The 54,666-nt window shown below is 36.3% G+C and overlaps 1 protein-coding gene across 1 annotated transcript; it reads right to left on the reverse strand.

Annotated features, from left to right (window-relative positions):
- Window positions 1–11,201: 11,201 nt before the first annotated feature.
- Window positions 11,202–28,363, reverse strand: LOC121999696 (protein LAX PANICLE 2-like). Its single transcript, XM_042554341.1, has 5 exons — window positions 28,247–28,363; window positions 15,011–15,957; window positions 14,744–14,794; window positions 14,495–14,567; window positions 11,202–11,561 (listed from the first exon to the last, which is right to left on the reverse strand). Exons 1-5 carry the CDS (start codon window positions 28,361–28,363, stop codon window positions 11,376–11,378), a joined length of 1,374 nt encoding a protein of 457 aa, XP_042410275.1. The 3' UTR covers window positions 11,202–11,375.
- Window positions 28,364–54,666: the final 26,303 nt, after the last annotated feature.

Consider the following 54,666-nt stretch of genomic DNA (forward strand, 5'->3'; position numbering starts at 1 on the left):
ACATTTTCTATCATAATCATTACGTGTAGCAATTGCAAAGAAGCAATGTTCAACGATTCCAGACGACTGGAGGGAGTTTGGGGCGACTAACGGGTCTCAATGAGGAAAATTAAAGGGTTCAGGCGACCGTATTAGGGTCGGAGCGACTGGAGCATATGGGCAACCAGAGTAGCTTCTAGGTGACCGAGAGATGATGTTATCCAGCAATCTGGGCGAGTCAGGTCAAGATCAAGTTTGATTCTTCTCCAGGCAATAGGAGGGCTTCTAGTCGACTGGAGAACGTGGTTCATATTATCTAATGGATAAAAGTTGCAATCGCGTCAGTAGGATTCAGGTGACGGGGAGACTCCAATCGACTAGGATTTGCCATGTTAGCAACAAAAGAGAGCTATGTAAAGGGTCTCAAGGCAGAGTTTGCAATCACCAATTCACTCAATCTCTTATTCATTCTCATGCTCTAGTGCTCTCAAGTTTTCTATGTCAGTACATGCTGCAACCTCGCGCTTTAATTCTGATCGGCAACCCTTAACGTAATCCTTTTATTCTTTTTGTGTAGCCATATTTGTTTTTAAATTATGGTCAATTTTTGAAATTTTTTTGATTAGGTTTCTTCACCTTTTAAGAAATAAGAATTACTTTATTTTAATTGTCTTGTGTGTCCATTTATACTTTGTCTGATAAACTCTTGAACTAGTCTTGCCTGCTTATGTTATCTTGTTTTACTTGATCAAATCTGTATTAGTTAAGTTATTTCCATTGTGCTACTCTGTTGATTTGATTGTTTTAACAAATTATTTCAATTCATAAAATTCGTAAAGGTATTCACCCTCCTCTATAGTCGAGTTTAATCTTATAATTTAACATCAAAGCGGGTTGAGCTGATAGTAAGTAAAAAAAAATTGATTTGGTATATGTATAGGTTGGGCAAGGAGTACCCTATCCAGTGCATCTAATCAAGTGGAACTATAAAAAGTTAACTCATCTCCCTTTAAACTAGTTAAATCAACATGTTATATTAAAGTTGATTTAACGCTAGATTCTTAAGTTAGTTTTATTGTAGGAAATGGTCGTTGTTCCGATCAAAAAGGCTCCTGTATCTTGCCACCATCTATAAACTAATTTAGAAACTCTTGCTCAATTAGTCCAAAACAAAACATGAATCTAGCATAGGACGAGCTTTGTGCTTTGAGACAGAACAAATCAATACAAATCAATTAACAATCGAGCCTAGCCCAAACCAAATCCAAACCTTAATTAAAACTATATCATACCCAAACCAAACTCAAATTCTGTCTCAGATCTTAATACAATTTAAATAAATTTGTGTGATCTATTATTGTGCAACTAACCCAAAGTTTGCAAGAATCTTGAAAAAAAAAATCTTTGTGAGAAGAATTCAGCACAACCTACCATTCCCTCTTCAATGGCAACAACTTCGCCTATTGGAAAGGGAGAATGGAATATTATCTCATGAATGATATAGAGAACTATCTCATAATAAAGGTAGACTTTAAACTACCTATAGATGCAAATATCAACCTAGTTGACTTCAACAACTGAACAAGTGACAATAAAAGAAAGATTCAAGCCAATTCTAGAACCACAACTACACGGTAATGTCGACTAACTAAAGAATAACTGAGTAAAGTTGGACCGTTCAATAACGCTAAGTAACTCTGGAAAAAAACTAATCAAGTTGCATAAATATTCAGTAGACTCACGAACTACTAAAAAGAATTTGCTACTAAATCAACTCCAAAGTATCCAACTTATGGAGAATGAAACAGTAAATCAATTTCACAGTGGCTTCAAAGAAATCTTAAATGACATCCACGTAATCGATGAACAAGTAAAAAGCCACGACTTGATCATGTATGCACTTAAGGTATTTCCAAGGACCACATTTTGGACATCAATGGTTGATGATTATAAAGTATCCAATGCCTTGTCAATTATAAAACTAGATAAATTCTTTTATGATTTTGAACATCATGAACAAACTAACTTTGATCTAAAAAGAAGGGTATAACTTTGATTGCAGGAAAATCCAAGACAAAAATCTAAACCTAAAGAAGAGATTGAGATAGAATTTGAGTTCAGATCAACAACTGACGAAGATGACCTATTTTCAGAAGTCACACACACTTGGTTAAACAAATAATTCGACGAAATCTCTTCCGGAGATTCGTGAAAAAGGAAATCTCGAAGAAAGATCTGACAAACGTTTGGTGCTTCGAATGCAGGAAGAAAGGTTATTTTAAAATCGTCTGTCCTACAATATTAGAAGAAGGGAGAAAGAACCAGAAAAGATAAAGAAAAAGAAGAGAAGATGACCTTAAAAGCAACTTGGGACGAATCACTATCAGAATCTAAATCAGACTCAGACTAAGTTAACCTATTAGCATTAACAACAATCAAAGAGGAATCAAGTTCAAAGTCCGAGTCAGACTACAATTCACCATCAGACTCAAGTCAAACCAGTGACTCAAACAAGTTAGTTGATGAGGTAATAGATCTATTTTCTGAAAAATGATATTCTACTATTTCATATTTGACTAAGACCCAAGCTAAATACAAGTCTAAGGTTAAGACTCTACTGAAGGAGATTAAAGACCTTAAGGAAAGAATTAACTTGGACTCATTGACTCAGGTTAGTCATGTTGGAATCTTAACTCAAGTATCAAAATTTGAGAAAGAGAATTCTAATTTGAAAAATTATGTTAGCGAGTTAAAGTCCACGTTGAGCAAGTTTACGTCTAAGTCTAAGTACTTAGAAATGATGCTTGGAACCAGACGAGCTGCATACAATAAGACTGTGTTATGACCAAAAGGAATTTAGATATCTCCACAATGATATGACATTGTCCACTTTGGACCTAAGCGCTCATGGTTTTATTTTTGAGCTCTACCTAAAAGACTTTATATTAGTGGAGATCTTCATCTTATAAACCCATGATCTTTTCATGTATTTTCAATGTGGAACTTTGATTGTTTTCTGAATAGACCGGACTTAGGTTTAGCTCAAATAAAAAATCATGTTTCCTACATTACCTTAATCAAAAGAAATATTAAAAGTAAGATTGCTTGGGTTCTCACATCATACTTGGTTAGTCAAGTAGAAAAATAAATGTTATTGGGTACCTAAACAACATATACATGTGATTACTACTAATACTTGCCATGTAAACTCAACTACTAAACTAAAGTCTATTAGAGCTCCAACTTAGGAGAAGCTAACTCTTGAGTCACTAGGATTGACTCAAATTGTACTTTTATATATATATATATATATATATATATATATATATATATATATATATATATATATATATATATATATATATATATATATATATATATATATATATATATATCAAAATGGACTTAGCCCTATTATAAACTGTATGTACCTATAAATCTAGGCAATAAACATCTAACAAACACCTAAGGAATAATTTGTCTATGTTTGAAAAACATAGAAAGATATGAGATGCTTAAGGTTACAACTTTTGATGCAAGATACTTATATCAGTGAATCGACATGAACAAAGGACTAAAAAATTTTACAATGATCAAATTAGATAATCCTAAATGTTAATGACTTAATTTTCATACAATTAAGTTGAAAACTTTTATCTAACTTGACCAACCGATTGACAACTTCTATCCCGGAGGTAGCTAAGCCCAAAATCAAAGTTGGACATTTTGAAAATAGTTTTTAAAATGTACTTTTTTGATAAAAGCATAAATATTTTCATAAATGTAATTTTCATGTTTTCATCACTTCTCAACTACGTGCTAACTTATTTTTGGAGATCTAGCATATGAACTTAAGGTAGAATTGAAAACTTAGTTAGAAATATTATTTATCCAAAAGTCAACAATCTTGACTTTTCGGTCACTTGAACAGTGTAGGCAACCGGTAATCAACCATCTCAAATTCAAACCGCATTAACCAAGGTAGGTAAAACATTGGAATACAATCGACTGTATCCTTACACGGTCACCTAAATATGAAAAGTCAAATTTATTATGTTGATAAAAATTAGGTACCCAATTGCCCATGAAACATATACAATCACTCGCATGACCTCGAACGGATGACTGATTAGACATATGGGGTTGATCGGGGAACCCTAAGATCAGTCAAGTAGCCTTTAAATAGGTGACTGCGAACTGCCAACGAAGATTCGTTCCAAACCTATTTTCTTCCCCCAAAATCATGATTTCAAGTGTATTTCAAACCCCTCTTCGACCCTTGTCTCGAGCTCAATCCCTCTTCTCATGCATCATGCCTAGGTAACATGTTCTTTGATTAATCATTTCAAGTTTATTCTTTATTATGCATATTATTTCTTGCTTATTAAACTTGATTAGGCATGAGCACCACACCTATATTTCCATTCATACTAGATACTTGAGTACAAAAATTTTCAGTGATCATTGTGTGGGCATACTAGAGATCATAGCCTATTATAGTCTGTTCACACTTATTTACTACAACCAGGCAGTAAACCTCGATCGTTATGTCAAGTTTTATAATAACTTGGCTAAGTTAGACGACTTTACATTTACATCTAGAGTTAGAGGTGTTGATATCATCTTTACACCTGACATGACCTGATTCAGACTGACTCAAGTTGCATCCCTCAACCTCGGCATTCTATTGTTTTTCATGTCCTAGTTTACCTTTTCCAGACCCTTATTCTGACATCACCTTGGATCGTATTTACACTCATTTCTTTGGTGGCGAACAGCTCTGATCGTCGTTAGCTCCGTCCAACTCAAAGCTGAAGATATATTCATGCATTTTCCCTATTAACATTAGAGACTTTAATATCACGTGACTATTTCACTCATTTCTTCTCTATGCACTTAAACATTTGTTGGGCATCGACTTTAACTTGCTTATCTTTAGGTTCATCATCTATCATTGCATCACTTGGAATTGATGTCTATAGAGGTAGCATCACACCATTGATAGAGTTTGATCAGATACGACTTAAAAATTTTACATTAGCTAAGATGGTTCTCATAGAGAATACTTTAGTTTGGAAGGATGCGACACATGCCCCTCAATTTCCAGCAATCGACGAGATATTGGCTGATTTTGAGGTTGATCCAGACCAAATACTAGCTCAACTATCGACCCCTCCAACACCTACACCTCCGATGACCCTAGGGGTGCGTTTGGTTCAAGTTATCATGTATAACTTTGGTTATGTGATTACCAGATAATCATATAACCAAAGTTATGGGGAATAAAACATAACCAAATGTTGTTTGGTTCAATCTAGGTAATGCAATAAAAATTTGTTTGTTTGAAGGTTTTATGAATAACCTAATTTAATATTTTACTATATTACCCTTAGTTACACAACCAACTATATATAATAATAATAATAATAATAATAATAATAATAATAATAATAATATTATTATTATTATTATTATTATTATTATCGACAATTTACTAAAAGGCGTAGGTAGAGATTTAAATTTACCAAAAGGTGTATGCTACTTTGGTATTTACCAAAGAACACACTTTTTTAAGTGCATTTCCTATTTTACCCTCCTGACAATTTGACTTTTTCTACCGTTTTCTTTTATTCACTATATTTCTCTCTCTTCTCTTTTTTTATCAGCAGAACATGTGGACAACATTAGTCAATTTTTTCATAACATTTTAATACATTTGAAGAAGCAAAAATAAACAACGAATAACATATTTGAAGTCATTCAATTTCAGAAATCCACTGGAACTAAAATGAGTACAATCGGAGCTCTCTAGGTCGATCAGTGGATTTCGGTCAAAATCCACTAATGGACCTAGAGAGCTCCGATTGCACCCATTTCAGTTTCTATGGATTTCTAAAATTACAAGGAGTTTAAATATGATGTCCATTATTTATTTTGGCTTTTCATATATGTTAATGTGCAAAATCAAAGAATTAGCAAAAAAGCCCACGTTGGGCCTGATATGAGTCCATATCAGGCCCAACGTGGGCTTTTTTTATCGATTCTTTGATTTTATATATTAATATCTATTAAAAGCCAAAATAAATAATGGACACCATATTTGAACTCCTTGTAACATCAGAAATCCATAGGAACTGAAATGGGTTCAATCGGAGCTTTCTAGCTCCATTAGTGGATTTTGGTCAAAACTCACTGATGGACTTAGAGAGCTCCGATTGAATCCATTTCAGTTCCTATAGATTTCTGATGTTGCAAGGAGTTCAAATTTGGTGTCTCTTATTTATTTCGACTTTTCATAACTGTTAACATGCAAAAACAAAGAATTGACAAAAAACTACACGTTGGGCCTGGTATGAACTCATATCAAGCCCAACGTGGGCCTGATATGGAATCATATCAGGCCCAACGTGGACCTGATATGATTCCATATCAGGCCCAACTTCCATGTTGCAAAAATTCAACAGTCTTTTCTGATAGTCGTGGTTTACATGTGACCCGGTAATACTCAATGTACCTTTTATAGATTGAGTTTAGAGATTATACATGCTTTGTGTATATGAAAAATAATAAAAAGATTGATTATGAGAAAAGGCTGTCGTTGTGGTAATTTCTCTGACTGTGACAGCTGCAAAACAGATAACTAACTTTGGTTATGACTAGATAATTAATCGTTCAGGTGTAATTTAATCATTTGAGATTTTAACTGTGCTTAATCCAACAAAACAAGAGGATAGTAAATTAGTTTAAACTTGCATGTTAGTCAGATCCTTACATAATTCAAGCAACCACCTTTCACAAATTTTCAAAGCTTTGCTTTATTTTCCCTCTCTTTTTTTGTTACCAAAATTGAAGGTATTTAGAATGGCCAACAAAGTGCATTTTTAAAGTTTAGGATGTAACCAATTTAGTTAATCTTTAACAAGAACTTACTAATTCATTCAGAATGAAACATATGAATCTTACATACCAATATTTTCCTGTGCGGAAGGAAACATAACTGAAATCTATAACAATAAAAAGATTAAATTTTTGCAACATGAAAATTGGGTCTGCTATGGAATCATATCATGTCCACGTTGGGCCTGATATGAGTTTATATCAGGCCCAACGTGTAATTTTTTACCGATTCTTTGATTTTACATGTTAACAACTATGAAAAGTCGAAATAAATAAGAGACACCAAATTTGAACTCCTTGCAACATCAGAAATCAATAGGAACTGAAATGGATTCAATCGGACGATTGAACCCATTTCAGTTCCTATGGATTTCTGATATTGCAAGGAGTTCAAATATGATGTCCATTATCTATTTCGGCTTTTAATAGATATTAATATATAAAATCAAAGAATCGATAAAAAAGCCCACGTTGGGCCTGATATGATTCCATATCAGGCCCAACGTGGGCTTTTTTGCTGATTCTTTGATTTTGCACGTTAACATCTATGAAAAGCCAAAATAAATAATGGACATCATATTTGAACTCCTTGTAATTTTAGAAATCCATAGAAACTGAAATGGGTGCAATCGGAGCTCTCTAAGTCCATCAGTGGGTTTTGATCGAAACACACTAATCGCCCTAGAGAGCTCTGATTGCACTCATTTTAGTTCCAGTGGATTTATGAAATTGCAAGAAGTTCAAATATGCTATTCGTTATTTATTTTTGCTTCTTCAAATGTATTAAAATGTTATGAAAAAATTGACTAATGTTGTCCATATGTTCTGCTGATAAAAAAAGAGAAGAGAGAGAAATATAGTGAAGAAAAGAAAATGCTAGAAAAGTCAAATTGTCAGGAGGGTAAAATAGGAAATGCACTTAAAAAAATACGTTCTTTAGTAAATACCAAACTAGTATACGCATTTTGGTAAATTTAAATCTCTACCTATGTCTTTTGATAAATTACCATATTATTATTTAAACTCAACTATATTTTACTATATTTTTACGTTTTTCTTTATTTTTTTATTATGTTTGTTTTTTTATTTTTGATTTTTTAAAGTTTTTTTTACTTTTTTTATTTTTTTTTGTTTTAAAAAAATTTTTAATGTTTTTTTACATTTTTTATTTTTATGTTTTTTTAAACATTTTTTTTATTATTTTTTACTTTTTTAATTATTTTTTATTTTTTTACGTTTTCCTATTTTTTTATAAATTTTTTATGTTTTTTTCTCATTTTAAATTTGTTTTAATGTTTTTTCTATTTTTAAATGTTTTTTTACAATTTTTTATTTTTTTATTATTTTTATGGGGTTTTACTTTTTTTTTACATTTTTTTTCAATTTTTTATTTTTTTTATGTTTTCCTTTTTTGTCATATTTTTCTCTTATCCAAGGGTATTTTGGGTAAAAAAAATCGTTAAACCCTGAATCAAGAAAAATCTCAGTTTTCCGAGGTTTTTCGATTCCTGATTGCATGTCCTTTTTCTGACGTGTCGGGCATGAAACATTACTCGAGAATCATCGATTATCTAAACCAAACAGAATTTTTGTTAATAATCTTGGATGAATAACTAAAGTTATCAAGAATAATCCTCAATCAAATACACCCTAAAAAATTAGATGACTAAACTCAAAGATACTTTTACTCATGAGCTTCAAGATATGAGGGTCGACATATACGAGATGATGAACACGATGCGTGTCCACTTCACAAGTTGACCTCCTCCTCCCTCTTACTAGATTTGATGCTAGTTCTCTCTGGATGAGCATTAGTTATTCTTGGATTTGTATATGACTAGACTTATTTGTAACTCTACTCTTGATTATGCTTGACTTTAGTTTGACTTACGGTTTACTTTTTTTTTGGTTAATTTTTTACTGTGATTTATCTTATTTTCTCTTTTACGGTTGACTTATCTCTTTGTAATTTATGTATCTACTTAATTTATTTAATCTTATGTTATTACACTTGATTATATGCCTTGATCGACGTTTTTATTATTGTTTATTTCCAAATTAATTTATTTTGACGTATGAAAAAGGAAAAGAGAGGTAAAAACAAGGGTTAAAGTGAAGGGAAAAGGGAGAGATAAAACAAGGGTTAAAATCAAGATTTTTTTCTTTTAATTTATCTTTTAACTTCTTAATTTAAACAAATCTGATATGATTAAGAGGAGCAATAATTAATCTGATATGATTAAGAGGAGCAATAATTAAGGGGAGGTACGTCTTAATTAATATATTCATGAATGACTTCATTAATTATATTTACTTTATACATTGGATATAAATTCTAAAACTTCTTTTTTGATTATTATTTACTAACTTTAATTTAATTTATCAACAAAAAAAGAGATTGTTGATACTGAGAGGATAACTTTTAATTTTAAATTTTGATATATGACTAAAGTTAAAATTAGATTTGTTATATAATCTAACAAGTTATGTCAAGTGTGCATGAGCAGCAGAGTAGGTTATTTGGCTAATGATGAAATCCTAATTAGGAACCAGACAGTAACTAAGTCCTAGTAAAGCTAAGTATTTGAAGTCATGATTGAAAGTCAGACAAGAGCTAATTCTTGGTTAAAAACTAAGGAAAAAAGTTCTAGTTGGGAAACTAGGTGAATCAAGTCCAATTAGAGTCAGCTAGAAGTTGAAGGCTTAGCAAACAAATCTAAGTGGAGTAAACTAGAAGCCGAAGCTTGGCAGACAAAACCAAGTGGAGTAAGCTGAGAGCTAAAGCCTAAAGCTTGATAGACAAGACGAAATGGAGTAAGCTACGAGCCGTAGCTCGACAAACAAGTCCAAGTGGGAATCAACTACGAGATGTAACTTGACACTTCAGTATAGATGAGTTAGTTGTAAGCTGAACATCTAGACTAGATGTAAGTACAAGTAATTTTATATTTTCTATCATACTCATTACGCATAACAATTGTAGGGAAACATTGTTTGATAGTTCCAAGTGACCAGAGGGATTCTGGGGTCAAGGTGAAAACTCTCGGTGAGGAAAATTAAAGAATCCAGTCAACCATATCAGGGTCAAGGTGACCAGAGCATACGAGCAACCGGAACAGCTTCTAAGCGATTGAGAAATGATATTATCTAGCGATTTGTGCGAGTTAAGGGTGCCAATTTAGATGAGTTGGGTCGGTTCAGATCCAGTTGAAACAAAGATTTTATAAAAAAATTCCAACCCAAATTCGAACACAACCAAAACCCTAAACTCGAACCTGGATAACCCAAATAACCCGATTAAAAATGACTTTTTTTTTTATTATTTTTTTATAATTTTTTATTTTTATCTCAACATTTTATTATTATCATACTAACCTTATATTGATATACATAAAAAATATCTTAATTTTAAAAATAAAATTTCATTTAATCCTAAAAAAATTCACAAATCTTAAATGCCAAGTCAAATCAAAATCCGATTGTAACACACCCGAAAACACTCTAATTTGAACCTGAAAACCCTTAACCCTAATTCGATATTTTTCAAGCCGACTCAAATCAAATTGTCAAGTTCATTTTTGACACCCCTAGGATAAGTCATGTCAAGATCAAATTTATCCCTCTCTAAACTACTTGAGTCAAATTGTCAAGTTCATTTTTGACACCCCTAGGATAAGTCATGTCAAGATCAAATTTATCCCTCTCTAAACTACTTGAAGACTTTTAGTCAATTGAAAAACGTGATTATCATTGTCTAACGAATAAAAATTACAACCACGTCAACCGGATTCAGATAATCAAGGATGCTCCAATTAACCGAGACTTGCCACGTCAACAATAGAAGATGATATATATATAAAGAACCTCAATCTAATTCACTCAATCTTTTATTCAATCTCGTGTTCTAGTATTCTTAAGCTTTCTGTGCTATGACACTACAAACTCACGCTTCAATGTTTCCCTAAAATTTCTCTACCTTTTAAAACACAAGTCATTTTATTTTAATTACTGTCGATTTATACTCTATTTGATAAACTGAGCTAATAAATTAATTTTCTTATTTTAACAAAGTTATTTCATTTGGTAAAATTCATAAGGCTATACATCCCACCTCTAACGTCGAATTCAATCCTACATATATCAAATTCAAATTGCTGGCAAATATTACTTGGTGGAATTCTATTTAAACTAGTAAGGTCTATTATAATCTTAATGACATGCTAACTGGAGGCACTTGGAATATATAGAACAAACAGGTAGAATTTCAAGTGAGGAACAGAGTTAGTAAAAATAAAATTAAGAAGTGAAGTCAAAGCAGATGGATGAAGAAGAAGATGCATAGCTTGGAAGCACAAATACACAGGTTTGCTTTTTTACCTCCTTATAAAAAGGATTAGCACTTCGAAGCGTTTGCTCTGAATGAATGACGACCAAAAACAAAAGATGGTCACGAAGAGTGATCCAAAATTTAGGGTGGAGTAGGAGGAATCAGAATTAAATCATACATGAGAGGGTGGTGGGCTTGTTCTACCGTAGTGTATCATCATGATGTGATCGATGCCGGTGGGCGAATTCTGCACTAGCCTCACTGGCGATGGCTCCCTCGAGCTGCACCACACGTGGTCTCGAACATGCACCAACGACAAGGAAGGAAGAAGGGTTTGGCCTCGGCATGTCATCTCCACCTGCTTAAGTTAGCAATGTACATCAACCTTTCATTAAGATCGTATAAACATAAATGCATTAGTTGAATAGAGCAACGAATTGACAAGAACAATATATATATTAACAACAGATCACCATGTTGCTAGCATGCCAACGTGCAAGAGTTTAGCCAATCTTATGTAAAAAATTTTAAATACAAATTCCATTGAGTAATAATCACATGAAATCTAATTAGAAATGACAATTACAAAGCTATGGAACTTTTGATCTTAAGTGAATTACGAATGAACTTTTCCTTAGGCCGTGTTTACATGAGTAAAATACAAAATAATGGGGCAAAAATCGGAGTTTGCGAAGCTCACGAGATCATCACTGATCAGCAGGTCGAAGTTTGTGGGAATCCATGTTGAGATCGACAGCTTCCATTTTCTATCTTTGGTGGCAGGTAAAGAGAGCATTAAATATTTAAGTTTAGGAGAATCATTTTGGCTGATCCCAAACGCACGCCGACGAAGCTGTTGGATTATTTTATCCTATCCTCTCTCACTCTCTCCTCCCCCCCTCTCTCTCTCCAACGACGGGTACATGATAATAAAATTACATGCACGTCTCCTCACGTTGTGTTCGTGTCCTTTCTGTACAAGACACCCCACGCCACGGTACACACCCTTTCCTTTGAAGCAAAACCAAGTCAACATTCTCTTTCAATTGAATAATCCTCAAAAAGCAAATTAACACGAACAATGGTGGGATCCCTCTTCATTCCATATGCAATAATAATAATAATAATAATAATAATAATAATAATAATAATAATAATAATTCTTTCATGGACGAGTAGCGAGTGAGACAAGGAAATATATAAACCATGATTGGCGGATGAGATGAAGATAATGAGGAAGTGGTCCATGGCCTGCCTTCTTTTTTCTAGGTCTGTCCATGTTTCTCCTTCCCCATGCCACTAGGTTTAATGATTCTTTTTGCAACCTCAACCTCTAGTTCCAGTCCATACATTCCCCTTCACTCCAAGGCCTATATCATCTTTATTTGTATTGGTTGTATGGGGCCTCTCTCCCATTCATTCCCACCAATTAAGTGCACCACTTAAGCCCCTTGATGCCTCCCCTTAACGAAAGTTATAACCTTTATAGCACACTGTAGGACCTAATTAACAGATCGCATATATGTAGAATGAGGACAGCCTAGCGAAAGCATGACGAGCCACTAAGATCGGTTAATTAGTGCGGTGTGATTATATGCCATATAATAGCTAGAAGCTCATCTAAGATAGCACTGTTAGACAACTAAGATGACTCTCTTCCTCCCTAATTAATTAGGGCGTGTTACATACACCATATGCATTCATATACAAAGAGAACCTTCATGCATGAACCAAGTAATTAACGACATTCAACGATTAATTAAGTTTTAACACATGCAGATGATCAATAAAATAGTTGAAAATAGTAAAAAGGAAAATACTGCTTTAGGAAGATCCTTGTGGATAATAAATTAAGCCAACCAAAGAGGGTTGATAATGAATCAATAACACAGTAAAGTTATCGTAAAGTCATGCAAATTAATTAGTAATAAGACACAATATCTACGGCTGTCTATATCTCGCAACAAACGAGATCCAATGCCATCTCAAGATCCAAAAAGCGGACAGTAAGTCTCCATCAAAAGTTTTAAACAATGAGTAGTGATGCGATTTGTTTGACAAGGAACTAATGAGTAGACTTGGTAAAAGTATACCAACAAAATATTTCAAGTTCCTCGCTAATCTATGATACTATAACTCTTTCTAGTTGTTTTTATAAAAGTTAATTTTAGTGTTGTATAATTGTTGAGCAAGCATATTTTGAACAGGAAAGCCAGAAAAAATTTATGGACACAGCAACATGGAAAATGGTTTAACAACTGAAAGTCTAGACCTGTATTGGACTTGTATATCTATTATAATGAGTCTCATGCCAACCACAACTGAGGTTGACACCATAACTTAATTTCTTTTTCCAGAATATACTACGTACGGATATTTTATGAAACAAAATTTGAATTTAAATGAAGGAATCTATTAAGATCCGTAATAATATATGTATATTTTTTCCTACTCAGTTTGCAAAACATAATCTAGATTATCAAGCAAAGGTGCCTTCCGTGCAACTCCAACTACTCTTTAATTAGTTGGTTTCATATACATTTCCATTGCACATACCTTTCAATGAAGGTAGGTGAAACATGGCCATTAGGGTTGTCACAACAATGAATTTGAAAGGCAACGCTAACTTTGTGAATGAGATATTGCAAGTCATATAGCTAGTTTCCAAGACTATTCCAGGCATTCCCTTTATGCTTAATAAAAGCATGGCATGCAAAGTAATTTTTCTTTCTTTTGGTACGCATCCAAAGTTTTATATATAATTATTATATACATGTGATGTTTAAGCCTCTCCGGCAGGCCAAGCCTAGCTAAATATAGAAAATATCTTTTTTCCATAATGGCTTAAATGCCTACTATAGGCAACTATCTTATTAATTCCATCAAATGCTCATTAAGCATTAAGATGGACCAAAGTAACTCTTAGGAAACCCTTTTCATAGTGAGTATATGATTTGCCAAGGAGACATCTCCTTTCACCTAAAATAATGTACTAACTTGGTGGGATTCCCACATCATTTTCTAGTACCGTATTCAGATCAGAGGTTCCTTTCACTATCCCACAACCAACCATGGGAGATCATACATTCAGTAAAGAAAGGATGTTCACACAAATGAACCTGCCTCTTGAAGGTTAAATTTCTTGTAGTGATAACTGCCAAGTAAGTCTATACAATTTACCATAAGATTTGAATTCCAGAAATTCAATTTGTAGAATATACACACGCGCGCGGGCACACACACAGCAACAGTTATGATTATGGGAGTGCACAGAGTTGTTAGTATCTTTACCTCAGATTCATCCTCCAAACCCAGCTTGTTCACCAAGTACTTAATCAGCAACCTAATTGTCATCCTTCCATCTCTGCAGTAATTAAGTTATGAAGAATGAGAAGCCAAAAGCTATAACAAACATCATAATATTATCACTGTTCTCTCCTCTCGAAACAATCATGTCCTCCAAATATAGCATCTAAAAGACTAAAACAACACGAAACCAGCTGAAATAGGAAATAATCATGCTGAGAGAAGTTGTAGTACTTGATCCTCAAGTAGCTTCTTGGTATCTGAGGCAAAAGGGGCACCCTCGTTCTGCAGAAATTCCAGAATGAGAAAAACGAAAAAGGAAAAAGGAAAAAAAAAAATATTAGCTTGCAAAATGTTGTTAACGGCACGATAACAAAAAGACAAAAATGGAGCAGATGAAAACAAAGCAGAAGAACGGTTTTCTATCTGCCAATTTCTTCGTGTAACAAACTAAATCATGGGTGAAGAAAGAAGCCTAAATGTTAAAAATGCATGACCTACTGGTTTCTCAACGCCTGAAGCGTCACCCAAACGGTCGATTGCAGTCTCCTCGGCGGGCTAACCATCCTCACATCGAGCCGTGGAACCATCGCGGGGATCGGCATCGAGTGCAGGAACTGCCGCGACACGAACTCAGGTGGAAGCATTAGTGCGGAACCGCCACCGATGGCGAGATTTGGTTCCCCGACATTCCAAAATCGCCCCCAATAAGGCGGCGGCTCGCGACGATGGTGGCGCACCCCTATCCACGGCACCATCTCCACCGCCATTTCCGCCGACGGTGCCTCGCGGAAGCCGATGGCGCGGTTGACTGGCCACGCCGAGGGGAAAGGTGTGAACGGGACCGATGAGGAGGAGGCGGAGGAGGAAGAAGGAAGATGGGGAAGTGGAGGCGCGAGAGCCAATCGAAGCCAATCGGCGGCGGCTTCACCGTCATCTTCTCGACGGCCGTCCTTCGGAGCAGGGGAGGGCTCGTCATCTTCGGCCATGGAGCAGGGGTTAGGTTTCAATGGGCCTTCCAGGTCATGGAAATGGGGGCGGCCTCGGCGCAACAGGAGCCCAGCAGATCCGAAGCGGTGCCGGCGGAGGAGGTCGAGATCGGGGATCATGGCGTCGTGGAGCATACCATGATCGCCGACGTCCCTCTGGATCCGACAGCTCAAGATACGGATAAAGATCAAAAAAGCAGAGACGGCGAAGGCGAGGAAGAAGAAGAAGAAGAGAGAGAAACGATGGATTAATTTAGAGGAGTTCTCCTCGGCTTCGAGATCCTTCTCTTTCCCTGGAACTCCTTTTTCTTGGAACTTGGAGAGCTGGCGAAGACGAAAACGAAGACGATGATGAGAGTGTGAAAGAGGGAGACGCAGCAGCAGAGCATCGTCCAATCGTTGTAGAAGAAAGAACGGGAGCCAGGAAAGCGATATATTTATATGCACACGTATACCCCTCTGCAATTATTACATCTGTTAATATAGGGCCTCATGTGGCAGACACAAAAACTTAAAGGGTGAAAATCAAAATAAGTCACTTTATTTTTTTACAAATAATATTCTAATAATAGTTTTTAATCAAAAATTACTTTAATAATTAAAATTATTTTAATATTAATGATTTTAACGAAGTTAGAACAATTTTAATTAAGTGGAAAAATATTTTAATATAACTGCATTTCAAGTAATTTTTTTTTACTTTGTAATAATTTTAGTCAAAGTTATTAGCAAAATAATATTTGCATGAAAAAAAATAAAATAAGATATTATTATTTCGATATTTTAAAAACTAGGATGCACCTTTTTTTAAACAATATCAAAAATAAAAAACTTTTATATTTACCTTAGGGGGTAAACGAGTTAAGTTACATGTGAGTTATTCAAGTCTTAATTTAAAATAAAAATTATTTGAATTCGTTTGATTAAATTAACGGTAAATTAGAGAAAAATCCTCAATCATAATGTTAACTTTGCATGCAATCCCCATGTCCAATAAACTTTGTTTCCACTCCCTGCATGCAAAGTATTACTTGTTTCAACTCCCTCATGCAAATATTGATACCTAAATTGCCCCTCAGATTTTTTTAGTACAAAAATTTCAAAATTGAGTACAAAAAGTCCAAAAATGAGTATAATTTTTCTTAAAGTCAGTCCTTTATATTAAAAATCGAGTATATTTTCTATCAAAATTGTTCCTCTTATTTTTTAGGGTTTAGGGTTTAGGGTTTAGGGTTTAGGGTTTAGGGTTTAGGGTTAGGGTTTAGGGTTTAGGGCTTAGGGTTTAGGGTTTAGGGTTTAGGGTTTAGGGTTTAGGGTTTAGAATCGTACTCAATTTGATAGAAAATATACTAGATTCTAAGTTAATATACTCAATTTAAGAGGATTTATACTGATTTTTAGATTTTTTGTACCTAAAAGTATCATGGACAATTTGGTAAAGATACTTAACTGGGGAGTGAAAACAATGATTTTAATGGGTGGGGACTGCATGCAAAATTACCCTTAAATTAATTTCATTAGCTTAAATTTGATTTTAAGTTCGAAAATATTATCGAATTGAGCTCAAGTTTACCAGTATTTTATTCGTGAGCTCGTGAACATATTTATTTAGCGGCGTGCCCAGCATAACATATTTTATTTATTTATTTTAAACTATCGGTTATTATAATCAGATTTTATCTTTAGATTTAAGGGTTGAGTTATAATATCAAATATAAAAAAATTAAAATAAAATTTCTTTTCAGGTGTCGGGGGCTACAGTGTAGGGACATGGTATATCAAATATATGTTACACTGGGCGCTAGTGTTGTGCACACCGATGCGTGCCGAGCGTAACAATTTTTTTTTTATTTTTTTAAGCAATCGATTTTGCTAATTATATTTTGTTTTTATGATTTAAGAATTGGACTCACGAGATGTGCGACATAAGGGGTATGATATATCAAATCTCATATATACCCCTGAGCGGCCAATTTGGGTGTCCAGTGTGGGTGACAACAACGTTTTTTTTGTTTATTTTTTTAAGCTCCCAGTTTTGCTAATAAATGTTTTTATTTTTAAGATTTAGAAGTTGGGTTATATATATATACTTGTGGTTGCTTGTTTTGAAAATTTTGTTGCACTTAATGTTATAAAAAAAAAAATATGCGTAGTTGTTGACCATGCTGGACACTCAAATTGGGCGCTCAAGGCAACAACGACGTGTGAGTATATAAAAGCTCGTTTAACTTTTAAATGAGTTATTTTTGAATCGAGCTCGAATTAAGGTTGTTTAACTTTTAAACGAATCATTTCTAACAGATCGAGTTCAAGCTGTTCACTATCTATTTAATTTCATTACAAATCAAGTTCGAGCTTGAGAATTAAAGTTTGAATCAAACTCGAGTCGAGATTAAATTTGGGTATTGAGCTCGAGCTTCTTATTGTTCGGCTTGACTTAGCTTGATTACATTCCTTAAATTCACCCAAACTATTTTAACTTCATTAAAACTACTCTAATGTTGATTAATACAATTTCAATATCTAATGTAGGATCAACTCAAATTTTAAAGGAGTATAACTTTTATTTTGGGACTCAGAATCATGTTCCAGTGAATCTCACGTGCATAGAATTAAAAATTTATATTTATTATAAGGGTACTCATAATAGTTAGTTTTTAAATTCAATTTCTCCGTCCTCTCAATTGAGCCTCTGAAGATTTTATTAATATTTTTCATAATTTATATTTTATGATATTTAGGATAATTTTAATATATTTAGTATTTATAGATCTTAGTTTATTATATCAGCATTTTATTCTTATTAATTTTAATCTTTCCTAATAAACTCTTTAAAAAAATATTTTATTTTTTATTTTTTTTCAATTATTTTTTAATTCATAAATTTAAAAAAAATAAAAACAGTTGTTATCATGCGCGACGCGCATAGTCGTGCAATGTGACGTCGCGCAGGATAACAAATAAATAAATAAATAAATATATATATATATATATATATATATATATATATATATATATATATATATATATATAGCTGTATTATTAACAAAATCTCTTAGTAAATTAGATGAATTTTTCTTTATTTTAGATGTTCTCTCTTCTTTATTTTCTACCTGAATACCAATCAAAATTATTTTAACTTAATTAAAACTACTCTACTATTATTTAATAATTTTGATCAATTTTTAAAATATTTTTAGTCAAAATTCTTTTGAGATAATATAACTAATAAGGGCTTAAAATAGTAAATTCAAGATGGCGTTTTGGATGGAATTTGATTTGATGTTGGGGGTTTTAGTGCAAAACTATCAGTTTACGTGGGAGGCGATGGGATGGTGGGCCCGGTGGGGAAATGCATGTCTCGAAATGATTACGCGAGGGAGGGAGGTAGGAGTACGAGCGAGCCCATTCCTTTTTGTATTTTTTACGCGCGGACACAGCACGAGTTACGAGGCCAAGATGGACGGCCGATCACCATGAGGAGATCGGTGGGGCCCGCGGATCGCACCGAATCCTTGCCGCTGAGTCCCGCTCCGTTCGTACCATCTCACTTCATTTTCGCCCCCTTCTCTTTCTTTGGAAGGTATATATATACGATGATCATGTCCGCATACATCATTGAAAGGTATAAGAAATATGTTTTGAATTTATAAAAGATATAAAATAACTTGAATATCCTCGGCATTTGGTTGGCTCATCAAAATAAAGAAATTGACATGTTAACAAGTCGGTTTACATAGTTCACAATCTTTGGACTGCGGTGCAGCGGTTAGACCCTCGCTCTCTGAATAATTAACCAAGTATTTAAGATTTGAATGGTAGATATGATCCTGATAAATTTAAGAAAGCTGATTATTTAAATGAGTATTAGGCCCTCGCTCTTTATAAGGATTTTTTAATTTATTCATAAGGAATAAAAAATTTCTATGAAACTATCTTTTGGAATAGTTGTTTTAAAAAATTAAATACCATGATCATTAGAAAAAAAAAACTTTGATTATTACTTTTGGCCATGATGCAATGATGAGATATTCAAGTACTTTTCTAAACATTTATAATTTGAATTCTAATTACTATATATTATAGGGTATTTTTCTCTAATATAAAATAAAAAAATCTAGAACATTATATTATTGGGCGACAAACTGTTTGTACATTTAAATTTGTCTAGTGACTAATTTATGAGGTCAGATCATCCATCTTTATTAATTGGGCCAAAGGTCCAAAATACCTTAGGACACATAAGAGTTAGGGTTAAATAATTTTTTCGTTTTTTTTTTTTTTTTTTTTTGATGATTTACGATGGATGTCTTGAAACAAAGACTCATCAATGCTAACAACTAGATTTTACTTGATATCAATCTTCTTGACATGACTAATTCAAGGTCTACTCTCCTCACTCACGGATGCATCATATATTTCTCCTTTCCAGAGGTAGAGAAGTCTCGAACAAGCTTGAATACAATGAATGCAAACTAGATTACACAAGAAATCGAAAACGATTACAATAATAAACCTTGCTTTGCTTACTTGGAATGACTTCTTGATGCTTGAAAAGTACAAGAACACTTAGAATGGCTCTTTTAAACCCTTAATTGATTGGTGAACCATTCCAATCTATTTAAAAGTGTTTAATCGATTTCCTAAGCTTCTGTTCTTCACGGGAAAGACACTAATCGATTAGCCAATTGATTCTCCAACCTTTTGTGCTTCGTGAGAATATGTTCCTAATTGATTAAGCAACCGATTAATATATGCATAATTGATTAGCCCAATCGATTATGCACCTCTTATGCTCTTGCGACAAATGCCCCCCAATCGATTAAACCAATTAATTAGGGAAGACTTAATCTATTAGGCCAATCGATTCCTAGCCTTATTCTCACATGAGAAACAACTCCCAATCGATTACCAATCGATTACCAATCGATTTACTGAGCTTAATTGATTGCTCTAATCAATTGGATCTGCCCCAATCGATTAGCTAATCAATTCCCAAACCTAACACTCAAAATTCAAGTTTAGAGTTCCCTTGTCCAACATACGATCAACCATGACCTATTGAGACTTTTCGTTGTCTAGCATCCAGTCAACCTTGACCTGTCAAGACTTCTTCATTAAGTGTTGATTAACTCTTTGTTAAGGTCGAAATATGCTGGGGGGGGGGGGGATAGCTCATCGCGCTTGATTGCTTGCTTCTTTGATGATGATATGCAACGGAATGAACAACGCTAACACAAAGGATTTACTTGGTATCCACCTCAAGAAGAGGTGACTAATCCAAGGATCCACACATGATACACTCTCTACTAATAAAAACACTCATTCTCGGTTGCAGTCGGAGGCGGAGAAGCCTCGTACAAACTCACAAAACAAAACAATATACAACACCCACGAGAAGAAAATACAAAAGATACTAATGGAAACTCTGTCTTTTTGCTTACTTGTTGCTTGTTGTTGCCTCTTGAACCTTGGAAGTGTAACTACACTTGTCTCCAAGAGCCTTTAAGAACTGGCTGTGAAAGTGTGGAGAAGCTCGTGAATCATCGTTGAGATCACACTGTAGTTGCTGGGGAGAACGCTCGCCAACGGCTATAACCTGCGCAACGGTCGGATCCCAATCGATTGAATGACTCTCAATGGATTGGGGAGGCTTTGAATCGATCGGCCAATTGATTCAGAGTGCCTTTGTGCTCTTTAGAGAAAATCTGGAATCGATTGACCAATCGATTCCTTCTGCCTCACGTTCTCGCGAGAAAAACTGAGCCCAATCGATCGATTAATCGATTGGTAGCTTTCAATTGATCAATTGATTGATTCAGAAGCTTACTGTTCACTCAGGAACTCTCCCAATCGATTGACTAATCGATTGGGAAAGTTTTGATCGATTACCCAATCGGTCAAGATAGTTTTTGCACTAAATCACGTCAACTAATTGATTGGCTTATCAATTGACCCCCCCCCCCCCCCAATCGATTGCCCAATTGATTAGTAAGTAGAAAAATGTATAGATCTTGAAACAAGCTTCGTTTCGCATCAGAGATCACCTCATTTCGATATTCGAGTCAAAAGTTATGGCCTTCGGAAGTTTACTACGTCCGAACTTCCTAGTTTCATGTCAACTCCCTATTGGACTTACGACCGCTAAGTGTTCGGTCAACTTTTAACCCATCTGGATTTTCTCTTTCCTAACTTCTCGTTGGACTTCTGATCACCAAGTGCGGTCCTCCTTGGCCCATTTAGATTTACCGTCTCGTGCCAAGTGTCTGATCCTTTATAACTCACTTGGACTTCTTTCCACCAGATGTCCGATCACCCTTGACCCATCTGGATTTCCTTGTGTCAAGTATCCGGTCAATCCTTTGACCTACCTGGAATTCTCAATGCCAGATGTCCGGTCAACCTTAAGCCACCTGGATTTCCACGTGTCTGACTTCACTCACCAAGTCTTTCCATCTGCCTAGCTTCACTCACTAGGACTTCCCATCTGCCTGGCTTTACTTACCAGGACTTTCACCTAGCTTCACTTACTAGTATTTTCACTTGGCTTCACTTACCAAGATTTTCTTACTGACCGACTTCACTCATTGGGGCTTTCGCCTGCCTGGCTTCACTCACCAAGACTTTCACCTAGCTTCACTAACTAGGTTTTTCACCTAACTTCACTCACCAGGATTTCCCAACTGTCTGGCTTCACTCACCAGGACTTTCAACTGTCTAACCTCCAGTTAGGAATTTCCTAATCAAATATACAGTCAACTCTTTGACCTACTTGACTCTTCTTCACATCTAATTGGTCAACCTTGACCAGAGGGGAATTGTATCAACAATCTCCCCAAACGGATGATTGCATCTGCAATCTCCATGTATTATCAAATATCGAAACTCAAATATCAAGACTCAAGCTTAGTCAACCAGGTCAACCTTGACCTAGGGATATTGCACCAACAATCTTCCCCTTTTTGATGTTTGACAATACCTTTAAGTTAGGCTAATCCCATAGCCTCAACTTTCTTTCATGCCTAACTTAAACCCTACATTCTCCCCCCTATTGTCACACATCAAAAACTCTCCCCTGAAGAGTTACCCAACATTGTTCATAACTTCACTTGTTGTGTACAACACCATAATGAAGGTCTCATATCCTTGATTATCTGCAATGCTCATCCTTGAGCATTAACCTCTTCACAAACACAATGAAGGTCTCCTACCCTTCATCCTTGAGCATTTACGCTAAAGAAGGTTAACCATCTTCCAAGGTGTATGAAAAATTAATTTTCATGTCCTTAAAAAGTAACTTCTCATAAAGACATGATCGTAACTTCTGTCATTGCACTAACAATGACTTAGAATCCCTAAATCTTTAGAAAACCCAAATTTAGAGGTTTTGAGGTTTAAAAATTCAATATTGAAACCAAACCTCACCTAAACTTTAACTTAGTCTTCTTAACCAATTCATTCCTGTTTTCATCATGAAAACTCCCCCTAAATGTATACAAAAGTGTTTCAAGGGGTTAGGAATGGTTACCTAGACTAAAAATTATTTAAAATGTTGAAATCTGGCTTTCCTAGCTAAAATCAGCATTTTCAATCGATTAAAATCATTCCAATCGATCGCCTGATCGATTCCGCGAGCTTCTGTTCGTGGAAATTACCCTTGAGTCGATTAGCTGATCAATCTAGCTTGGGTCAATCAATCAGCTAATCGATTTCGCGACGTTCTGGTCGCGAAAAATGCATTCTCAATTGATCGGTTGATTGATTGAGGTCTTCCAATCGACGGGCGGATCGATTGGATTTCTGTTTTCCTGAAATCCAATTTTAGCGAAATTCAGAAATGCCCTAGAAATTCTACAAAATTCTAAAAATCATGAAAACTCAAAATACACCCGAGTATAAAGGCATTTATCCTTATATAAGATTCTCAACATATTGCCGGCTGATCACAGGCCGAGCGAGCACCCTCGCGCTCATGTATGCTCGGCCATGCAAGACCCGCCCGAGCATAAGGACATTAGCCTTATATAATATTCTCAGCATATCACCGGCCGACCCAGGTCGAGCGAGTGCGTCTGCGCTCATGTATGCTCGACCGGACAAAGCCCACCCGAGCATAAAGGCATTTAGCCTTATATAATATTCTCAACATATTATCGACCGACTACAGACCGAGCGAGTACCCACATGCTCATATATGCTCGGCCGGGCAAAGCCCGCTCGAGCATAAAAGCATTTTACCTTATATAAGATTCTTAGCATATTGTCGGCCGATCGCAAGCCTAGCGAGCATCCCCACGCTCATGTATGCTCGACCGAGCAAAGTCCGCCCGAGTATAAAGACATTTAGCCTTATATAAGATTCTTAGCATATTATCGGTCGATCACAGGCCGAGTGAGCGCCTCCGCGCTCATGTATGCTCGGCCGGGCAAGGCCCGCCCGAGTATAAAGTTACTTAATCTTATAATACATTCCTAATATATGGTCTGCTTGAGCAATTGACTGAGACATATTCAACAGGAAACATTCTTAATAGTATATACAGTCGGCTTGAACTATCGGTCGAGACATATTCAACAGGAAGCATTCTTAACAGTATATATGCCCGGCTTGAATGATCGGTCGAGACATATTTAACAGGAAGTATTCTTAACAGTATATATGGTCGGCTTGAATGACCGGCCAAGACATATTCAACAGGAAGCATTCTTAACAGTATATACGGTCGGCTTGAACGACCGACCGAGACATATTCAACAAGAGGTATTCTTAACAGTATATGACCAGTTTGAACGATCGGCCAAGACATGCTTAACAGAATATTTGACAGAAAATATCTTCTAGAAGCTTTTTCAATTATAATGACGTGCTCCCATTATAAATATAAGTTATAAACGATAAAATGGGTACATCTGGGGTACATAAAACATTCCTTAACGGATTATTGTACGAAGTATAGAAGATGACTTCATCTCCTAACAAATCCTAATGAACTGGGGACCACTTCACGACTACGGAGGTCACGTGAGGTAGTATAAAAAGGGGAATCCTCTCCGTTGGCAAGGTACTCAAATTCTGGCATCTAAACTCTGTTTTCATTTCAGTTACTGTTCTTCTTCTTCCACCTGTGAGAAGAACTGACTTAAGCATCGGAGAGTCTAGCCAGGGATCCCCACCCCGGTCTTAGGTCATTAACGCTTTGTTGGCTCGTCTCACTGTGCGCAGGAGTGTTGAGGAGTTTCTTTATATATTCAAAATTCATTTTCATCGGAGGCCATCGTCATTTATCAAAGTCAGTGCTCATCTTCGCAGATTTCAGACAGGATCAATAGTTTACTGGTCAAATTTGTCCGTTGGCTGACGTGGCAGCTCCGGGCGCTTGGAGTAAGTCCTGATGCCCTTAGCGGTGCATCTTATGCTTTGCAATGGCTCTTCAAGGGCTTGATGATAATATGTTATCCTTGCCCAGGTGCCTAGACTAGTCCAGGCGCTTGGGTTGGTATGGACATGGACTCCGAGAGTTATCCCGGCCTAATACTAGTGTTGGTCTTTAAAGACCAACACATTAGAGTTAATCTTTAAAGATAAGCTCTAATATTAGTATTTATTTCTAGAAATTAGCATCACTTTATACTTTATATATAAGAAAGAAAAGGGAATTATTACATATAGATGAAAGATTAAAATATTTAAATTAAAGCCGTATTAGATGGCCACATAGGTTGTGGTCTAAAGTCACCCATATAAGGTTGTGTAAAATAAAATTTCTATAGATTATATATATATATATATATATATATATAGATAGGTCAACCTTTTGGGTCATTATCATATTATTATTTACACATTAATTCCAAATGAACAACTCAACCTCAGTAGGCCACATGTAACTTTCGCCGTGGACTCTCCAATTCCTTCTTTCTTCTCATCTTTTAATTTTCTTCCTTATCTACTTAATTATGCTTGGCCTTAATCACCACGACGACTATCTAATGCATGGATAGATTGCTGATTAATCTGTTTTTGGTCGTCGCTATATATTTGGTCTCTGAATTCTTAAATTTTGTTCATGTAGTTCCAAAGTAGAATATTTATATAGGGCCGATCGGTTGTAAGTCTGATAAGATATAAGGGCTCAAAGGCCCTATGAGAAAAATAAAAAAATAGGTCGCTAAGTAGTTAATGCTCAGTTGGAATTAGAAGAATTAGGCTGGACGATTCAGGCTCTATGTATTTAAACCTTATATAAAATGAATTAGGCTGGATGATTCAGGCTCTATGTATTTAAACCTTATATAAAATTCTTAACATGTGATCGGTCGGGCAAAGGTAAGAATTTCTATGGGCGCTCAACCAGGCAAAGTTCAGGTGGGTTTAAAGATAATTAACCCTATAAAACTCTTAACATACGATTGGCTGGGCAAAGACCGATCAAACATAAGGTTTTTTATGAATACCCAGCTGGACAAGACCCAGACGGTCCCAGAGATACTTAACCTTATATATATGGCTCTCGATATGTGTTCGGCAGGGTAAATGCTAAATGAACATAAGGTTCTCTGAGAACACCCGGTCGGCAAGGCCTGGGCGGACCCAGAGATACTTAACCTTCACTACAATAAATTTGAGATTCAACCACACCTAAGACAACGGTTTTTAAAAAAAAACTGTTGTCTATTTTTCATTTAACAACAATTTTATTGAAAATCGTTGTTGTTGGTCATGTTTTTCTAAAAATAGACAACGATTTTTAAAAAATCATTATCTTTTGTATGTCAAAGACAACAGTTTTTGAAAACTGTTGTCTATGAGATTTTTTTTAGCATACGACAACAGTTTTAATCAACCGTTGTCTATTAACATTGGTTACATGTTAATAAACAACAGTTTTATTAAATTGTTGTCTATGTGTGTGTTTTGGAGTTTAAGATTATGATGTTGTCTTTGAATTTTTTTTTTTAAAAAATAGTCCAACATAGTTATTTTTCCATTTTCATGGATAATAATTTCTTTATAGAATCTCATTTTCATGGATGAAATGAAATTTATATAACTAGATATTTTCTCTCTTATGTGGCAAAAGGCGATTCGCTCGTCCCAGCACCCCCGCCAACCCGTCCCTAGACCAACACAGAGGAGGTAAATCACGGGTGGCTACTAGCCATTAGTGCAAATGGCCAAGACATGGAGGAGGTTATGCTCGGTCACGCCGAGTTTCGACCCCAAGACCTCATGTGGCAACACCCCATGCCTTAACCATCACACCGCCCCGAGGGGACAATATTTTCTCTCTTAAGATGTTATATCTATGGCAATTCAATGAATTTAGGGAAAAATAAAATAAAATAAAATAATAAATCTATAAATAATTGGAAAATGAATTTATATAACCACTTATTAAATTTTAGAAAAAAATTCTAGATTTATTTGGGGTTTGTTTAATGAATTTATAAGGGGGTGTTTGATTTAGGGGAATAGGAGTGGGGAATGGGAATGAGAATCATTGATTGTCATTGTTAATGTTTGGATTATAGAAATAAGAATACAAATAAGGGAATGAATCCTTGAAATTGGGTAATAACTCATTCCCATGTACCTCACCTTCAATGAGCCATTATCCTATTTTCATCAATCAAAATATTCCCTTATTCCAAAAATACCCTTGACCTAAAACTAAAATTTTCTCCCTTAATATTAAATATCAAAATATATTTATTTATTTTTTCTTTCATATCACTTCTCTCTCCTTGTTCTCTCTCATCATATTTTCTCTCTTATCATTTTATCACACACTTTCTCCCTCCTTGATCTCTCCTATCACACACTCTTTTTTTTTTCTCATCACACTTTCTCTCTCATCATACTTTCTCTCTCCTCAATCTCTTCCATCGCACTCTCTTCCTTCTTTTTCTCTCATCATACTTTCTCTCTCATCATACTTTCTCTCTCCTCAATCTCTCTTGTCACACTTCCTCTTTTTTTCCTCAACACACTTTCTCTCTCATCATACTTTCTCTCTCTTCAATCTCTCCCATCACACTCACCGTTCTTTTTTTTCTCATCACACTTTCTCTCTCATCATACTTTCTCTCTCACCATATTTTTTCTCTCCTCAATCTCTCTCATCACACACTCTCTCCTCATTTTTCTCATTACATTTTCTCTCTCTTCATCCTCTCCCATCATACTTTCTCTCACATCATATTTTCTCTCTCATCTTCTCTCATCATGCTCTCTTTTCTCATTTTCTTTCATCACACTTTCTCTCTCTTCATTCTTTCTCATCACACTTTCTCTCTCATGAGACTTTCTTTCTCATCATTCTCTTTCATCATATTTTTCTCTGACATTCATCTTTCTCTCACAGCTAATTTTTTCTCTTATTTTCTTTTAAGGGTAAAAAAGGAAATTTTGATTTATTCCGATAGAAAATATGCAACTAACCAAATATTACTTTTAAGAGTGATATCCATGCTCATACCCATTCTCATTCTACAATACAATGATTCTCATTCCGATTCCTATTCCTAGGAAAGAACCAAACGCCCCCTAAGTAATTCAGATAACTAACGAGGTATGAGAAAAAGTCCGTTGGGTAATTTATTTAAAGGAAATGTTGATTTACAAAATTTGTTTTTTTCCTTTTGCCCTTAACCTCCGCCGTTTCCTCTCTTCTCTTTCGTGATTTCGAAGCCGCCCTCACGTGACTTCGAAGCCGCCGTCACGCGACTTCGAAGCTATCGGCCCTACTTTGGACTCTTTCGTCTCCGTCTCCCCCTCCCCATTGTGTACCGACGCAGAAGACGCCGACCACATTCCCATCGTCACCGACCGCACGAGCCCTCTGCCACCTCCCTCGGCCGACATGGGGTCTTTGCCCAACCCCTTCTCTATTTGTCGTCGTCTTGGTGACCTAAGCAAGGCACTGCCCCGCCCGCCGCCAAGGACTTGAGATCCTTGGCAGTCTTCTGACAGAGACCCAACCCTTGCCCTCAAGGCAGTCGATGTCCGCACGCCCTGCCCTCAACGCAGCCAAATTGGGTAATCGGTTTCATTAACAATGTTAATTAAAGTTCTGATTTTGTTAATTATAGTTGATTAATTGGATGGTAGGTTAATAAGTTAATTGAATTAAAGTTCATAGATGCATGCATGCTAACAGTAAAATTTAATCAAATAACTAAATGGGGATCGATTAATCAATCCAAATGATAGTTAGGATTTATCCTTTCGTTGTCTAATGGTGTTGTTCTTCTCTTTTGATGAAAAGGTCACTTATTAATAACGGATTGGATCTTCCTGGTCCCTTCGATTCCTCTACGAGAGTTGGTTAAGGTATTCTTACTTTCCATGCATCAGGTGTATAGGAAAAATAATATAAGTGTTTGTGCATGGAATTTGGATAGTTTCATAATTATGTTAGAAATTTTGTATAACTCTTAAATTTTAAGCAAACAATCAGTTGATTTGATAACAAGAAATATCAATTAGGTAAAATTTGAGATCCAGATATCATAGCCCTTTGCATTCCTTTCCTTGGATTGGATCTAATGTAAATTTAGTTTTGTCATATTAATTCCTGAAAACGTAATGCCATTGATGTAACATTCCGTGCTCTGAATTCAGCATTACAAATTTTGCTGAGATTGATTAGATGAATCATAAGTCCTTATTCAATCCATTTAGAATTCGTTACAAGACATGTAAGAAGGTTAAATAATCACTAGAAAAGGAGAACATATGATTAACCTACCTAGGTTGTCTATGATTATTAGAATTATGTTAATACATAGCTTTGTTCTGTATCCTATGTTTGTAGGATTTGAGTTCGAAACAAACCCTCTGACTAGACGGTTTGGACACTCTACATTGTCTACATTTGAGGTGGGTAATTTCTGCTTGTTTTCTTTAGTTTCTTTGACCTTAGTGCATAATTCTATTATTTGCGTTGATTGTGTAGTAGTTCTTGCTTGTCTTCTATATTTGACTTGTTTCTTTAAATGATGAAACTTAAATTAAAGATTAGAAAGTCAACTAATGTAACATGCCACTCCACTTCTCTTCTTATGATTTAGCTCATGATCAATATAAACTGAAAGGATTAATCCAGAGCATATGGTAACTTTCTGGATTCATTTTTATTTAAGACATTCTTTCTTTTAATGGTCTCTTTTAGAATTTAATGTATGACTTATTCCTCAGCATCACATGGAGTGTGTGGGAATCTTTACATTAGATTGCCCCTTTTAGAATTTAATGCTTCTTGATCACTGAAAAATAATGTTTGCATGGTTTATAATAGAAGCTTTGTATGCAGTGACCTAGAATGAAAATTTTGCTTCATAAGAAATTTAAGAGCCACCATATTGTTTCAAGAGGTTACCATTTAGGTTACATAGATAACGCTTTTTGCACTTCTGTTAGATGACTAGATCTAATGGTTTTTATGATTATGTAACATTTAAGTAGTGCAATTAGAATTTGGTGTACAATTTGGTTTTTAATTTGTAATATATGTCTTTGTTTGAGTAGGTGCCCTCAAAAGTACTAGGAAGAACGCCGAAAAACTAAAAAAATGAAGAGACTTTAATAAGTTGAGGAGCACTAGGAGCTGCAGTGTCGCCTCTTCACCGACATCTAAGCAGAAAATCTCATGTTATATTGTCTACCTTTGTTTTAATAGTGTTGTTAGTTATCATTTTGATGGTTGCTTATAAAATTTCTTTAGAATGTTGTAGATATTATTTTCAAATGTTAAAAAATTATATATTAAATTTTATTTTAAAATTTAGAATTTTGAATGATTTATAATATTGGAAAATTATGTATTAATTATTTTTACTTTTTATCTGAAAAAAAACAATGATTTTTCATTGTTGTCATAGGCAGTTTAAAACTGTTGTTGAATGCTATGTTATTAAAGGCACATACTAAAAGACAACGGTGAAAAACTTGTTGGGACCTTTGTGCCCGCTAGAGGGGGGGTGAATAGCGGCTCGTCGCGCTTGCGTCGATTTGCTTCGTCTTGATAATGTGCAGCGGAATACAAAGACACAAACACTCACAACGCTAACAACTAGGATTTACTTGGTATCCATCTCAAGATGAGGTGGTTAATCTAAAGATCCACACACGACACACTATCTTCACTATGAATCACTCTTTCTCAATCGCAGCCGGAGGCGGAGAAACCTCGTACAAACTCACACAACAATACACACAAAAATACAAGAAGAAGGAATATAAATACACGTAAAGACACTCTCTTCTTGCATACTTGTACTTGTTGTTGCCTCTTGAACCTTGAGAGAACACTCCCAAGAGCCTTCAAGAACTGGCGGTGAAGATCAGAGAAGCTCGCTGTGAATCGGAAAGAAATAGCAGGAAGAAGAACGCAAAGTTTTGCGGAGAAAACGCTCCGCAACGGCTATATCCTGTGCTCCCAATCGATCCAAATCAACCTCAATCGATTGCCACGTCAGCATTGCTCCATCCCAACCATCCATCGCTCGTTTCCTGCGCAACGGTCACTTCCCAATCGATCGACCGATCGATTGGGACTGCCTGAATCGATCGCTCGATCGATTCAGAGCCTTTCTGTGCTCTCGCGTCCGTGCGAGAGCTTCTGCTGCCCAATCGATCGACCGATCGATTGGCAGCTCCAAATCGATCGCCCGATCGATTGGGAAAGCCTCTGTGCTCGCGATTTCACATCCCAATCGATCGACCGATCGATTTGGCCTTCCCATAATCGCAGCACACTCAATCAATCGACTGATCAATTGGACCCTGGTTCAATCGACTGATCAATTGGACCCTGGTTCAATCGATCGCCCGATCGATTGACCAGCCTGGACTTGACTCAAACTCAAGTCCAAAATCTTCAACCTAACTCCTGGTCAACCGTGACCTGCTGGGTCTCCATGCCTAGCATTTGGCCACACCCAACCAACCTCGAACTAGCCTTCTAGCCTCCTCCATCAACCTTGCGTCTCTCGGATATCTCCCATCCTTCACGCTTTGCCTTCAGGAGCTTCCTTCGGCCTCATCTTAGTTGTCAGATTATACCACCACACTCGAGCAACCTCTAACTAGCCTTCTAGCCTCCTCCATCAGCCTTGCGCCCCTCGGATATCTCCTTATCCTTCACGCCTTGCCTTCAAGAGCTTTCTTCGGTCTCATCCTAGTTATCGAGTTCTCCTTGCCAGGTCACACTAAGACATTCCGTTGCCTGGCTCCTCACCAGGACTTCCTCCTTTGCCAAGATCAGACTTGGACTTTCAATTACCTGGCTCCTCACCAGGACTTCCCAAATGCTTGGCTCCTCACCAGAACTTCCCAAATGCTTGGCTCCTCACCAGGACTTCCCAAATGCTTGGCTCCTCACCAGGACTTTCTCCTTTGCCAAGATCACACTTGGACTTTCCAATTTGTCTAACCTCCAGTTAGGACTTTCACCACTGCCTAAACTCCAGTCAGGACTTCCATACGCCTAACCTCTAATTAGGACTTCCATACGCCTAACCTCCAGTTAGGACTTTCTAAGTCAAGTCTCCTGTCAACCTTGACCTACTTGACTTGTATTCTCATCACTTCCACCACTGCCTAAACTCCCGTTAGGACTTCCATACGCCTAACCTCCAATTAGGACTTTCTCAGTCAAGTCTCCTGGCAACCTTGATCTACTTGACTTGTATTCTCATCAACCTGGTTAACCCTTTGACCATCTCCATAACTAGACGATTGCTCCAACAATCTCCTTATATTGTCAAACATCAAAACTCAAATCCTGACTCAAGCTTGACTCAACTTAAGCTTAGTTAAACTTGTCAAACTTGACCTAGGGAAATTGCCCCAACAATCTCCCCCTTTTTGATATTTGACAATACCTCTAAGTTAGGCTAAATTTCATAGCCTTAATTTCTTCTTTATTCCAAGGCTAAATTCCATAACCTTAACTTCTTCTTTACACAAGGCTAAATCCCATAGCCTTAATTCTTTTTCATACCAAGGTTAAATCCCATAGCCTTAATTCTTCTTCATCACAAGGCTAAATCTCATACCCTTAACCTCTTCTTTATTACAAGGCTAAATCTCATAGCCTTAACATCTTCTTTATCATAAGGCTAAATCTCATAGCCTTAACCCTTTTCATGACAAGACATGAATGAAGGTTTCCTTCATTCTCTCCCTTTCCTAGAGGGCAAACTCTCCCTACTTGGGATGAAGCCATAACTTAACCTTCCATTCTCCCCCTTTGTCATACATCAAAAACTGAAAACAAACTCTTCTCTATAAGAGTTAACTCTTCATTGTTTACAACCTCATATTTTGTTAACAACTCCACAATGAAGATCTCATATTCTTCATTGCCGCCAAAGCTCCCCCTTGAGCTCTATTTCACTTCACAATGCTTATCCTAGAGCATGCCTCAACTTCTCAATGAAACTCCCATTCATTGTATTCAATGCTCCTCCTTGAGTAGTAATCTTCTTCTCTATGCTCATCCAAGAGTATTTTTCACTTTACCAATGAAGGTCTGATCTCCTTCATTAACCCAATGCTCTCCCTTGAGCAGTAATCTACTCCACAATGCTCATCCGAGAGCATTTATCATCCTGGCAATGAAGATAACTAATTTTCCATTGTTCCCCAATACTCGACCCTGAGTATTAATTCATCACGAAGGTTTACCCCCTTCCGAGGTCTTTTGAAAAGATTTTTATGTTTTCAAAGAGTAACTCCCCCTAAAAACATGGTCAAACTTCTATCATTGCACCAACAATGACTTGGGGTTCCTAAATAATTAGAAAAATCAAAACTCGAAGTTTTGAGATTCAAAATTCAATAATGAAACTAAACCTCAACCTAAACTTCACCTAAGTCGACATTAACCAAACCATACTTGTTTTCATCATGAAAACTCCCCCTAAGTGTATACAAATATATTTCAAAGGGTTATGAATGGTTAATGACCCTTGAAAACCAAAACTTGAAGTTTTAAGGTTCCAAAATTCAGAATTGAATCTAAACCTTATCCTAAACTTCACTTTGGTTTCTCTTAATCAATCCATACTTGTTTTCATCATGAAAAACTCCTCCTAAATGTATACAAATGTATTCCAAGGGGTTTGGAGTGGTTAACGGGACTCGAAGTGACTTGAAATGCTGAAATCAGGCTTTTCAGGCCAAAATCAGACTTCCCAATCGATTGAAGTTGGGACTCAATCGATTGAAATCACTTAATCGATCCATTGATTGATTCCGCAAGCTACTGCTTGCAGAAATTTCCTCTGAATCGATCGATTGATCGATCCAGACTGGGTCAATCGATCGGCTGATCGATTCACTACCCTTCTGTTCGCGGGAATTGACTTCCCAATCGATTGGCTGATTGATTCAACCCAATCCAATCGATCGGTTGATTGATTGGGTTTCTAATTTCTCTGAAATCTAGTTTCAGCGAAATTCAGAAACTTTCTAAAAATTCTACAAAAATCTAAAAATCATGAAAACTCATGTAGTCATTATTTAGGATATACTTTATCAAGGAAAATTATTTTTCTATGAAAATACTTCCTATTTTCAAAGATTGACATAACTTTGAAAACCCTTGAAAACTTTAATGTTTTCTCCTAATTTGTGTCTAACTTTTCAATGATGATTACTATCAAAAGATAGTCTTCACCAAGGTTTTCAAAAAATATTTTAAAATCATTTTCAAAATCAATATCCAACTATGTTCTTTGGACTCAATGCACATGACTTGTACATTAGGTTTCCCAATGATTGGAAAACACATAACTATGTGTTTTGATGAACCTAAAACTCAACAAGATGCACTAAATCAATATCTTGAGTTTTGTTCACCATCCTAACATCTTACTTATATCTAACGTGTATTAAAACATATACAAGTCACCTTATAGTTCTTGTGAGATGTATATTTGGTTTTTTCCCTAAACTAAGGGATCATGCATATCTATTTAGGCATTATAAGACTTATGATCATTCACCTAGAATGTCATTTGGTATAATCACACTAATTTGGATATTTACCATTCATAATAAGTGTCTATTGTCCTTAATTACAAGTAAATTGACATAATGCATGATGAACAATTGCATACATCAACATAAGCAATTTTCAAAAGAAAAAACATATTATAGCTACATGATGTATGTATGACATGACATGGTATTTTTATATTTTTCATAATAAAATGAATGCAACACATGATGTCATGACATATAATATGCAATCAATCATGACATTTTAGCATAAATAATATATACCTAGATAATCTATCTAAGTATCCTTAAACCTTAGCTGAACCCTTAAAATTAAGCCTAGATTGCTTATCTCTTGAAGGAATGCCAAAACCCAACTTGACATTTCTTTTACCCCTTTTTATTTGTGCCAATTGAAATTAAGAATTCAATCCTCAATTATTTGTTTGGCACATATTACTCTCTTCAAGGATCAAACATTTAGATTGAGACTTAATTTTGCTCTTAATCCCTTAAGAACATACTAATATCTTAACTAGACATTTCTTATCCTTTCTCCAAGTGTGTCAACTTACCTTTGATGTGATTTCTCAAGGTTTGACATAATTACTCTTCCAAAAAGTAATTAATTTGATTAAGGTTTAAATTTTTCCCTTAACCCCTCAATAGAATACCAAATTTTCAACTTGGTATTCCTTTTTGCATTTGTGTAATTTTAAATTAAACAAATTCTTCAAGGTATGACACATTTTACTCTTTCAAAGAGTAATTGAAATCAAATTAATTCTTAGATTCACCTTTAACCTTCTAAGAAAATGTCAAAATCCCAACTTGACATTTCTTATCATTTTTTAAATGTGTCAATTTAAATTAAGTTCAAATCCTCAAAGTTTGACACATTTTACTCTTCCAAAGAGTAAACATCTTACATTAGGACCTAGATTTTCCTTTAATTACCCTAAGAGAATACCAAAATCCCAATTTGGTATTTCTTATGTTTTCCCAATTGTGCCAAGTTAAATTTGATTCAACCCCAATTTGGCACGTTTTGCTCTTCTCAAAGAGTAACACTTAATCCTTCTCATTTTCAAAGGTTAGTAAAACCTTGAAAATGCTCTCCAAGTGCCAACTTCATCAAGGTTGGGTTGACTACCCTTCCGATTATAGTTGACACTCTCTAACCCCATCTAGGGTGTAGAGAATATGCTCCTAGGAACCTAATACCTATTGGTGCTCCTTGGATGCTCTAGGTACTCGCTAGGGATAACTTCTCTAGATACCTTCTTAAGGACCTTTCTAGGCTTCTTAGAAGCCTTGGTCACTTCTACTAGGTTACTCCTAAGGATACCTCCCCTTGTAACCTTCTTTGTGACTTTATTTGACCTTTTTGGAGCCTTAGTCACCTTGGTCTTGACAAAAGTACTCTTAGGGATGACTTCCCTAGTATTTTTGGCTTGACCACTAGACCTAGGTTTGGTTTCATAGCTATATGAAATCCTATGATAGGAAGTCACATCCTTCTTGACTTTAGGTTTGTATCCCAAACCTCTATAGCCATTGGATGGTTCTTGTCTAGACTTTCCTAGGTTAAGCTCATTTTGACCCTTAAGAATATTTTCCATTCTTGCTAGGGTCCTTTCTAAGTTATCAAGTCTTGACCTCAAGACTTGGTCCTCACTCCATAAATCCCTAGATTTTAGGTTTTCATTAAATTCTTGAGTATTTCTAATTTTAGGCATATATCTATAATCCTTAGAGTTATTTCCTAAGTTACTATCTACCTTCCTAAACTTAGGTGTGGTAGTTCTAGCATGAGGAGAAATGTATTTTCCCTTAACGCTATCATGCTTCCTACTCTCATGATAATTTGCATTAAGATGGTAAGAATTATTTCTAACATGCATTTTATCATGACTAAGAGGAATTGCACTATTAAGGTTTACCTTGGGTTTTCTCTTAAAATCTCCCCCTAGACTTGTGTTTCCTCCTCTAACTTTGATTGGTTTCTTCCCTTTAAGGCATTGACTCCAGTAATACCCATTTTGATTGCATGAAAAACACACAATGTGCTCCTTGCTCTTACGTTCCGTGGGACCAATATCCTTGGGCTTCTCCTTGCCCTTGGGTACTACTTGGCCCTTCTTCTTGGCCAATTTGGGGCACTTACTCTTGTAGTGATCATGCTCCCTATACTCAAAGAAAATGATATAATTTTTATTATTTACAATTGAAGTTTCTATACCTTTGCTTGTAGGGATGATGCTTGATTCTCCATTTGATATAGCTTAAATTATAGAGGTTGCATCTTCTTCTTCTTCTTCTCCTCTTGAGAGTGTGGGTGCTTCAACTTTTTCAACTCTTGTGGATGTGGATTCTTCCACCTCTTCCTCTATTGAAGATGTATAGGATCTCTCATCTTCTTCCTTCTCCTCCTCTTCCTTCTTCTCCTCGAATGTTGATCTTGTGTCAACATTAGATGGGTCCTTCTCTTCTTGGACCAATGAGCCCTTCTCCTTGGGCTCCTCCACTCCTTGGAGTTGTGTAGAGTTCTCATGATGGGCAATGATCTTTTTCCTAAGATCACATGCACTTGTGTATTCATCTACACTCAAAAGGATATTAGAAGGTAATAAATTTAACAAAATTTTTGTTACCTCCTTATCAGCCTCCGCTTGTTCCTTTTGTTCCTCGGTCCAATGTCGAGGTCGGAGGCGTTTAACCTTCTTATCCGTTGGAGCTTCAAATGGGTCCTCCAAGACCATCCATTGGTTCCAATCCATTTGAAACCAAGTCTCCAATCGATTCCTCCAAAAATTGAAATCCTCTTTGTCGTATGGAGGTGGAATCCGGATATCTCATCCGAGCGGTCCTTCGGACTCCATCTTCTTCTTCCTCTAGTTTCTTACTCTCTTGGCGGTTAGTCCGTAGAAGAGCGACCTCGCTCTGATACCAATTGTTGGGACTTTTGTGCCCGCTAGAGGGGGGGTGAATAGCAGCTCGTCGCACTTGCGTCGGTTTGCTTCATCTTGATAATGTGTAACCGAATACAAAGACACAAACACTCACAACGCTAACAACTAGGATTTACTTGATATCCACCTCAAGATGATGTGACTAATCCAAGGATCCACACATGACACGCTATCTCCACTATGAATCACTCCTTCTCGGTCGCAGCTGGAGGCGGAGAAGCCTCGTACAAACTTACACAACAATACACACAAAAATACAAGAAAAAGGAATATAAATACACGTAAAGACACTCTCTTCTTGCTTACTTGTGCTTGTTGTTGCTTCTTGAACCTTGAGAGAACACTCCCAAGAGCCTTCAAGAACTAGCGGTGAAGATTAGGGGTGAGCATTCGGTTAATTCGGTACATAAATTAACCGAACTAACCGAAAGCCGATTTAGTGTTAGCTAACCAAATCAAATCAAAGTTTTACTAAAACTGAATTAACCAAATTAGTTATTTAAGTTAACACCAAATTAACTAAATTTGTTTAAAATAATGATAAAAAAATTATACAAAATTAATATCAAATTAACCGAATTAACCGAATGCTCACCCCCAGTGAAGATCGGAGAAGCTCGCTGTGAATCGCAGAGAAATCACAGGAAGAAGAACACAAAGTTCCGCGGAGAAAACACTCTGCAACGGATATATCCTGTGCTCCCAATCGATCCAAATCAACCTTAATCGATTGTCACGTCAGCACTGCTTCATCCCAGTCGTCCATCGCTCGTTTCTTGCGCAACAGTTACTTCTCAATCGATCGACCGATCGATTGGGACTGCTTGAATCGATCGCCCGATCGATTCAGAGTCTTTCTGTGCTCTCGCGTCAGCGCGAGAGCTTCTGCTGCCCAATCGATCGCCCGATCGATTGGGAAAGCCTTTGTGCTCACGATTTCACATCCCAATCGATCGACCGATCGATTGGGCCTTCCCATAATCGCAGCACACTCCAATCGATCGATTGATCAGCCTGGACTTAACTCAAAGTCAAGTCCAAAATCTCCAACCCAACTCCTGGTCAACCATGACCTGTTGGGTCTCCATGCCTAGCATTTGGCCACACCCAACCAACCTCGAACTAACCTTCTAGCCTCCTCCATCAGCTTTGCGTCTCTCAGATATCTCTCATCCTTCACGCCTTGCCTTCAGGAGCTTCCTTCGGCCTCATCCTAGTGGTCGGATTATACCACCACACTCGACCAACCTCGAAATATCCTTCTAGCCTCCTCCATCAGCCTTGCGTCCCTCGGATATCTCCTCATCCTTCACACCTTGCCTTCAAGAGCTTCCTTCAGCCTCATCCTAGTTATCGAGTTCTCCTTGCCAAGTCACACTAGGACTTTCCTGTTAGGATGTATACTAAAAGCCTAGCTTTTGGTATAAACATTTATTTAGAAATAAGAATCACATTGGTCAAATGTCTACATTTATATATTAAATGTAGTTGTCCATTTAGTTTATATTGTAGATAACATGGTGTGTGGTGTCACACACAGAAAATCATGTTATCAGTTCCGTATAGATTATAAATAGTAGCTCACGACCAAGATGGAAAGGGGCAAACCATTGGAATGGTCGTAGTGCAATTTGGTATTAGTTTATCTTGACTATAAAATTACACTAGTACACTATGTGTGTATTGAGTAGGATCATTTGAGGTAGTTCTTTTTATACTAACTAAATAAAAGAACAAAGCTTCTGTTATTATAGAAGTGTAAACTCTTAATCCTAATATAATAACAAGCACATATACTTAGTATTTATTTCTTTAATTTATCAAAGGGTGAGATTTAGTTCGATAAGTCAATAGGTCCGATAAGTTAGGAAATGATATTATTTATATGGTGTGTTGTTGATTATAGAAGAAAACTGTGTCCTAGTAATATAGGGTGATGATGTCCCCAAGAGGAGCTTATAAGGTTTATCATGTAACCCTGTAGGTGGACTTAGTCCGACATGACAATAAGGATGAGTGGTACTACTCTTGGAGCTAGATATTAATTAAGTGAGTTGTCAGTAACTCATTTAATTAATGGGCATTTGATATCTTAAATACAGGGAGTCTAATGCACTCATAGTAAGAAGGAGCCCATATGTAATTTGGGATTGGTGCGGTAGTTCAATAATAACTCTTTAGTGGTATGAGTTATTATTGATGAACTCGAGTTGGGTGTTCGGGGCGAACACGGAAAGCTTAAGTTCATCAGGAGACCAAAACTAATTTATCCTCTCGATCCCTGTTATAACCTTAATAAAACTTTGTATCTACTTAAGTCCATCTTCTAGTCCGTACGTTGATGTTACTATCCAAGGTTGGTTCTCAACTCTGATGTGTCAACGTTTGAGAGCTTTGAAAAAACGTTGAAGAAGTTTTGAGGAGCTTTGAAAGCAAAGCTTTGAAAAAAACGTTGAAGCTTTGAGAAGTCTTTACCAACGTTGATGTGGCAACGTGGAGGAGCTTCTTACGAGAAGCTATGGCCGGCCACATATTCACATTAAAAAGGATGTTTTAATTTTAAAAAAAAATCTTTTCTAAAGATAGATTTTAAATTTTAAAAAATTTTTTTTTTATAATGAGCCTTATGATTTTAAATGAGAAGATTTTAATTAATCTTTTCTTTTTTTTTGTAATTGTCTACAATATTTAAAAGAGAGAGATTAATTTTTGATAAAACTTTCTTTTTTTGTAACCATGATTTAAAAGAGAAGTTTTAATTAATCTTTCCTTTTTTATAGTTGTCTACATAGTTAAAAGAGAGAGATTAATTTTAAAACTTTCCTTTTGTTACCATAAGACAATAGGAAATTTAAAAGAGAGAGATTTTAATTGTTATTAAAAAAATTTTTTTGCCAAGACCATGGATTATAAAAGAGAGGGAGAGGGTGCCTCATGAAAAAAAAATCTTAAGCTTTCTCCTCTCTTCCTTGGTGTGGTCGGCTCTCCTTATGCTTCTCTCTTTTCCTGGGTGGCCAACCATGACTTCTTTCCCTTCTCTTTGTTTTCTTCTCTTAGGCTGGTGGCACCTTTCCTCTTGTCTCCTTTTCTTTTGCTTCCTTAGGGCCGGTGGCATCAAGGCTTTGAAAATCTTGTGGCCGGTTGCTTAGAGAGAAAGAAGAAGAAGAGGAGAAGCACATGGTGGCCGGTTGTTTGGAGAAGAAGAAGAGAAGGAAATTTCCTATTTTGGCATCGCTTGGTGGCTAGAGATTCTTGGAGAAGAAGAAGTGGCTCGGGTGGTTTCATCTTGGAAGATCGGCGCCCACACGACGTCCAAGAGAAGGAGAGTAATACAACAGAAGATCGTGAGGTCTATAAGCTATAAAAGGTATAACTAGTTATTAGTTTCTGCATCATAACTAGTTCATCTTTTATTTAGATCTTGAAATATCAAACACAAGAGGCTAATGAATCTAGGTAATTGAATTTATGTTTTCGATTTTGTGTTTCTTTTATTTTTCAAATTTGTGATTCGATTGTTCTTTTTGGTTAAACCTAAAGTTACTAAAAGGAAATTTAATATTAAATTTCGTTGAAAGGCTTTATCTAGGAAGTGGTAGATGCTCTCATACCCAAGAAGGTCTAGTACCTCGCCATGTTTAACTTGGAAGTCAATCTCTGAAATTAATATTTAATTGAATTTGTAACATTGGTGGATTTGGATCAATAATGTTAAGCATCGTTTGCGATCCAAGTCTAAACCACCAAGAACATATAAGTTAAATTTGGAATCAATAATGTTAAGTTCCGTTTGCGATTCCTAATTTAATTTCTAAAGAATACAATAGGTTGTTAGTAAAGGTTCAGGACTTGTATAAAATTTTTGTACAGGGGAACCGGTATGATATTTCGCATAGCAACCAACATTTTCATTGCCTGGCTCCTCACCAAGACTTCCCAATTGTCTGGCTCCTCACCAGGACTTCCTCCTTTGCCAAGATCACACTTGGACTTTCAGTTGCCTGACTCCTCACTAGGACTTCCCAAATGCCTGGCTCCTCACCAGGACTTTCCAATTTGCCTAACTTCCAGTTAGGACTTTCACCACTGCCTAAACTCCAGTTAGGACTTCCATACGCCTAACCTCCAATTAGGAGTTCCATATGCCTAACCTCCAGTTAGGACTTTTTCAGTCAAGTCTCATGTCAACCTTGACCTACTTGACTTGTATTCTCATCACTTCCACAACTGCCTAAACTCCAGTTAGGAATTCCATGTGCCTAACCTCCAGTTAGGACTTTCTCAGTCAAATCTCCTATCAACCTTGACCTACTTGACTTGTATTCTCATCAACCTGGTCAACCCTTTGACCATCTCCATAACCGGACGATTGCTCCAACAATCTCCTTATATTGTCAAACATCAAAATTCAAATTCTGACTCAAGTTTGACTCAACTCAAGCTTAGTCAAACTTGTCAAACTTGACCTAGGGAAATTGCCCAACAAAACTATTATTTTTGAAGGAAAAGACAACAGTTTTTTACTGTTGTAAAACTGTTGTCTTTGCCTTCACAGACAACGGTTAAAACCTGTTGTCTTTGGTCACCCCCTTTAACAACACGACATTTAACAACAGTTCTAAAGGGGCTATTGTAGGACCGTTGGGCCGGCTAGAAGAGGGGGGGGGTTGAATAGCCCTGAATAAAATACAACTCTTTCTCGAACAATTAAGCTAACACTTGAAAAATAGATTAAGCAGGAAATAAGGCATAAAAATGAGGCACCGGATTTAACTTGGTTACAACCGGGGAGGTTGTTAATCCAAGGAAGATGATTGCACTAAGAACTCCTTCAGGCGGAGAAGCATCGTTTACAGCAGTGTATGCACAAAAAGAAAGAAACTAATCAAAGCAGTGGAAGCACACAAGTGTTGTTACAATTTCTGAACTGATGATTAGCTTCTGGACCAAGGCTATATTTATAGCCTTGGTCGGGGCGCCTGGAAGGGTTCCGGGCGCCTTGGGGGGATAAAACTTTATCCCCCAACGTTCAGATCGCGTAAATCGCGATCTTGGTCAAAATCAGGGTTCGGGCGCCCGGAGCAAAGTCAAGTTGACTTTTTCGTCCGGGACCTCTTCTCTGGTTCAGTCCCGCCTCGGTCCGGTTCTTCTCCTCCGGATCCGCTCACTTGGGTGATCTCTGCCATCCGGAAAAGGGCTCACTCGAACCCAACTTCCGGTCTTCTCGAGCGGGCTTCCCTCCGGCTTCTCGTCCCTCGGAATTGCTACGTGTTTCCTTCTCGTCCGTCAGCGTACTCATCCGCAGTCTTCGTCCCTCAGTCGTCAACCTTCTCGCTAGCTGCGTCTCTTGCTCCCCGAGCAATCTTCCGCTCCGGCTTTCGTCCCTCGGAACCACCGCGCGCTTCCTTCTCGCTAGCTGCGTCTTCCGCTCGACTACCTGTGTTCCTAAGCTCCTGCACGCTTAGACACAAGGTTAGAAACAAACAGGACCTAACTTAACTTGTTGATCACACCAAAACAACCTTGGGGTTCCAACAATCTCCCCCTTTTTGGTGTGATCAACCCAAGTTAAGCTAGGGTTAAAATAGACATTAAATAACATTAAGTAAATTAACTTAATTTTCAATTTAAGTGCAAAAAGATAGAAAAGATAAAATCAGATTAAATCTATCTACCTCCCCCTAGACTTATACTTTCCCTTCTCCCCCTTTGATCACACAAAAAAATGGGGTTCCAAGAAAAACAATCTAAGGGTTAAAGACTTAGAAAAAATATTTCTAAAAAAATTCCTAAGTTTTTAAGAAATTTAGAAATTTTTTCTAAATAATTTTGCTAAGATTTCTAGTTTTAGAAAAAAGTTTTTAGCTTATCAAAAAGTGAATTTTGAGAATTTTTCTAAAAAGAATTTAACTTAGGCAAAAAGTATTTTTCTAAGTATAAAAATTTTGAACAAAAATGTTTAAAAAAACTTTGAATGCATTAATTAATTCTAATTTTAATGCTTTGGCAGAAAGTTAATTAAACATTTATTTCAATATTTTGGCTTCCAGGTCGTTGCGAGGCACTAGGCCTTCTTGGTTATTGAAGCAACAACCACTTCCTTAGACAAAGCCTTATAGAGAAACTTATTGTTTAATTTTCTAACTGAAAAGCGCTAATTTTAATTTTAAAACTTAGACTAAGCAAGATTTAGGAACCCAATAAAGGTTCCAGCCTACTGGATTGATTAAAAATTTCTTAGGGACATATTTTCTAGAGATATTTCTAATTTGTCCAGGGTGATATTTAAAGTACCAATTTAAATTATTAAATCTTCTAACATTGGTTTTAGATGAACATGCATGGTTTCTCAAGTTATCTACTTGCATTTTCAAATCATCATTTTCAAGTTTCAATTTTTCATTTGCTAGTTTTAATTTATCTAATTCTTCTAAGGGACAAGACTTAGCTAGAATTACTTTTAAATTTTTATTTTCACTTTCTAATTTGCAGCAATCTTTTGTTAAAAGTTTAACGAACTTAAACATTTTATCGGGAGGAAGAGATCGTACCTGACTTACCTTGTCGATCTCATTGTCCGTTTCTCCCCCCGAGCTGCTGCTTTCTTCCGACGTGTCTCCCCCTTCATCGATGCTCTCGATGCTCATTTCGGAAGAGCTTGACTCAGAGTCGTCATCTTGATGACTTGCCATTAGAGCAAGTCCGGAGAATGCCTCGACTTCCGACTCCGACGACGTATCGTCCCACGTCGCCTTTAGGGCTTTTCGCTTTTGGATAGGCTTCTTACCCTTTTCCTTGTTCTTGTTCTTCAGTTTGGGGCAATTGTCCTTGACGTGCCCTTCTTCGTCGCAATGGTAGCAGCGGATCGTCCTTTTCTTCTTCCCCTGCGGATGGTTAGTAGATCTGGATTTACAAAGTTTCTTGAATCTTCTTACCATCATTACCATTTCCTCGTCGTCGAGAGAAGATTCCGATTCAGGTTCGTCTCTCGAAGCTTTGAGGGCGACGTTGTTCTTGGGCTCCTTCATTCCTGCACATCTTGACTCATGCACTTCAAATGTTGAAAAAAATTCTTCTAATGAAATTTTTTCTAAGTCCTTCGAAATGTAAAAAGCATCTACTAGTGATGCCCATTTTGAATTTCTTGGAAATGAATTTAAGGCGTACCTGAGCGAATCTCGGTTACTTACCTTTTCTCCGAGATTCGTGAGTCCGGTGATGATTTCTTTTATTCTGAAGTGCAGATGTGCGACTGTCTCGTCTTCCCCAAGTCGCAGGCTAGTGAGCTGATTGCGAAGCAGATCTCGTCTAGCGAGTTTGGCTTCAGACGTACCTTCGTACAGCTCGAGGAACTTCTCCCAAAGCTCCTTTGCGGAGTTGTATTTACCGATCCTGTTGACTTCTTGAGGCGGAAGAACGCTTAGCAGATGGTACTCTGCTTTGCCGTTCGCCACGAAGTCAGCCTGCTCCTTTTTTGTCCATTTATCTATTTCCTTATCCTCTGGAGCTTCAAAGCCAAATTTCATTGTTAAAAATAGTTCAATATATGTTGTAAGAAATACCTGCATCAGTTTTTTCCACGTAGAGAAGTCCCCTTCGTATTTCGGCGGATGGATGCTTGGTCCGGCCATGACGTTGCTTCGTTCGGCGGTTAGTCCTCCTGAAGCGCCTCGGCTCTGATACCACTTGTAGGACCGTTGGGCCGGCTAGAAGGGGGGGTTGAATAGCCCTGAATAAAACACAACCCTTTCTCGAACAATTAATCTAACACTTGAAAAATAGATTAATCAGAAAATAAGGCATAAAAACGAGGCACCGGATTTAACTTGGTTACAACCGGGGAGGTTGTTAATCCAAGGAAGATGATTGCACTAAGAACTCCTTCAGGCGGAGAAGCCTCGTTTACAGCAGTGTAGGCACAAAAAGAAATAAACTAATCAAAGTAGTGGAAGTACACAAGTGTTGTTACAATTTCTGAACTAATGATTAGCTTCTGGACCAAGGCTATATTTATAGCCTTGGTCGGGGCGCCTGGAAGGGTTCCGGGCGCCCTGGGGGGATAAAACTTTATCCCCCAACGTTCAGATCGCGTAAATCGTGATCTTGATCAAAATCAGGGTCCGGGCGCCCCGGACTGTTCCGGGCGCCCCGGAGCCCAAAGTCAACAGCCGTTGACTTTTTCATCCGGGACCTCTTCTCTGGTTCAGTCCCGCCTCGGTCCAGTTCTTCTCCTCCGGATCCGCTCACTTGGGTGATCTCTGCCATCCGGAAAAGGGCTCACCCGAACCCAACTTCCGGTCTTCTCGAGCGGGCTTCCCTTCGGCTTCTCGTCCCTCGGAATTGCCGTGTGTTTCCTTCTCGTCCGCCAGCGTACTCATCCGCAGTCTTCGTCCCTCGGTCGTCGACCTTCTCGCTAGCTGCGTCTCTTGCTCCCCGAGCAATCTTCCGCTCCGGCTTTCGTCCCTCGGAACCACCGCGCGCTTCCTTCTCGTCCGCCGGTGTACTCTTCCGCAGCACCTCGTCCCTTGGACTGCCGTCCTTCTCGCTAGCTGCGTCTTCCGCTCGACTACCTGTGTTCCTAAGCTCTTGCATGCTTAGACACAAGGTTAGAAACAAACAGGACCTAACTTAACTTGTTGATCACACCAAAACAACCTTGGGGTTCCAACAGCTATAACAGCGGTGAAAACTGTTGTTGTTAGACATTTTTTCTTGTAGTGCTTATATATATAGCTCTCGAAATGTGTGCAACTAGGTAAAGGTTGAAGAACATAAGGTTCTCTGAGAACACCCGGCCGGGCAAGGGCCGGGTGGACCCAGAGATACTTAACCTTATATATATAGCGCTCGATATATGTTCGGTTGGGTAAATGCTGAACGAACATAAGGTTCTCTATAGATACCCAACCGGTCAAGGTCCGGGCGGACCCAGAGATACTTAACCTTATATATATATATATAGCTCTTGATATGCGTTTGGATAGGTAAAGGTTGAACAAACATAAGGTCGTTCGGGTGGACCTAGAGATTCTTAACCTTTTGTGTGTGTGTGTGTGTGTGTGTGTGTTAATATGTGTTCGGCCAGGTAAAGGCTAAACGAACATAAGGTTCTTTGTGAACACCCGGCCGGGCAAGACCTAGGCGGATCGAGAGATACTTAACCTTATATATATATACATATATATATATATATATATATATATATATATATATATATATATATATATATAGCTCTCGATATACGTATAGCCAGACAAAGGCTGAACGAACATAAGGTTCTCTGAGAACAACGTGCGGCGTAATCCAGATACAAAACTTCATATATATGGCTCTAGAGACGTTACGTTCAAGGTAAAAATGAAACCAAATAAAATATCAGTGTGGACACTGGATACATCAAGGTGGACCTTACTAAATAAACCTTAATATATATATATATATATATATATATATATATATATATATATATATATATATATATATATATATATATATATATATATATATATATATATAGCTCTTGATATGCGTTCGTCCGGGTAAAGGTTGAACGAACATAAGGTTCTCTGAGAACACCCGCCCGAGCAGACCTAGAGATGTTTAACCTTATATATATATATATATATATATATATAGCTCTCGATATGTGTGCAACTAGATAAAGGCTGAACAAACATAAGATTTTCTGAGAACACCAGGTCGGTCAAGGCTCGAGCAGACCTAGAGATGTTTAACCTTATATATATATAGCTCTCGATATGTGTGCAACTAGATAAAGGCTGAACAAACATAAGATTTTCTGAGAACACCCGGTCGGTCAAGGCTCGAGTGGACCCAAAGATACTTAACCTCATATATATAGCTCTCGATACGCATTCGACCGGGTAAAGGCTGAACGAACATAAGGTTCTCTAAGAACACCCGACCGGGCAAGGTCCGGGTTGACTCAGAGATACTTAACCTTATATATATAACTCTCGATATGTGTGCAGCCAGGTAAAGGTTGAACGAACATAAGGTTCTTTGAGAACACCCTGTCAGGCAAGGCCCGGGCGGATCCAAAGATACTTAACCTTATATATATAACGGTCAATAAATGTTCGGCTGGGTAAAGGCTGAACGAACATAAGGTTCTCTGTGGACACTCGGTCGGTCAAGGTCCGGGTGGACCCAGAGATACTTATATATATATGCATTCGGTCGGATAAAGGTTGAATGAACATAAGGTTCTTTAAGAACACCCGTTCGGGTGGACCCAGAGATGTGTGTGTGTGTGTGTATATATATATATATATATAGCTCACGGTATGTGTGCGGCTAGGTAAACGCTGAACAAACATAAGGTTCTCTAAGAACACTTGGTCGGGCAAGGCCCGGGTGGATCCAGAGATACTTAACCTTATATATATATAGCTCTCGATACGCATTCGGCCAGGCAAAGGCTGAATGAACATAAGGTTCTCTGAGAACACCCAGTCAGGAAAGGTTCGAGCGAATCCAGAGATATTTAACTTTATATATATATAGCTCTTAATATGTGTTCGGCCGGGTAAAGGCTAAACAAACATAAGGTTCTTTGTGGACACCCGACCAAGCAAGGCTCAGGTGGACCGAGAGATACTTAACCTATATATATATATATATATATATATATATATATATATATATATATATATGTAGCTCTCGATATGCGTGCAGCTAGGCAAAAGCTGAATGAACATAAGGTTCTCTGATAACACCCGGTCGGGCAAGACCCGGGCGGACCCAGAGATACTTAACCTTATATATATAGCTCTTGATATGCATTCGGCTGAGTAAAGATTGAACGAACATAAGGTTCTTTAAGAACATTTGCCAAAGCGGACCTATATATATATATATATATATATATATATATAGCTCTCGATATGCATGCAGCTAGGTAAAGGCTAAACAAACATAAGGTTCTCTGAGAACACCCGATCGGACAAGGCCTGGGTGGACCCAGAGATACTTAACCTTATATATATAGCTCTCAATACGCATTCGGTCAGGTAAAGGCTGAACGAACATAAGGTTCTCTGAAAACATCCGGTCGGGCAAGGTCCGGGCGGACCCAGAGATACTTAACCTTATATATATATATATATATATATATATATATATATATATATATATAGCTCTTGATATACATTTGTTGGTGCAAGAAACATCAGACGATCAAATCTGTGTTTTGATAATGGCAAAAGATTGAAAAGTTAAGATGTCTTGTTGTCTAATAAGGTTGATTGAGCTTGCAAAAAAATCCTAAGTTATCTTAGGCAAAAGTCCTAGTAGATTCTACACAGGTGGATAACCCTAGGAAAAGGTAACCCTAGGTCATAGGGGTGGTAACCCTTTCATTTTTTTCCCTCCAAAACTGTTTTTGAAAAATTCATTTTCATCTTTTTACCATTGGTCAATATTGACAAAATATCACACTTAACAAAATTTGAAATAATAATTTTTATTAATATATTATTATTATTTCTCAAAATTAATGAATTGCTATTTTCATTTTTCTCCCACACTACTAATTCAAGACCAAGTCTTGGAACATTTGTTATTATTCTTTTTTGTGTGTGAGATTCCTCTTTAATGGCCCACCAAGAAGGGTATAGCACTGCACGCCCTCCCCTCTTTCCGGTGAAGACTTCGGCTACTGGAAGAGCCGAATAGAGTACCACCTCAAGAAGCAAGTCGAGATGTAGATAATCATCCAAACTGGTCTCTAACTCCCACTCGACGACGCTGGAAAGCCAGTATCATGCCAGAACTGGGACACAACCTTAATGAAGAAAATTGAGGTCGATGCCAAAGCAACATGCACTCTCCAATGCGGCCTAACCAAAGAAGAATTGAACCAGGTCGACCCCTTTAAAAGTACAAAAGAACTATGGGAGAAGTTGATCGAGTTGCACGAGAGAACCTCAAACACCAAGGTAAGAAAGCGTGATTTGATATTAAATAAACTTTATAATATAAAAATGCAGAAGGATGAATCAGCAAGCGAACTTCATGCGCAAATTCAAGACCACCTTAATGGCTTTCACACAATTGGACAAAATGTGGAGAATCACGACATCATTAGGTATGCACTTAATGTATTTTCGAGGAATACCTTGTGGGCATCAATGATAGATACTTACAAAGTATCCAAGGACCTTTTTTTTAATTAGACTAGACGAGTTTTTCTAAATTTGAATTTCATGAACAAACTAATACTGCTCAGACCGAGAAAGGTATTGCTTTGATTACAGGAACAAGCAGAATGCGGGAATCAAAAGCAAAGCGTAGAACCGAACGCGAGTCCGAAGATGAATCAGACTCAGAAGATGATGACGACGAAATTACAGCCGAACTCATAAAACTGGTACGAAAAATGTACAAAAAGAAAAAGGTGACTCAATTGAATACAAAGGCCAAGTCTGGAGTTACTTGCTACGGCTGCAACCAGAAGGGACACTACAAGCCGGAGTATCTGAACCATAAGCAACAAAGAAGGAAAGCATTGAAGGCAATATGGTCCAAGTCGTCGGAAGAGTCAAACGAAGAAGAACACAAGCAAACAAGCTTCTTCGCTTTATCGGTACAAGCGTACGTTGCCGAAACCAACTCCGAGTCTAAAAACGAGAGCGAATCAGAAATCGAGTCCAAGAGAAGCCATGAATCCGTATCCATTTCCGAAGGGCCGAATAGCATTGTCAGTTCCCTAATTTCAGGTACTCATATAGATGACTTACAAAATCTAATTTTATATTTATTAAGAAAGCTGGCCAAATCTAACGCCCGGGTCAAGTCACTCCAAAAGGAGGTAGCAACCCTTAAGGAAGCGACTAACTCGAGTTCTTCGACTGAGCAAGTTCAGGAAGAGAATTCTAATTTAAAAACTCAAGTTAAAGAACTCAATGACTCATTGGAATGGTTTACTTTGGATTCCAAGAACCTTGACCTAATTCTTGGAAAACAAAGAGTCGTATACAATCGATCTGGACTTGGATATACGGCTAAATATAAATTTAGATCTTATTTGTCTCTAGTAAAACGCTCAAATAGAAACTTAGTCCAAGCATGAGCCCCCAAGTCTAACCTAACTAATCAAATTGGACTTGGTCAATATTAGATCCCTAAGGATCAAATTCATTACTTTGATTGACCTTATCGAGGTTATGATCCAGGGGGAGCCAACAAAAAGATCGTCTTTATCATAAAATAGAATTGTTTGATGTTTACTTTACTATTTTCCATTATACATACTTAGATTAGGGTAGATAAGGACTTACGCTTGATCCACACTTGACTAGTTAGACCTAGGATTTTCATAAAGGAAATTAAATATTTAATTTCTTTAAAAGGCTTTGTCTAGAAATGGTGGATGATCTCATACCCAAGAAGGTCTAGTGTCTTGCCACAACCTGGAAGTCAATTATTAAAATAGATATTTAATTAACTGACTGTTAAACCTTAGTTTAACTCAAATTTTGATCAATCCGATCCTTAGATTAGAATTTAAATTGAAGATTAAATTAACCATCTCACAAAACAATTAAGGTTCCCTGAGTGAAAATCTAGAAAAGGGTGAGATGAACCTAGGTTTAAAATAATTAACCAAACATAAATTAATTAAATTAAAGCTAACTCAATTAAAATTCATAATTATAAAATCACAATTAATTTCAAAGTGCTAATCTTATTTTATTTCAAAATGTTAATCATAATTTCAAAATGTTAATTATTTTCAAATCATAATTAATTTTGAAAATCATAATTAAATTATAATTACTTTCAAATTATAATTAATTTCAAAATGTTAATCATAATTTCAAAATGTTAATTATTTTCAAATCATAATTAATTTCAAAATATTAATTATTTTCAAATCATAATTAAATTATAATTATTTTTAAATCATGATTAATTTCAAAATGTTAATTATTTTAAATCATAATTAAATTATCATTAAATCATAATTAATTTTAATTAATTCTAAAATCCTTAATCAATGTAAATTATTTTCAAATGATTTAATATTTAAAATCTTAGTCATAATTATTTTTAAATATTGTTTAAAAAGTTTTAAAATTCAAAATTTAATTACTCAAACGTGTATATTTTCAAATTCAAGCTTAATTATTCTGAAACTCAAATTTAAAATATTAATTATTTTCAAATCATAATTAATTTTAAAATGTTAATTATTTTCAAATCATAATTAAATTATAATTACTTTCAAATCATAATTAATTTCAAAATGTTAATCATAATTTCAAAATGTTAATTATTTTCAAATCATAATTAATTTCAAAATATTAATTATTTACAAATCATAATTAAATTATAATTATTTTTAAATCATAATTAATTTCAAAATGTTAATTATTTTTAAATCATAATTAATTTCAAAATGTTAATTATTTTTAAATCATAATTAAATTATCACTAAATCATAATTAATTTTAAAACTATAATTAATTTCAATTAATTCTAAAATCCTTAATCAAAATAAATTATTTTCAAATGATTTAATATTTAAAATCTTAATCATAATTATTTTTAAATATTGTTTAAAAAGTTTTAAAATTCAAAATTTAATTACTCAAACGTATATATTTTCAAATTCAAGCTTAATTATTCTGAAACTCAAATTTAAAATACTTTTATCTTCAATATTTTGAAATCTTCAAATTCAAAACTTATATTTTAAAATCTTAAAATTGGTATTTTTAAAATCCAAATTTAACTTAAATTATTTTTGAAATATACTTCTATATCATAAATATTTTTCAAAGTTAAAAATAAAATCAACTTAAGTTAACTCCGTCTTACACACATTCATAAGCTGAACATGCCTGACAACATAGAATGAGTGAGAATGAAAAATTAGAAAAATAAAATATTACTTTTATGTTTATTTGCATGCTTGGACGTTAGGACCCTCAAATATTTTTGACATTAATTAAGGGGGAGTGAAAGGAAGGATAAGACATTAATTTATTTTAAACATAGATTTTAAAAGTTAAACTTTTCAAAAGTTCAAAATACTTCTGAAAGCGAAAGTTTAATTTTTTTTAAAAAAACTATTTTTGAAAATAAAAATAAATTATTTTTGAAAAGACAAAAACTAAGTTTTTTATAAAGTATTTTTAAAAATTTTTCAAAGAAATCTTTTACTTAGCTAAGTGTTTTTAAAAATATTTTTAAAGCTAAGTGTTTATCAAAATCTTTTTAAAAGCTAAGATTTTTTTTATCAAAATCTTTTTAAAGCTAAGTTTTTTTATCAAAATCTTTTTAAAGTTAAGTTTGTTTATCAAAATTTTTTTAAAGCCAAGTTTTTATCAAAAGTTTTTCAAAAACCTAAGTACTTGACAAAGTTTTTTTTTGAAAAAGCTAAGTATTTTCAAAGCATTTCTAATTTAGCTAAGTGTTTTTCAAAACAATTATTTTCAAAGCTAAGTTTAGCTATGTTTTTTTAAAAAATGATGACTCACTTTCAAAGTTTAAAAATTAGCTAAGTTTTTTTTAAGTGTTACCCTTCAGGGGGAGCTTAAGTTAAAAAGATTAAAAACCTTTTTTGTCAAACAACTTTCCTCCCTAAATTATTTTTGATATATGGCAAAGGGAGAGCAAATGGTTAAAAGTTAAGGGGGGTGATAAATTAAGGGGAAGCTAATACTTAGTGAGAAAATGTTTTATTTTTCTTTAAATGTTTTTCATTAAACTGCTATATATTTACTTAACTTTTGAACCTGGTTGTCATAATCAAAAATGGGGAGATTGTTGGTGCAGGAAGCACCAGACGATCAAACTTGTACTTTGATAATGGCAAAGGATTCAATAGTTAAGATGTCATGTTGTCTAATAAAGTTGATTGAGCTTGCAGGAAAGTTCTAAGTTGTCTTAGGAAAAAGTCTTAGTGAATTCTAGGTAGGTAGAAAATCCTAGGGGGAGGTAACCCTAGGTCCTAGGGGTGGTAACCCTAGATAATGAAAAATCCTAGCTACGGTTAGGTAGGTGAAAATCCTAGGGGTGGTAACCCTAGGTCCTGGGGTGGTAATCCTAGGCGCAAAGTCTTGGTAGGTCGAGCGCTTCGGGCAAAATCCTAGAGTCGGGGACTCTAGGTTGAAATCCTAGTGATCGTGTACCGGGTGGAAGTCTTGATGGGTCGTGGAGCGGATGTCCAATATGAAGACCGGAAGCCTCGAGAGCTGAGCAAAAGTCCAGTCAGTCTGGAGGACTGGTCTGGCAATAGGTAACTTCTCCTAAGAGAAGTAAGTGAGGAAGTGTTCCCCGAAGAGAGAACAGTAGCCATCAGTTCGACCTAAAGTTTCGATGAAACTCAAAGTCAGAACCGGATAGTCAGAGGCTGTCAAATTTCATATTATATATATTATTTTTTACCTGGACTAACTTTATTTTGCAGAAAATAAGGGGCTGGAAAAAGTTGGTCCGAGCGCCCGGAGTCGGTCCAGGCGCCTAGAACCCAAAAATTATCTACAAGCTGATGTGGCGCGCGTCGGTTGGCCAAACCACGTGGTCTAAGCACCCGAAGTGGTTCCAGGCGCTTAGAACAGCCTATAAAAGCAGCCTTCGACCAAGATCTTAACAACAACATTCCGAACAAGTTTCGTTTCTTCGAGCTGCTCAGAAAATGTCTCCTCAATGCTCGAAAGCTGCCCCGACGACAATTGTGCTAAGGATTCAACTCTCCAAGTCGTCGGTATTGTTGTATTTCAAAGTTACTTGTACTTCAAATGTAAATCTTGTTGTAACCTTCGATTAATTAGTAATTGTCCATCGAAAGCACTCTCACGTGTGGGCCTTAGAGTAGGAGTCGTTACAGGTTCCGAACCATGTAAATCTTGGTGTACTTTCTCTTGTCTTTTCATTATTCCGCTGTGTTTTTACTCAATTGTTTTAAAACGAACGAATTAGTCACGAGTATTATTCACCCCCCTCTAGCGCACAACGATCCTACAGCATTCAGTCGGGTAAAGGCTAAACGAACATAAGGTTCTTTGTGGGCACCCGTGCGGGCAAGGCCCGGGTAGACCCAGAGATACTTAACCTTATATATATAGCTCTCAATACTCGTTCGGCCGGGTAAAGGTTGAACAAACATAAGGTTCTATGTGGACACCCGATCGGGCAAGGTCTGGGCGGATGCGGAGA

This window comes from Zingiber officinale, chromosome 7A, assembly GCF_018446385.1.
Source record: "Zingiber officinale cultivar Zhangliang chromosome 7A, Zo_v1.1, whole genome shotgun sequence".
Taxonomy (NCBI): Eukaryota; Viridiplantae; Streptophyta; class Magnoliopsida; order Zingiberales; family Zingiberaceae; genus Zingiber; species Zingiber officinale.

Coding starts and splice junctions, on each gene's coding strand:
- LOC121999696 (XM_042554341.1), bottom strand. CDS start 28,363: ATGTCGGCCGAGGGAGGTGGCAGAGGGCTCGTGCGGTCGGTGACGATG. Junction 14,568..14,743: donor AGAAGCTACTTGAGGATCAA/GTACTACAACTT, acceptor TAATTACTGCAG/AGATGGAAGGATGACAATTA. Junction 11,562..14,494: donor GTTTGGAGGATGAATCTGAG/GTAAAGATACTA, acceptor TAACTTAAGCAG/GTGGAGATGACATGCCGAGG.